The sequence below is a fragment of the Sus scrofa genome, chromosome 4 (genome assembly GCF_000003025.6).
Source record: "Sus scrofa isolate TJ Tabasco breed Duroc chromosome 4, Sscrofa11.1, whole genome shotgun sequence".
Lineage (NCBI taxonomy): Eukaryota > Metazoa > Chordata > Mammalia > Artiodactyla > Suidae > Sus > Sus scrofa.
The window spans coordinates 41,406,727-41,478,815 of NC_010446.5; the positions used below are offsets into that span (position 1 = coordinate 41,406,727).

The window sequence follows — 72,089 nt, forward strand, 5'->3', positions numbered from 1 at the left end:
CTCAGGGGGTTATGAACCCGACTAGTATCCATGACGATGTGGGTTTGATCCCTGGCCTCACGTGGTGGATTAAGGATTCAGTGTTGCCATGAGCTGTGGTGTAAGTCACAGATGTGGCTGGGATCCCACGTTGCTGTGGCTGTGGTATAGGCTGACAGCTGCAGCTCTAATTCCACCCCTAGCCTGGGAACTTCCATATGCTGTGGGTGTGGCCCTAAAAAGCAAAAAAAAGGAAGGAAGGAAGTAAAGAGGGGAGGGAGGAAGGAAGGAAGGAAGGGAGAGTCTGTTTCACTTAAGAATGTCATTTATAAAGGCAGTAAGAATTACTAATTTTATTAATTTCAGCCTTCAAGAGTGTATCTTTTTAATATTCTGTGTAGCCAAATGGGGAGTACACAAAAGCACTTGTGTAATTGAGTTGCGAGCTGAACAAACCTTTTTTTTTTTTTTTTTTTTTGTCTTTTTTTTGCTATTTCTTGGGCCGCTCCCACGGCATATGGAGGTTCCCAGGCTAGGGATCTAATCAGAGCTGTAGCTACTGGCCTACGCCAGAGCCACAGCAACGTGGGATCCGAGCCGCGTCTGCAACCTACACCACAGCTCACAGCAACACCGGATCGTTAACCCACTGAGCAAGGGCAGGGACCGAACTCGCAACCTCATGGTTCCTAGTTGAATTCGTTAACCACTGCGCCACGACGGGAACTCCCTGAACAAACCATTTTTTTCATGGAATCCATCTTTCCTTGAAAGAACAACTGACAGGAGTTCCCATTGTGGCTCAGTGGTAACAAACCCAACTAGTATCCATGAGGCTGCAAGTTTGATCCCTGGCCTCGATCCGTGGGTCAGGAATCTGGCATCGCGGTGAGCTGTGGTGTAGGTCAAAGATGCGGCTCAGATCTGGCGTTGCTGTGGCTGTGGCATTGCTGTGGCTGTGGTGTAGCTGTGGCTCTGATTCAACCCCTAGCCTGGGAATTTCCATATGCTGCAGGTGCAGCCCTAAAAAGAAAAAAAAAAAAAGAAGAAGAAGAAGAACTGACAAACTATGAGTAGTCAGACTTAAATATTAACATACGTTTTCTCAAAAAGTAACAAAGTGAGTCACCTCCAGAAAAATAACTGATAGTAGTTGTTGCCGGTGAGAAAATCGAAGTCTTCGAGCAAATGTTAAAATTTTGGAAAACTTTATTCACCACTCTTAGCATAAGAATTTCCTGCTGAGACGTGGTTATGTGAACAAGCGACGTGTAATGAATTTAAGTTAATTTAATAGTTTCTCATGTCTTCAGTTTTCATTTCTAATACGATAAATATCGAGATGTAACCACAAAGAAACAAGCTCTTTGGCGTTTGCAATCATTTCTTTTAAGACTGTAAAAGGGTTCTGAGGCCAAAGATGTTGAGAACAATTTCACACACTCCTGATGACCTGCCCCAGCCCAGCCTAAAGATATGATTTCTCCCCTGTCCATCTGCTCTCAAACTTTCTTTTTCTCATATAATACCTTGTATTATAATTATTTGTGTGCTTATTGTACAGTCATCTGGGAGACTAGATTTCAAGTCTTGAATGATCTCCTTGTGGTACAGAGGAAACTTCCTGAGACAGTTGTGCCATTAATTTTCTGGGGTGCTGTGAGTAAACCACTGTGTCTTTGGGCTCGTGTATAAAAACAGAGTTGATTCAATGACATATGAGTTTCTTTCCAGCTTGAGATACTTGAATACTGTTCCTTTTGTAGATCCAGTGTTGTGCTGGGCATACATTGGGAGATGGGGTGTGTGTTGTGTGAAAGAGCCCAGATTCTGGGATCAGAGAGGTGTGGGTTTCAAAAAGATGATATCTGTTACCTCTTGAAGTTTTCAGCCAGGGGAGGAAAGAAGTAAACCACTTATTCCTGAGACGAGGAGTGCTCTCAGCGAGAAGGAATCAAGATCCGTACAGAGCACAGACACTGAAATTCAAGTGGGAGGGAAGAGGGCTCTTCCTTCTTGTAGAAGATGATTCTTAAGTTTTCTTTCAAGAATTACATTTAAATGTCTTTGGCTTGATTTTTACTGTAAATATAGGAAATGGCATGGTAAGGTCTGAGGCTGCACTGGAGAAGCAGGATTGAATTAAAAAACCTGTCGGAGTTCCCATTGTGACTCAGCAGGTTGCAAACCTGACTGGTATCCATGAGGATGCAGGTTCAATCCCTGGCCCTGATCAGTGGGCTAAGGATCCGGAGTTGCCGTGAGCTGTGGTGTGGGTCACAGATGTGGCTCGGATCTGGTATTGCTGTGGCGTAGGCCAGCAGCTGCAGCTCTGATTCAACTCCTAGTCTGGAAATTTCCATATGCTGCAGCTGTGGCCCTAAAAAAAAAAAAAAAAAAAAAAAAAAAAAGAGAGAGAGAGAGAGAAAGAAAGAAAAGAAAAAAGAAACCTGCCCCGTGTAGTCCTGTGGGATGGAAATGGAATTAACTGGAAGACGCAGTTGAGAGACAAAAATGAGAAACCGTTTTTCCAAGTAACACATACTATGTGTGTGGTATTTTTGTTCAGTTACTCTTTGCCTTCCTTCCAGGAGAACTGCATGTCTTCATCTGCTCTCAGAGGGAGAAGAATGATATCTCACATTTTGAGAATGAAAGGACCTCAGGGAGGCATTCCCAAGAAAGCCACGTTAAGGCAGTGTGAGGGCATGAGCAGATCACTACAAAACAGGCATCCCAGAGGGTGTGGGGGATGGAATTGACCAGAGGCAACAGTACGGGGAGGTGCAGGTGCAGGTGCAGGTGCAGGGGAGGATAGAGCTGCTGAGCGGTGTTGAGATGAACTTACATTTCAGCCAAAAAACAATAGAGAGCTCTGAGGTGTTAGCTGGCCTCACAGATCTAACCAAACTCTGGTTCCAGCTAGAAACATGATGGTTTCTGTGCATGACATAGGCTCATGGCTCTGGATGATGACCCAGCCTGTTGGACTGCCGTCTCTTGCATCTGGTCTGCAGTCTACAGCCTTTACTCTCAGGTTTAAATAGAATTGGATTCTGATAAAATCCAAATTGTTAGGAGACTGCAAAGCTCATCTCTGGCTAGAAGTACCCAAGAAAAGATGTTTTGGGAGTTCCCTGGTGGCTCAGTGGGTTGAGGCTTGGGCCACATCATTGTTGTGACTCTTGTCACTGCTGGGGTGCGAGTTACAATCCCTTGTCCAGGAATTTTGCATGCCACGCATAGCAAAAAAAAAAGAAAAAGAAAAAAGAAAAAAGTTTTATAATTAGTCATGGTCTTCAGAAGGTCATTTACAGGAATTCTGAATTACTAGTGAGTGAGGCCTTTCTTTCTCAAAGATTTGTTCATCAGAACAAGTTATTCTCAAAAGCCTAGGGAATTGAGATTCAGGAAGATGAAGAAAACTGAAAAAGATTGTTAGTCCAGGCTTCAGCTTTGCTAGAGATCTAAACCAGAGGAGAGACAAGAAGGATGGACTTGGGAAATAGTTTTATTATTCTTATTAACAGATGAGGAAACAGGCACAAAGAACTTGCCCAAAGTCACATAGGTTGTAAATAGCAGAGTACGATTCAAACCTAGATGTTTTTTTTGTTTTTGTCTTTTTGCCTTTTTAGGGCCGCACACGCAGCATATGGAGGTTCCCAGACTAGGGGTCCAATCGGAGCTATAGCCTCTGGCCTATGCCAGAGGCACAGCAACACCAGATCCGAGCTGCATCTGTGACCTACACCACAGCTCACAGCAACACTGGATCCTTAACCCACTGAGCAAGGCCAGGGCTCAAACCCGCAACCTCATGGTTCCTAGTCGGATTCGTTTCCACTGTGCCACGACGGGAACTCCTAAACCTAGATCTTTTTGATTCTCTGTAAAAGGGAAGGAGAAATTGCTTTCTGCAAAATGAGCTTGAGCAAACCTCAGTTGAGTAACCCAGGACTTTCACCCTGGAATTCCCCAGTAGAGCCCTGGTGGAGTCATTGATGAATACCCCGGACTGTGAGAATATGCTGTTTTCCCAAAACAATACTTACAAACATTTTCTATGCTTTTGTCTAGAGGAAGCAAGATGCAGTGCCCGGGTGCAGCTGGGCTTCAGGTCGTCTCCCAGTTGTGAAGGACAGGGGGTAGCTTCCAGGGAAAACACGAGAAGCAGTCCAGGGTAGATGCAGCAGAAAAGAGTTCCACAATCCATTAGTCTAGTCTTTCCTGGGCCCCGGGATGAGGAAGGAGAGACTGCCCTGAATCGTGATAGTGCAAGTTCATGTGCCCAATGCACGGTGAGGCCAAACAAACCGAAATCATTGGAGTTTGGAGCAGAGAAAGGTTATTGCAGGCAATGCAAGGAGACAGTGGCTCATGCCCTCTGAACTCCCCAAACAAAATTGTAAAGCCCCTTTACAGGCCAGGTTTGAAAAAATAAATTAAAAAATAAAAAACAAAAGCCAGGTTTGATTGGTGGGGAGGGGTGTCCTCAGGGTAAGTGATCAGCTCAGGCACAGTCCTCTGGCTGATCAGGTAACAGAGTGGTGCCACAGGAGGATGCATTATCAGTCCTTAGGCTCCAGGACGTCTAGAGGCTATGTGCTGTGGTCATCAAAGAGTTAACATCTTCTCTCGGGATTGTTTCTTTTTTCATAAGCATAAAACAACTCGGGAAATGTACATCAGATACTGTTATCTAGGTACTTCAGAGAGGAGCTAAAGCAGAGAATACAGGGGAAAGGCCTGTCCGTAGAAGGCCCCGCAGGGTCCTGCCTGGTTACATCAGGACCTGGGTTCTCGCCTAGCTCAGTGATTCTCAACTTCGGTTTCAGATTGAATTGCCTGAGGAGCTTTAAAAAGTGCCAGCGTCTAGGCCCTAGGCCCAGAAATTTGGATTAATTTGTCTTCAGTGAGGCCCGAGCATCAGTAATTTTTTAAAAAACTCTCCCAGTTATATCAATGTGCTTCCAGGATTGGTAATCTACTAGTAGCAATGTGACTTTGGACGTGTCACATTCCTTTTTGGGCTTTAATAACCTTGGCTGTCTTAAATATATATATATATGTATATTTTTATATATATATTTATATATATTTAATAATATAAATATATATATATTTTTTTTTAAAAGAGCTCTCCCTGCCAATACAAAAATATGAGGTTACATTAGATGATTTTTTTTTTCCTTTTTTTTAGGGTCGCAACCTAAGCATATGGAAGTTCCCAGGCTAGGGGTTGAATCAGAGCTGCAGCTGCCAGCCTGTCCCATAGCCATAGCAATGCCAGATCCTTAACCCACTGAGCTGAGCTAGGGATCAAACCAGCATCCTCACGGATACTAGTCAGGTTCGTTACTGCTGGCTGAGCCACAGTAGGAACTCCTATTAAGTGATTTGTAATGTCCCTTCCAGGATTAAACTTTTGAGAATCTCTTTTCATGATGTAATTGTTTTAAAGTAATTATTTCATTTGGGGGTCAGAGCGCATTGTCTTGTCATCAGTATTTCCCTTAGTACCTAGACACAGCGTGGGGTCAATGCTGAGCTTGAAGTTTGAGTGCTGTCATGACTCACTCACCTTACACAGAAAAGAATAGCAACCTTCCAATGTGGACAGTACAAATCCTTCCCCAACAGAAGCATCTCAGAGATACAACCCTCCAAAAAGTGAGTCACCGGTGCCATCTTCCAATGCAAAGAGCTGCACTTACTAATAATATTAGATAGAAAACAGGACTCTAGCAAGTGGATGGAAGACAATTTTAAGCCAATGGAGACTTTACGTAGTTTAGAAGTCAATGTAAGTTCATATAGTCAAGATTTTTAAAATTGACATCCACAGGGGAATTCCGTGGTGGTGAAGTGGTAAGGACTGGCTGCTTTCACCTCTGGGGCTTGGGTTCAATCCCTGGTTTGGGAACTGAAATCCCACATCAAGCCACTGCACACTGTGGCCTAAATAAATAAAGATAAATTTTTAAGATTAAAAAAAAAAAATTGACTTGTGGTTGCCAAAGGGGAGGGGGAGGGAGTGGGTTGGACTGGTAATTTGGGGTTAGTAGATGCAAACTATTGCATTTGGAGTGGATAAGCAATTAGGTCCTGCTGTATAGCACTGGGAACTATATCTAATCACTTGTGATAGAACATGATGGAGGATAATGTGAAGAAAAGAATATAGGTATATGAATGACTGAGTCACTTTGCTGTATAGCAGAAATTGAGAGAACATTGTAAATCAACTATAATAAAAATTTGTTTTTTCTTTTTTTGTCTTTTTGTCTTTTCTAGAGCTGCACCCAAGGCATATGGAGGTTCCCAGGCTAAGGGTCTAATCAGAGCTGTAGACTCCAGCCTACGCCACAGCCACAGCAACACAGGATCCGAGTCACAGCTGTGACCTACACCACAGCTCACAGAAACACTAGATCCTTAAACCACTGAGCGAGGCCAGGGATTGAGCCTGAATACTCATGGTCCCTAGTCAGATTCGTTAACCACTGAGCCACGACAGGAACTCCAAAATTTGTTTTTAATTAAAAAAAATTTTTAGTAAAATTAACATCCACAAGATGTATAGGAGAAATTATGATAGCTTTGGTCTTGAAGAATATAATGCTTTATTTTTTACATTTTTCTTGAGGGACAGGGGATTAAACCAGATATTTCCCAGTGGATTGAGGCATAGCCTGTTATAAGTCTCTTCAGCCTCCACATCTGGCACCTGGAAGGACCCAGCAAGGGCCTTCCAAGTCCCTTCCCTTGGTTTCCTCCACAGCTGACTATGCGACAAAGACTACTCAGGTTTCTTTCCACTCAGTTTCTATGGAAGACCTTTAGCTAGTTAATTTTTTTTTTTTTTTTTTTTTTTGGTCTTTGGTCTTTTTAGGGCCACACCCGGGGCATATGGAGGTTTCCTGGCTAGGGTTCGAATTGGAGCTGCAGGTGCCAGCCTATGCCACAGCCGCCGGCCTATGCCACAGCCGCAGCAACAGTAATACAGGATCTGAGCCACATCATCACGGCAACGCTGGACCCTTAACCCACTGAGCAAAGCCAGGGACTTAACCTGTATCCTCATGGATGCCAGTCAGACTCATCTCCACTGAGCCAAGATGGGAACTCCTAGGTAATTAATTTAATTGCCAGCACATTTATTCTGAAATATCCCAGGTCTGATAGAAAACCCAGGAAAAAAGGTTAATATTTGTAAAGGCATAGAGGATGTGGGCACTCATGTGGTTTGGCATCATGTCCTCAGTAAAGGGGCCCCTCCTTGCCTTTGCCCCGTTAGTTAGCAAAATCATGCCCTAAATGAGCAGCTGTTGTGGGGGAGGCTAGGGGCCCAGACCTGGACTGGAATCCTCGCTCTGTAGTATACCCAGGATGTCACATTTTGCAGCCACTTACCCACTCCCATCCTCTTCTTCCTGACCTGTGCAACAGATTATAAAAATACTTACCTCCTGCTGGGAGGAGGTGAATGAGGTCATCCATGTAACATATTTAATGCTGTACCTGGCACTTCGTGAGTGCTTAGTAGATATGACTTCTTTGCTAAGATCTGTCAATATAAAAATGCATACCTGAAAGTTAACTTTCTGCCATGATTCTGGATGGGTTTTCTCCTTCAGCCTTCTTCATTTTGCCTTAAACATGTTTAGTCCCAACAAGCTTTGTCTCAGGGCAAGAAATCCAAAGTAACCCATTTAAAGGGGGCTTCAAACACAGGTGCATTTTCACCTAAGTGCCCACCTGCATGGTGCCAGATATGTGGCCACAGGGCCCAGAGGTGCTACATTGACAGGAGTAGAATTGGTGACACATGGGTCACTGCCTAAGGAATCCATGCTAGGTGTCTCTGACACGGGTCAATACCAAACATCAAAGATAATCACAGGCAAAGCTGGTACATAGAGGCAATTTCACAAAGTAGTGAAATTCTCGGCTGGCCATCCCCCGTGTGCTCATCACTGATTCTGATGTGACCAAAATAGAAACTGCTAACCCTGTGTCACTCCTTGTGCTAGAAAAGGACACGGCACCCAGGGAGGCAGAAAGGAAGGCACTTTGCTTCAACTTCCCCTTTCTTAGTCTAAAATTCCTACTGCAATTTCGGGTAAACTGTCTAGTCATTGAGTCACATTCTGAGCCCAACACCAGCCATCCCTGACCAGCAAGGGACCACAAAGGCAGGGGGTCCTATAGAAGACTTCACACGACTACAGCTCATCCCAGTGGAGATAAAAAGAGACAAATTTTGCTCCAGGGACTTGAGGATTTTAAAAGACCCACCTTCTTAGTAAGGCTGACTTCGTGAAATGAATAAATTGAGTATCTAGCCCATAGAGGGCAGACCTGCACTGAAAACCAGATTTCATTTCTTGGTCTGGCTTTGGTTTCTGAGAAAAGTACTTAGAACACTCCTAAAGGTCATGCATTCTGTTTTTTCATCAATGTTTTGTAAAGTTATCTTGCAGTAGTGAAGGTCCTTGTTTTTTCTGGCTGCAGATAGAACTTCTCCCTAGTATAAATCATCTGTCTTTGTTCTTAGGTGAAAAAGGTAGGCACCAAACGCTAGACAGTCTTACTGAGGAAGTTTCATACTTTTTCTCCATGGAAGCACTTGTCATCTTGAGCTTGTGAACCCACCCGAGGGAGAAAAGTAGAACATTTTAACTGATTCACTTCAAAAATCAACTGGAATTTCCCATCCTGGCTCAGCAGTTAACTAACCCGACTAGTGTCCATGAGGACGCAGGTTTGATCCCTGGCCTCACTCAGTGGGTTAAGGATCCGGCGTTGCTGTGAGCTGTGGTGTAGGTCACAGACAAGGCTCAGATCTGGCGTGGCTGTGGCTGTGGCTGTGGCATAGGCCAGCAGCTACAGCTCCAATTCCACCCCTAGCCTGGGAGCCTCCATATGCCACGGGTGCAGCCCTAAAAAGACCAAAAAAAAAAAAAAAAAAAAAAAAAAAATCAACTCCTCGAGCGCCTCAAGGAATATAAGTGAATCTGAAGTTAAAGAGCAGCAATGAAATGACTCCTCACAACCGAAGATGGGAAATCAAGGTGACGGGCTTGGCAGAGGCAATTGAGGAAGTCGCAAGGGCGAGTTTGTGCTGACAGGCCTTCTGAGGCCAGGAAACCATAACTTCATGACCTTGAAGCGGGATTGTTCAGCACAAAAATTCCCAGAAGAGAGTGATTTGGATTTATTTGAAAATCAAATGCAGAAAAGCAAAACAAGATAAATTGTTCCATACTCTCACTTTTTGGTGCATAGAAATACAATACATAAAAAAGCAAAAATCTCTTCACTATCCCAAAAGGTAAATACTGTTCATTGGATACCCATCCTTCTGGATTTTTCAATAGATGAACAGATGAATGGATGGAAGGATGGGTGATAGAGATATTTCCTGATTTTTTTTCATAACAAAAAAATGGAGTCCTAGGGGTTCCCCTCCTGGCACAGCAGAAACGAATCCAACTAGGAACTATGAGGTTGCGGGTTCTATTCCTGGCCTTGCTCAGTGGGTTAAGGATCTGACATTGCTGTGAGCTGTGGTGTAGGTTGCAGATGTGGTTCAGATCCTGCATTGCTGTGACTGTGGCTGTGGCTGGCAGCTGTATCTCCAATTCGACCACTAGGCTGGAAACTTCCATATGGCCCTTGGGCCCTAAAAAGCAAAAAATTAAAAAAAAAAAAAAAAATGGAGTCCTGGTACATAGATATATTATCCAGCTATTTGCTTTTTTTTTTAACCAAAGAGTAAAAATTCATGGACATCTTTCCAGGCCAGTATACATATATTTATCTCACTCATGTCTCCATGGTATTCCATGGTATGGATATTTCAAGACTTATTTAACAATTTTTCTATTTATGGCAATTTATTTTTCAATATTTTTCTGTTGAAAACTATACTTCAGAGAATATCTTTGTACAGACATCTATACACATACTCATTAGTATTTCCTATGGATTATTAAAAATGGAATTTCTGTGGCACAGTGGGTTAATGATCTGGCTTGTCTCTGTGGAGGAGCTGGTTTCATCTCCAGCCTGACAAGTTGCTGCAGCTGTGGCATAGTCACCGTTCTGGTTTGGATTTAATCCCTGGCCCAGGAACTTCCACATGCCTTGGGTACAGCCTAAAAGAAAAAAAAAAAGAGAGAGAGAGAGATTTCTGGTCAGAATCCACATTTCTAGGAAACTTACACGTGATACCTATAGTGCTGATCTAGGTACCATATTTTGAGCAGGCAATTCATTTAAGTAGTCCATCATATAACAAGTCCAGCTAATCTAAGATATATCCACCGGAAAAAAAGCCATGTGTAGGGAATTCCCATCGTGGCGCAGAGAAAACAAATCCAACTAGTATCCACAAGGATGTGGGTTCAGTCCCTGGCTTTGCTCAGTGGATCAAGGATCCAGTGTTGCTATGGCTGTGGTGTAGGTGGGCAACTGTAGCTCCAATTTTACCCCTACCCTGGGAATGTCCATGTGCCATACATGCGGGCCTAAAAAAAAAAAAGAAGAAGAAGAAAAAGAAGCCATGTGTAAACCCCCTGGTTGATGGTGGCAGCGGAGCCCTGCCTTTCCTACTCAGTGAAGTTATCTTGGACCCTCCAGATCAGCCCATCTGTCATCTACATATTTGCAAAACACCACAGTTGATGTGGAGCAAAAGAATTGTCCAGGCAAACACTGTCTGAATTCATGGTCCACAAAATTGTGAGATAAAATTGTGATGGTTTTAAACCAAAAAAAAAAAAAAAAGAAGAAGAAGAAGAAAAGAAAGAAATTAGAATTGCTTGATCAAATTAGCACAATTTTAATTCAGATATTGTCAAATTACACCTTCACAAGATTGTATCACCTTATATTAGTATTAACTATGACAGAGAATGACTAGGTCCTTCTATAAAGGAATGGGGTGAAGAGTCTGTACTTTCTATCATTATTGCCTTTTTATAATATATTTAATTATGAAATATTTCAAACACACGGAAAAGTACAGAGAACAGGATAAAATATTGGTTCGTATATATTTTGATCACTTCTTGATTCTAAATCTAATAATTATTTTTCTCCAGAAAAATGTCCACTTCAGCTAAATTGTGACATTGAGATTTTAATCCAAATTTGTTGACTTCGAAGCACAAACTCATTTCCTTTACCAACTTCCCTTCTCATGTGGTGTAACTCAAATCGTAGATCAATAGTAGTGGAAGGCTCAGACTTTGGGTCATACTGTCTGAGCTTCTGAAGATCACAGAACTTCAAGGAAAAAGAAAAACAAAGCTCTGGCTGGTCCTCTGGCCCTCTCCTCCTGACCCCCTTTGCTTTGGCACCACCAGAGTCTGCAAATGAGATGTAAGCCGTAACCTCCAAGTCAGCAAAGGGCATCATGGGAGAAGGGGGACAGGACACAGGGCTGGGAGGGAGTGAAAACTGAAGTTGTTTGGATTCTGTTGGCGGGACTGAGAATGGAAGGAAGTCAGAGAGAAATAGGGGCGTGAAAAATCTTTGAGAAACACAAAGTAGGAGGAGCCAACCAAAGTCATATTCCAAAAAGAAATAGGTGTGTAAATTATGATCACCTGAGCAGAGAATTCAGGCAATCAAGACCCCGGCACCTGGAGATAGGAACACGAGCTCCCGCTACGGAAGCCCAAGAGGACACCTGACATCCAGTGGTACTCTCCTCACCTGGGACAGATGATAAAGATAAAGAGATGGAGAGCAAAGCCGTATGCTCGGAATGTCAGAAAACAGTTTAGTCAGCTCTTTAGTGGCTGTTCCAATTCCCTGTTGACTGCCTCAGCAACCCTGAGCCCACCAAGCACAGAGGAGCGTTCCCCACAGAGCTTCTAGGGAGAAGAGCTTCGCTGTGATCCCTAGTCAGTTAGAAAATGAAAGCTCAGGAGTTCCCGTTGTGGCACAGGGGAAATAAATCTGACTAGTATCCATGAGGATGCGGGTTCCATCCCTGGCCTAGCTCAATGGGTTGGGGATCGACATTGCCGTGAGCTGTGGTGTAGGAGGCAGATGCTGCTCAGATCTGGTGGTGCCATGACTGTGGTGTAGGCCAGCAGTTGTAGCTCCGATTAGACCCCTAGCCTGGGAACCTCTATATGCCACACCAGCAGCCTTAAAAAGCAAAAAAAAAAAAAAAAAAAAAAAAAGAAAAAAGAAAAAGAAAGAAAAAATAGAAAATGAAGACTCAAAACAAAGTCATGGAAATACTGACATCATTTAAAGTACTACTTTGAATAAATTACTATAGTAACACAAAATACAAGCCATATAAGAGAGAATTTAATGACATGTAATATTTAAACTGTATATCTGTATTTTTTTCAGTGCATTATATTCTGTAGGTGTGGCAGTAGGTTCTGTAGATGTGGCACCAAAAAAATACAGATATACAGTTTATATATTACATGTCATTAAATTATTATATGGCTTGTATTTTTGTGTCACTATAGTAATATTACCACTGCCACATGGGGCTTGAATGGTATCTTTACTCCCCACTCTCTCTACCCCTCTCTGAGCAGCTGCTGCTCTTGCCCGGCAATAAGAGCTGGATGCCAGGAGCCACCAGTTTTAAGTGATGTGATGAACAATTTTCAGTCCTGTCACTGTATCTCTGTCCTGTATTTATTGTCTCATTTGCTGTAATATCAAAACCAAAAGCTGAGCTTTTGATGGGTGCTCCCACAGGGCGTCCTCTCTTCCTTTTGCTCAATAGAGCCTGTGCCTGCAGGGCACGGCCATCCTCCAGCCTCCACAGACCAGCCTGGGTGCTCCACCATCACCTCACACCAGGTCTCTGATCTTCCCATCATGACCAAATGCCACACATCTCTGCTCCCCCCTTACTGCCTCCTGACCATGGACAACCATAGCAACTGCCACCGCTGTGCTCCTAAGGTGAAGGCATCCTCCATTCTCACAGGGGGTCTCTCAGAGATGAGGGCCAGCAGCCTTTCTAGGGTCCCAGCCACCAACACAGGTTTTCAGTTCTGCAGAAGTCCACTGGCCAGTGGGAATGTATCAAGAGGGCATTTGGATAGAATCCTAAAGACTCTACCAAAAAACTGTTAGAGCTCATCCATGAATTTGGCAAAGTCACACAACACAAAATTAATACACAGAAATCGCATTTCTATACACTAACAACGAAAGATCAGAAAGAGAAATTAGGGAAGGAATCCTGTTTACCATCACATCCAAAAGAATAAAATACTTAGGAATAAACCTACCTAAAGTGACAAAAGACTTGTACTCTGAAAACTATAAGACACTGATGAAAGAAATCAAAGGTGACACAAACAGATGGAAAGATATACCATGCTCTTGGATTGAAAGAGTCAATATTATCAAAATAACTATGCTACCCAAGGCAATCTACAGATTCAATGCAATCCCTATCAAATTACCAAGGATATTTTTCACAGAACTTGAACAAAATATTTTAAAGTTTGTTTGGAAGCACAAAAGACCCAGAATAGCCAAAGACATCCTGAAAAAGAAAAATGGAGCTGGAGGAATCAGGCTCCCAGAACTTCAGACTATACTACAAAGCAACAGTCATCAAAACCGCATGGTACTGGCACAAAGACAGAAATACAGATCAGCAGAACAGGATAGAAAGACCAGAATTAAACCCACGCACCTACAGCCAACTCATCTATGACAAAGGAGGCAAGAAGATACAATGGAGAAAGGACAGCTTGTTCAATCAGTGGTGCTGGGAAAACTGGATAGCCATGTGGAAAAGAATGAAATCAGAACACTCCCTACCACCAGACACAAAAATAAACTCCAAATGGATTAAAGACCTAGATATAAGACCAGACACTATCAAACTCCTAGAGGAAAGCATAGGCCAAAAACTCTCTGACATAAACAACAGCAGCATCTTCTCAGATCCACCTCTTAGAGTATTGACAATAAAAACAAAAATAAACAAATGGGACCTGATCCAACTGAAAAGTTTCTGCACAGCAAAGGAAATCCTAAACAAAATGAAAAGACAACCCACAGAATGGGAGAAAATCTTTGCAAGTGAATCAAATGACAAGGGATTAATCTCCAAAATTTATAAACACCTTCTGCAGCTCAATACCAAACAAACTACCCCATCAGAAAATTGGCAGAAGATCTAAACAGACAATTCTCCAAAGAAGACACAGAAAAAAAAAAAAAAAAAAAGACACAGAGATGGTTAAAAAAAACACATGAAAAGATGTTCAGCATCACTAATTACTAGAGAAATGCAAGCAAAAGCACTATGAGGTACCACCTTACACCAGCCAGAATGACCATCATCAAAACGTCTACAAACAGTAAGTGCTGGAGATGGTGTGGAGAAAGAGGACCCCTCTTACACTTTTGGTGGGATTGTAAATTGGTACAACCACTGTGGAAAACAGTATGGAGATGCCTCAGAAAACTAAACATAGAACTCCCATTTGATCCAGCAATCCCACTCCTGGGCATCTATCCAGAGAAAACCATGACTCACAAAGATACATGGACTCCGATGTTCATTGCAGCACTATTTTCAATAGCCAAGACATGGAAACAACCCAAATGTCCATTGACAGAGGAGTGGATCAAGAAGAAGTGGTACATATATACAATGGAATATTACTCAGCCATTAAAAGGGAACAAATAATGGCATTTTTAGCATCCTGGATGGACCTAGAAATTATCATGCTCAGTGAAGTCAGTTAGACAATGAGACACCAACATCAAATGCTACTATTTACATGTGGAATCTGAAAAAAGGACAGACTGAACTTCTTTGCAGAACAGATACTGACTCACAGACTTTGAAAGACGTAATCATTTCCAAATGAGACAGGTTGGGGGTTGGGGGGAGACACTGAGGTTTTGGGATGAAAATGCTATAAAATTTGGTTGTGATGATTGTTGTATGACTATAAATGTAATAAAATTCATTGAGTTATTCAAAAAGAAAAAAAAAAAAAGAGGACATTTGGGAGTTCCTTTCATGGCTTAGCGGTGAATGAATCTGACTAAGGTCCATGAGGATGCAGGTTCCATCCCTGGCCATGCTCAGTGGGTTAAGGATCCAGCGTTGCTGTGAGCTGTAGTGTGGTCACAGACATGGCTCAGATCCTGCATTGCTGTGGCTCTGGCATAGGCCAGCGGCTATAGCTCTAATTTGACCCATAACCTGGGAACCTCCATATGCTGTAGGTATAGCCCTAAAAAGAAAAAAGAAAAAAAAACAAAAAAACTCCATTGCCTGCAAGGGAGCCCCCAGGGGGCTGGAAGCAAGTCAACTGCAGGTCAGCTGATTCATGACCTGCTTGTCCACTTAATTTCAATGAGCAACACTAAAATACAAGAAGGAACTGTGAATGCCCTTGCTGGATGACCTGACACCCAATCTGTCTTCAGGGGTTAGGCTTGGCCTGTCCTGAAAGTACGTGAGTTGTTTCCACATTATAACTTGTGTCTTTTCGGAGCAGCTTTAGCCTGGAGGTCTCAGGGAGAAAAGACAGCAGTTAGAATAAAAGCATCAGAGCTGGAAAGGACTCAAGATTAGATCATGAATCGAGCCCCTTCCTTTAATAGATGAGTCAACAGGCTTCGAAAGTTGAAGGGACCTGCCTACAGACATGCAGATAAGTCAGGAACTTTTTTAGATAAGATGAGGCTTGGAAATTATCAAGTCCAGCCAGGGAGAGGAGAGCCCTCAGGGAAAGAGTATCTTTGATGCCCTACCCCTCCCTACGGCCGGCCCAATTCTCCTCCCTCTCACCTTTTCAGGTATGTGATCTGCCCAGGTCAGACCTCTCCAGAAGGTCCCCTGAATTCCTCATCCCCCCTTCTACACCCCCTTCCTCAACCAGGACAAACCATTCCTGCCCAGTCTATCAGGGCCTCCCCCAATGAAACCAGCTCTCTCAGTGGAAAAATGAGCTGATAAATAAATGCCCCCCCCAACCCCAGCTGTTAAGAGCTGATAATGACATCTAGTGGTTCTACACTCTCGCGGATTATTCTAACCTAATTTTTGAAAAGACAATGCATTCATGTGGTTTAAAATTCAAACAATATAAAAATTCTCAGTCCTAGAGTTCCCGTTGTGGCTCAGTGGTAATGAACATGCTAGTATCCATGAGGATGCAGGTTCAATCTCTGGCCTTGCTCAGTGGGTGAAGGGTCTGGCGTTGCCACAGGCTGCAGCGTCACAAATGAAGCTTGGATCTGGTGTTGCTGTGGCTGTGGTGTAGGCCAGTGGCTACAGCTCCAATTTGACCCCTAGCCTGGGAACTTCCATATGCCACCAGTGTGGCCCTAAAAAGAAGGGAAGAAAGAAAGAGGTAGGAAGAAAGATTGACTTTCATTCCTATACCTGCCTGCCTTTCATTGAGCCAATTTCCATCCCAATTCTCTGCAGGTAACTATTTTTTTTATTTGTTTTGTGTGCATCTTTACAGAATTTATGCCCATATAAGCAAATAGAGCTATATTTACAGAGAATTCCTAAGAGGTCTCAGAACTGTATGCCAAAGTAATCCTACCAACAGGAGAACTTTAGACAATCTGAAAATCTCATAGAGCAACAGGTCTGTCCCAGGACCCTTTTTATCATGATTCATAAGTTGCTGCTTTCTTGTAGTTGAAATCCCCAGCTCTAGAGAAATTGGTTCCAATAGACCTCTGTAACAAGGTCGTCACCCAGAAAGAACCTCAACCTACTTCTTCATTCCCAGGTCTGAAAGGAAGAAAGAGTGAGACGGGGGAAACTCCAAGACACCTGTCTTCATTGGTTGATTCATTTGTTGAACATTCTTAGAGGTCCAGCATTAAACCAGGCTCTGGGGAGACTCATGGCAAAAGGAAGACAACATGGACCAAAGTTATCATTTAGATTTCAATTGCACCTGACAGAAAATTCAACCTAAACGGGTCTATATTTAAAAACGGAACCTATTAGCTGCCAGAACAGAAATGTGCAAAGATAAACTGGCTTTAGGTACAACTAGCTTCAGAGCTTCAAGGGCATCTCTGCTCCCTCTGGGTTGGTTCAATTCTTACTCACAGTGGTCCAGGCAAACCCTGATCCATCTCCTCACTGCTTTAGGCCAGTGAAAGTGAGCCAACAATCTGGAAAACCCAAATATCCAGAGGTTGAATGTTCTTAGATCTGATTGGCTTAAATTGGATCACCTGCCTATCTCTGAACCAGTCACTGAAGCTCACATGATAGACTGTGCTGATTGGTCTAGCCTAGGTCACATGTTCCACTCTTTGCTCCCAAGGATGGGGGTCTTTACCCAAAGCACATAGGTTGAAAGTGAAGGAGGGTTGGTACCTACAAATTAATCAAGGGTACTGTAGCCACACACACAGCATAGGCTGCTGGGCCACAAAAATAGGGCATATTCAGAGTTCCCTGGTGGCCCAGTGGTTTAAAGATTCAGTGTTGTCAATGCTGTGGCTCTGGTTGGGTCCTTGGCCTGGGAAATTTCACATGCCAAAAGCAAAAACAAAAACAAAAACAAAAACCAACCAAACAAAAAAACTCAACTAGAGAATTTTTTAAACTAGAGAATATTGGTTCCATCCGTGTAATTACAAGTGCAGTGAATATTTCAAAGGGGAAATTGCAGGGTCTGTCCCAGGATGAGGTGTTAGGGACAGGCTCCCTAAGGAGAGAGCCAAGTGGAGGTTGTGGGTTTATATTCAAGTTGGGGGGTGGGGGGAAGGCAGTGGTGGGTACTGTCTTAGAAATGCCCAAACACCCCAAGAGAATGAATGAAGCCCTTTGCTGGAACTCAAAGATCTATAGTATGACCGGAGTTTAGGGAGCAGGAATAGGGGAGTGACCAACACCAGATGGGAAAGGAGCCCAGAGGATGGACCTTCCACCTTTAATCTAAGCCATGGTCCACTGCCACGCTGCACAGCTGATGGATTCCCTGTGTTCAGGCCTGTCACCCAGCACAGTAGCTGGAGACCCAGTGCTGTGTGAGTTTGAGAATCATTTCCCTGCTTAAAGCATGAAGCTTCACAGTCAACATGGCCTTTGAGGCCCTCCCCACCCTCCAGCCTCCTGTCTCTCCCATTCTCGACTTCTCCCTGTGCTGCTGCTCCCATGCCCCCAATTCAGAAGGGTATTCAGAGAGCAATCCAGCCAGGTGGCAGGGGTACCTGCTGAGAGCCTGTCCTCAGGACCCTTCTCAGGCACAGCAACTGGCCTCATTGTACTCGTGGGGCTGCCTCTCCACTGACACCCACCTTGGGAACTGAGGCCCAGACGCTGGCTGTCACAGGACCTGGGGTTCAGAAGAAACATGGAGAGAGAGCAGTAACCTTCCAGGATAAGGAGAAGGCAGCAGATCAGGGGCCACGGGATCTTAAGGATGCTCCTGACTGCTCCCTGGGCTCTGAAAGCTGCCAAAGGCTGATCCAGATTCCAGTTTTGAACTCTTGGGGAAATTTTTCATAACTTCTTCTATTGGAACCACAGGAAATGCAAATTCTTCAGGGTCTCATAAATAGGAAGGTGGAGTCAGCAAGACAGGAGAGTGTCAGTTCTATATTTAATACCTAGTACCTCTTACTTTAGGTTCTGGGCAGAATTTTCTCCCCACTTCCTCTCTGGTTTCTGCTCTTTCTGACTTATATTTAAGCTGCCCAGTTTACATAGGTGTTTTTAATTACAAGTTGCCTCCACCAGTTACTTCCTGGAAGTAGATTCAGGAATAAATGAAAGAAGAATATGACAGAAAGTGCATTGTCTCTCTTTTTTTTAATTCCACAGAGCCACCATAGGTGTAAAAGAATTTGCTATAGATCGATTCCAGTCTCGCTCATGTTTTAAAGCGTTTCCTTATCCCCTGTCTATGGTGTCAAAGTGGAATCAGAGCCACCACTGATGGACAGTCAGCTTCCTCTATTTAATCAGTTGCTCATTAATGCACTATATACAGTTGCCTCCTGACAGCCCAAGTGTAACCACAGCTGCAAATGCACATCTGTGTTGAGCTAACAGACCAGCTAGACTCACACCAATCATCTCTTTTATGCAAGACCAAAAAAGTGGATAGAGCCTCACAGGGGCCCCAATGTCCTCTTGAATGTGGTTTATGTGCAGTAATCACCATCTGCATTTTCTCATTCATCAGCTTGAAAATGACGCTCCTCCGGATCTGTTCTTAGCATTTGACCTTGGGGCTCAACCAGCACAACCCCTTGTGGTCAGAACTCCACCCCAGTTCCAGGCCCTGCCAGCCCAACGGTCTACCTTCAGTTTTGCACAGTCCAGTAAATCTCAACTTTATATTTCTTGACGTTAGAAAAACAAAGTGAAGCCAGCGCAGAGCTTCTTGTTGGCTACCAGAACGTCGGCAAGTCCTTCCCACCAAGGAGGGCTGGTGCAAGATCCAGCGCCCCTGCAATGCTGGGAACCCCTCCTCAGCTCTATGCCTCAGCCCATTTTCCTCTTTTCTCCAGAGCGTCTTCCAGCCCGTCACGGAGATGGCTGTCAGCATTTTGGAGCAGGACTTTATCTGTCTGAATGTTTGTGTGGCCACTGTTTCTCCCAGAAAGACTGGAGCTGCGCAGAGATGGGGCAGAGAGGATGGCTCTGGCCCTTCATCTGGCCTCCTTCCCAGCAGGTGCTCCTCACTGCCAGGGCATCTGGGCACCTGCTGAGCCCTTTCCCAACAGAAAGACTGAGTCAGGCAGAGAGCCTCACAGCAACCATCCCCCACCTGGAGGGAGGACCTGTCTGAAGCAGCCACCTTTCTTGCTAAGCCTCATACCACTGAAAGTCTTACCAACAAGCCCTGGGTGACTCACCTACCATACCCAAGCAGCTTCTGAGGCATCTTGCTGGACAAAAAAGGCCACCCACTCTTTGTTTTTTGTTTGTTTGTTTTGTTTTTTTTAGGGCCAAACCTGTGGCATATGGAAGTGCCCAGGCTAGGGGTTGAATCCAAGCTGCAGCTGCTAGCCTACACCACAGCCACAGAACACGGGATCCGAGCCACATCTTCGACCTACACCACAGCTCAGGGCAACGCCGGATCCTTAACTCACTGAGCAGGGCCAGGGATCAAACATGCAACCTCATGGATACTAGTCGGATTCATTATCACTGAGCCACAATGGGAACTCCAAAGGCCATCCACTCTTGAGACAACTACGCCCTCCCTCTCCTTTCCCACCAAAGCGACGACTCCCATGATCGTCCTTGTCTGTCCTCTACTCCCTGTGGGGAAGAGTCATGTGACAAGAGTAAGCAACCTGCACAGGGCTGAGGGAGGCTGGAGGAGCCAGGCCAGTGAGAGCAGGGCAGGGCCCTGTGGGAGAGGCATCTGCAGCCGGGCTGCTCCAAGCATCGGATGGTGGGATTGCCTGGGAGTTTGTTAGAGATGCGGACTCCCAGCTCCTGCCCCAGGCCCCCTGGATCCGAAACTGCATTTTATTATATATTTTTTGGCTGGGCCCTCAGCATGCAGAAATTCCTAGGCCAGGGATGGAACCCATGCCACAGCAGTGCTCAAGCCACAGTGATGACTATGCCTGATCCTTAACCCCTAGGCCACCAGGGAACTCCCATAACTGCATTTTATAGATCCCTGGATGATGCAAACATGAAAGTTTGAGAAGTACTGGATTCTGTAGAGCTCCATGACACATTAGATTGGAGCAACCTCCCCCAGAGCTACTGTGAATAATCAATGCCACATTCAAAGGTTTTTATTGTACCAAGTAAGAAAGCACGATTTTCCTTACTTAATTCTGGTAGCAACCCTGGGAAGTTGATATTGTTATTCCCATTTTACAGATGAAGAAACTAGGCTTAAAGAGGTCAGACTGCACGCCCAAGGTTATAAACTCAAAGAGCTAGGATTTCACCCTAGGGCAGCTCAGCCTCTAAATCTGCCACCTGAGGCAGGAATTCTTCACTTGGGGGGAGGGAGCTGCAGGTAAATCAAACCCCCAAGGAAAAAACCTGCCCACTCTAAATCCCAGCTGGCCCTCACATCAGAAACCCGGGCTAAGGCTCCCTGCAGGGAGGGGAGGAATGGGATGGGAGGGGCCTGGCAGGGCAGTGTTCGGCTCCCAGGAAACAGCTGGGCACAAAGTCCCAGCCCCCAGGGCCTGTTCAGGCTTGCCCTTCCCCAGCAGGCTCCTGCTCCCTAGGACAAAACAGAGCCCTTTGGGCCTGAGCCTGACTCAGCAGCTCTGAGGCGGGCAGGCGGGCAGGCGGGCAGGCGGGCAGGCAGGCGGGGGACATGTTACTCCAGATCTCCTTGCTCACACGGCTCCTCTAAAAGCTGCTTTGCCTGCAGCTTCGCCAGGTCCAAAAATGCAATTGACAGCTGCCCTCTCCAATCTAGCTCCAGTGTCACTCCTCCATGAAATCTGCAAATCAAAGTCTCTAGGCGGCAGGGAGAATTCTGTAAATGTTAATCGGACATATTAGCATATGAATTGTTCCCAGTACCTCTGCAGGATGTTTTTACATATTTCATCTCATTTCATCCTTAACCTGTTGAGATAGGTATTATTATTCCCATTTTACAGTTATGAAAACAGAGCCTAGTGGGTTATAGAGTTAGGATGTGTCGACTGAAAAAAAAAAAAAAAAAAAAAAGCACAACGTGAGAGTTGTGACTGAAGTTTTATTTGGGGCAAAATGAGGACTAGAGCCCAGGAGCAGCATCTCCCAAGTAGCTCAGAGGAACTGCTCCAAAGAGGTCGGGATGTGGTCAATATATCTGTGATTTTGGTGAAGGGGGATACAGGCAATCAAGCCCACATTTTGGCAGACATTTCTTCTAGTCATGAAGAGCAGATGTCTTTCTTAATGATTTTAATGCTCTTCAAGATATGCGAAGACGCAAGAATTTGGGCTTATAAAATCTTCTGAAAATATATAACTATCTGAAGGCTTGTTCTGCCAGTTTTTCTCAGCGTGCAGTGCTCCTGGTCTCCACCCCAAGTCCTTTCAGGGTGTGTTGAAAGTCCGTAACTGCTTTGGTTAGCGATGTCATCGTTGCAGAGGTGATGGCAAGTGCCAATTCCTAATTAGCAGATTTAAATTCAGTCTTAACACTAGATCCAGTACTTCTTTGCCCAAGAGCTGCATTCTTCACAGAGTCAGTGTAGGACTTACCATATGACTTGATAAGTTCTTAATTGCAGGTGCGTGTGTCATACACCTCCAGGGGTCCCATCTTATTTGCTCTTGTATCCCAGTGTTTACAGGGTCTGGAACACAATACATGCAGAATAGACTATGTTGGACTGATTATTCAGCAAACAATTTTTTTATTTTTTTGCTTTTTAGGGCCACACCTGCAGCATATGGAAATTCCCAGGCTAGGGGCTGAATCAGAGCTGCAGCTACCAGCCTACACCACAGCCACAGCAACACAGGATCTGAGCCATCTCTTTGAACTACACCACAACTCATGGCAACGCCAGACCCTTAACCCACTGAGTGAGGCCAGGAAGCAAACCTGCATCCTCACGGATACTAGTTGGGTTCATTACTGCTGAGCCACAAGGGGAACTCCCATATTTAGCAAACTTTCATCAAGCAAAATCCTGTGTGCCTGAACTCATGCTAGAAGCAAGGGCTACTCAATGAAAAGGAAGTGAGGGGCAGTGGGGCGGGGGTAACCTATGTCAGACACACAAACACTGCAGGAGAATTAAGTACTCGGGGAGTTCCCATCGTGGCTCAGCGGTTATCAAACCTGACTAGCAACCATGAGGACACGGGTTTGATCCCTGGCCTCGCTTAGTGGGGTAAGGATCTGGCATTGCTGTGAGCTGTGGTATAGGTTGCAGATGAAGCTTGGACCTGGCATTGCCGTGGCTGTGAGTAGGCCGGTGGCTACAGCTCCAATTTCTACCCCTAGCCTGGGAACCTCCATTTGCTTTGGGTGGGGCCCTAAACAGACAAAAGACAATTAAAAAAAAAAAAAAAAGAATTAGGTACTTGGAAGAATGGAAGAAGGCATCCAGCAGGACTCAAGGGGAGGGAGCACTAGAGCCCTGAGATGAGGTGAGAGAGGCACCATGGCTGATACAGAGCTGGAGTGAGCTAAAAACAAGAAATTTGCCACAAGAAGAATGAGCCATGTCAGAGAGGGAAGAGCAGAGGCTGAAGCATGGAAGTTGGAGAAAGCCTGATTTGGCTAGGGTTTCAGGGGAGTAATACATACCACTCTGGAGTTCCTACTGTGGCTCGGCGGTAGTGAGCCTGACTAGTATCCATGAGGATGTGGGTTCTATCCCTAGCCTCCCTCAGTGGGTTAAGGAGCCGGCATTGCCATGAGCTGTGGTGTAAGTCACAGATGCAGGTCTGATCTGGCATTGCTGTGGCTGTGGTATAGGCCGGTAGTTGTAGCTCCAACTGGACCCCTAGCCTAGCCTCGGAATTTCCATGTGCCACAGGTTCAGCCCTAAAAAAAGATAAATAAATAAATAGCACTCTAGAGGCACTAGGCCTTCTAAGGGGCTCCTCCTCCATGAACTAGATTCCTCCTACCCCAAATTACAGGCCTCCTCCTTCCCAAAGCAAAGCCCAACCCTGACAATGAACACTGGCAAATAGCAACCAGTGCATGTCTCTGCAGGACGAACGGGGAGATAGATACCCAGCCAAGGGAGCTGGGTTTCTCCTCCTGGGTCACCAAAGAGCCCAGCCCCAGCCCCAGGAGAATGGAGAAGGAGGGCACTGCCTCTTCTGTATCATTTCCTTGAGGAGTCTGCAATTGCTGCCAGCCTACATAAAAAAGAAAGCGCTGGGCATAACCCCTACCCCACCCCACCCTGTCAGCAGTGTTTGGAGAGGCTGGCTGGGAAGGGCTGCAAGACTGAAGGCTGGACAGATAGCCAGGCCTTGTGTGCCCTGCAGTGGGAGGGCTGTACCCGCCAAGGTGACAAGAGCCCCTGCGCAGGACAGAGACAGCACAGGAAGGCTGTCTGGGGAGTCGTGGGGTAGGAGGGTGGAGCAGAGGACATGACCGGGAGGCTAGCCTCTCAGGGGCCACCCCAGAACTCTGCTCAGAGCTGCGAGGGTGGAAAAAAAAAGTCCAGGGAATGAGAGGGGTTTGGGAGGTGACACTCAGGATCCGGTGATTAATCGGCTGTGACAAATAATAGGAAAGAGGGTGTCAAGCAGCACTCCAGGCTCTGGCTGGGCACTGAGAGCAGGAGGGAGAAAGGGTGGCAGGGAAGGATGTTGGGTTCAAGATCCAGGATAGCAGAGGCTGAGGTGCCCGGAAGGTGTGGACGTCAGGAGAGAAGGCTGGCCTGGAGAGAGCCGGCAGGAGTCAGCTGACTTGGAGAAGGCATTCTGCCCAGACAACAGAGCCTGGAGGGGGGAAGGAGCGTGACAGTGAGTCACCAGGACAGGCTTTCTCTGCCTCTGTCTCTCCCACTCCTAGGGAGCTCTGGCCCCTCTCAAACACAGCCTGGTAACCCTTGAGCTTACCTACTTATTTACACACACGAACTTACTTCCTGAACTAGATTCTGGCCACGTGGCCTCCATGGTTCCCCTCCTGCTCGCTGTGAACCCCTCAGACACAGAGCCACGCCTGGGTCCCAATGCCACCCGAGTGCCAGGCTCTCGCCCTGACCCACCAGGGCCCGGGGCCAGGCCCACTGCCAAGGGCACGGATGTCCGCGTGGAAAGGAACAAGTGTTCAAGAAGCAGGCGAAGTGTAGTGTGACCACTATTAGAAGGGGCTTCTCTGAAAACCAACAGAACCCACGGCACCCTAGTCCCTCAGCGGGCCAGGCCCCGTCCAGGACAGAAATAACTCACTCAGCTGCCACTCCCACTCCCACCCAAACCACCGCTACCAACACCACCATCACCAGGATGGTCCCCAGTATTTCCACACCCGGGGACCACCTGACACCCAGCACCCATCCAAGCCTGCCTCCATTCCTACCCCAGGATTAGCATCTTTGCTTAACAATTGATACCTGAGAATATCAACTTGCTTCAGGGGAAAAAAAAAATCGCTAGCCTATCCAGACTGTGCCATCAGGTGGCATAGTCCAAGAAGACAAGAATCAAGACCCAGAGTCTGGATCATTCGCTTTGTGGGTACCCCATTAGCAGTCTCTTGGCATTACCCTCAAAACCCATGCACATTCTAACCACGGCTCATCACCACCATTGTTCCCAGCCAGACCCCACCACCCCTGTCTCTTGCCTGGATTATTGCGACAGCCTCCTAACCAGTCTTCCTGTTTCTGCCCTCAGCCCAGTCGCCACACAGCAGCCTGGGTAAAGCACCCATCAGACCATGTTCTGCTCAAACCCTTCCTGTCTTCCCACCTCAGAGTAGAGCCCAAGTGCTTGCAAAATCCTGTGTTCTCAGGACACCCCCAACACACGCCCACCCCCGAAAGGCTCTGACCTTGACTCTAGGCTTGTCCTTCTGATTCACGCTGCTCCTCCAGACCTCAGGCCCAGAACCTTTGCTGTCTTCTCAGGGCCTTTACCCTTGCTCTTCCCTCAGCCTGGAATATTCTCCCCATATGGGGCCATGTACACCCCCTGCCATCTTTGCTCACCAGCTCAGTGATGTCTCAAATATCAACACACACACACACACACACACACACACACACACACTTCCTAGCTCTTCACTGTCTTAATTTTTCTCTTCAGCATTTCATCATAGCTTCCTTACTGATCTTGTTTTTGTCTGTTTCTGTGAAGACCAGAATTTTGTCTGTGCTCAGTGTGGGTGGAGGTAAATCTGGTAGTTGACTGCGATGGAGGGAATGACCCAGTGGCTGGGTTCGTCCCAGGAGACCCCTCAGTTCCCTTACAAATAGACCTGGACGCGTCCGTCCAACAGGTTCATGGACAGGCCCAAACATGCCTGAATGTAGCCTCCTTCAAACCAGGAAGCCCTGCTGGGAAGCAGGGCAGAACCCCTGGGTGTGAAGGAGCTCCCTGGGGAACTTAGCCCCTAGACGAGCAGGGGGCAGGGGAAACAGCTGGAGAGTGAAGCATTCCCGAGACACTGCCCAATGGCAACAATAAAGCAATTTGTGTGTGTGAAGCCAATCCAGGGGCGGGGGGAGGCAATGCCCCCCAAACAGCAGATCCCTCCTCCCTGGGGATTTGGGCAAGAGAGAGTTTCTAGAGCTTAGAAGTAACAGGGCGGAAGGAAGTTCTCATTGCAGCTCAGAGGTAATGAACCCAACTAGTATTCATGAGGACTCAGGTTCGATCCCTGGCTTGGCTCAGTGAGTTAAGGATCCGGCGTGGCCACCAGCTGTGGTGGAGGTCACAGATGCAGCTCGGATCTGGCATTGCTGTGGCTGTGGTGTAAGCCAGTGGCTCCAGCTCCAATACAACCCCAGCCTGGGAACCTCCATATGCTGTGGGTGTGGCCCTAAAATTCAGAAAAAGAAAGAAATAAAGAAAGAGAGAGAGAGAAAGAAAGAAGGAAGGAAGGAAATAAAAAGAAAGAAAGAACGAAAGAAAGGAAGGAAGAAGAAAGAAGGAAAGAAAGAAAAGAAGAAAGAAAGCAAAGAAAGAAGAAAGAAAGAAAGATAGAAAGAAAGAAAGAAAGAAAGATAGAAAGAAAGAAAGAAAGAAAGAAAGAAAGAAAGAAAGAAAGAAAGAAAGAAAGAAAGAAAGAAAGAAAAGAAAGAAAGGAAGGAAGGAAGGAAGGAAGGAAGGAAGGAAGGAAGGAAAGAAAGAAAGAAAGAAAGAAAGAAAGAAAGAAACAGGGCACAGTCGACTAGGAGGTGGAGATGGCCTTCCAAGGCCACCAGGTCCTATTTCCCAAGACGAGGGGAGCCAAAGCCAAGTTAGAGGATGAGGATGATGTGTGTTAGGTTCTCCTGACGGTGAGCTGTGTCCTACAAGTGCCGGCTGACTAAGGTCTATTAGATCTGTGATGCTGGCCTGGCCACAGGGGTGGTCCCCATTTTGTGGGAAATAACAAACGACCTTTAACCACACGGAGAAGAATTCAGCTGGCGTGGGAGACACAAATGGGGTGACTGGAGAAAGAGGGGTGTCAGAGACGTTAAGGGAGTGGAGAATTGCAGGGGGCAGAGGGCAGGGCCCTGGCTGAAAACAAGCCCTGTCCCGGGAATCACCAGGCAAGACCAAGAAATAAAGACCAAGTCAGGGGCACCTGGGCCGGTGTGGGGGAGATAGTGGAGCCAGAGTGAGGGGGCGGAGATTGGGTGTGAGGCAATTTCCCAACACATGGGGCTGGAGAGGACCGCTGTGGGCCAGTGGTCAGAGACACACGAGCGGGCTTTCTCAGCTGGGGAGAGATGCTCCCATGTGTACCCAGGAGGGAAGAAGTCAGTGAAGAGGATGGAGGCTGAGGGACAGGGAATCCAGGGGATGCTCAAAGCAGTGATAATCCCAAGGAGGTGAGAAGATCAGAAGTATAACCGCCTGGGAGGTCCCGTCGTGGCTCGGTGGTTAACGAATCTGACTAGGAACCATGAGGTTGTGGGTTCGATCCCTGGCCTTGCTCAGTGGGTTAACGATCCGGCGTTGCCATGAGCTGTGGTGTAGGTTGCAGACGTGGCTCGGATCCCGCGTTGCTGTGGCTCTGGTGTAGGCCGGTGGCTACAGCTCCGATTAGACCCCTGGCCTGAGAACCTCCATATGCCGCGGGAGTGGCCCTAGCAAAGGCAAAAAGACAAAAAATAAATAAATAAATAAAGAAGTATAGTTGCCTGTAGCTCAGTGGAGAGATGGAGCAGAAAGAAAATGCTGGTCCCAGATGCTGGGAGTAGGGAGGGACAGGGAGTGGAGGAGGCCACACCTGACGACCCCTTTGCAAAAAAAATAGAAAGCAGGGTCATTCCTAGGGGTGGGGAGGGCCTGAGGAAAGTATTAGGCGGGAACCAGCTGAGAAGGCAAGTGTGAGGAGCTGACCCAGTCCACATCAGAGGCTGAGAGCAGCGTGCAGGCAGCTGGCCCTAGATCCTGGGTGGGGGTTCCTGGGCTCTGTGCTGGAGGCAGGCCTGGGTCCCAGGCCTGGGAGGGGGCTGGCAGTGTGGTGAGAGAAGGGCAGGACTGTGGGGAAGAAATTGAACATGGTTAAGTCTGAGGAGGCAAGGAACTCCAGAGCCTGGCGAGGTCCCGGAAGAGACACCGTGGGAGGGAAGAGAGAGCAGGAAGGAAAGAGGCTGTGTCCAAACACATGTCAGAGGTGGGATGACAAGCTCTAGACTGTGGCCGGGCAGGCTGCATGGACAGTTGGCACAGAGAGGTCAAAGAGCAGGTCCTTGACCTAGATGCTGAGGTCTCCCACGATGACGGTAAAGTTGAGGGAAAAAAGCATCAAAGTCCTCAGAGCTTGAAAGGAAGAACTTGGAGCCGTGGAGGTGGCCATCAGGGGACAGAGGATGTCCAGGGAGAGACTGAGGGTTGCCTCTCAATAACCACCCTCTCCTTCCTCAGCAGTAGGGGATGGCTTTAGTGGGATTTAGTTGGAGTCATTGTCATCCAGACTTTTTTTTTGGCTTGCCCAGGGCATCCAGAAGTTCCTGGGGCCAGGGAATCGAACCCCTGTACAGCAGCAACCCCAGCCATGGCAGTGACAACACTGGATCCTCAACCCATTGAGCCACCAGGGAAATCCGTCTGTCATCTAGACTTTTTAAAATCACATTGCCCAGAAGTTCCTGCTGTGGCTCAGTGGCAATGAACCCAACTAGTATCCATGAAGATGCAGGTTCGCTCCCTGACCTTGCTCAGTGGGTTAAGGTTCAGCTTTAACCTTAACTGTGAGCTGCGGTGTAGGTCACAGACATGGCTCACATCCAGCATTGCTGTGGCTGTTCCACTGTCCACCATCTGCAGCTCCAATTGGACCCCTAGCTTGGGAACTTCCATATGCCACAAGTGTGGCCCTAAACAAATAAATAAACAAAATTTAAAAAAAAATGAAATCACTTTGCCCAGCCTAGCTGGTGACTGGATGGCCATGTGACCACTCTGGGGTATTTCTGGAAGCTGTTCTTATGTCCTTCCCTCTGTGGCCAACCTGGAACTGGGGCATGTGACTGAAGCTTGTGCTGCCCACTGGGCCATGAGAAGGTGTGTCGCATCCAAAGAAAGGCCAAGCAGTGGCTGGGAGTAAGCCTAGGTGATGACACTTTATGAAGCAAACACTGGCCCTGGACCACCTATCTTTGAGACTTAAAGTCTTGGGAGTTCCCATTGTGGCTCAGTGAGTTAAGCACCCTACATAGTGACATAGTGTCCACGAGGATGTGGGTTTGATCCCTGGCCTGGCTCAGTGGGTTAAGGATCGGGCATGGTGGCAACCTTCGGCATGGGTTACAGATGTAGCACAGAGCCTGTGTTGCTGTGGCTGTGGCGTAGGCCTGCAGCTGCAGCTCCAATTTGACCCCTAGCCTGGGAACGTCCATAAGCCACAGGTGAGGCCCTAAAAAAATAAAATAAAAAATAAAGTAAAATCTCGTGTTCCAGACACTGTTTATTGGAGGCTTTCTGTCAGCAGAGAAACTAATCCTGAACATTACAGATGGTGTATGAGGAATGGCCCATATTTCACAGGAGAACCACTTTCTAGAACACACGGTGAGCACGTCTTTGCCTATAAAGAGCACTGGGAAGCTTCAAGAGGATCCATAATGGCTTCCAGGCCTGAGGTAACGTGGGAGTGTGAGAACAAACAGCCTCCCTCACAGGGGCTCTGGGCAGCTGTGTTCCTTCCTTAGCTCAAGCAAGAAGGAAGAGGGAGAGGCTGCAAAGAGCTAGAAGCCACAGGGAGGGTGCTGTCAGAGGAGCAGAGTTTCTTAAAAGCGAAGCTGAGAGGCTTGAGAAAGCCCTCCGAATTGGGAACTTGTGTCATGGCTTTTTAGGGCTGTACCCGCGGCATATGGAAGTTCCCAGGCTAGGGGTTGAGTGGGAGTTGTAGCTGCCAGCCACAGCCATAGCCAGAGCCACACAGGATCTGAGCTGAGTCTGCGACCTACACCACAGCTCATGGCCACGCCAGATCCTTAACCCACTGAGTGAGGCCAGGGATCAAACCTGTGCTAGTCAGATTCGTTTCTGCTGCACAACAGGAAGGCCAAGAGGGTCTCTATTTAGGACAGAGGTCAACAACGAGAGCCAAGGGCCTAACCAGGCTCACGGTTTTCAAGAGCGTTTAGCCAGTCTCCTGCTGAACTTGTCAAGTTTGGGGAGACTCAGCTTCCTTCCTGCAGTCGCCTCACAAGGCTAGAGAGCTGGGCAGGAAGCCAGCCCAGGGTGGGGAGGGCAGGGGAGCAGGAAGGGGAGCGGCCCTCGGAGGAGCCGTCCCAAGGGTGGGGCGCCGTGTTGCCCACTTTCTTATTTACCTGTTTCTTTTCTTTTTTTTTTTTTTCTGAAAAAAGGTGGCACACATACACCATCGGAGATTTTATTGATTGAAAAGCATAGTTCAAGATCAGATTTGCAACATCATTGTGAAACATTACTTGTGTGTTTCTAACCCAAATTCCATATTCACTTCAGAGGATCCCACACCTCTGTTTTGAAGGGTGGACCCTTAAACAGGGTTGAAAATGCAAACCTGGGGCAAGCATGTGGATCTTGAAGAGGCTGTTTCGTAAGCCACAGCCTGCCAGGCCCCCAAAGGAGGTCGGTGCAAGACTAGCCAGAGGGAGACCCACTCGGAACAGTGGTGAGAAAGGAACGTGGACTATAATTTTAAAGGGGCAGCTGCAGGGGTCAAAGCCCAAAGAGAGACCTGGGCCTGGGGGAAGGGCAGGGGCCACACCTGAAAAAGGGAGCCACCTTCCTGATGAGGACCTGACGGAGGAGCTGGGCAGACCTGCAGGTACCTTAACTAGTTCACAGTTCAGAGCCAGGACAAAGTCCTAAAGTCAGTTAGAGGAGTTTAGCACAGGGTTGGGTGGGTTCACAGCCAGGAATTCCTGCTGTTGACACAATCTCTTGAGCTGAAGATGCCGCAAATATTCACCCCACCCCACCCCACCCCCGGCCAGGGTAAGATGCAGGCAGAGCTCGGTGGGATGGGGCTGGACTTGGAGGTGACACCATGCTTTCCAGCTGTGAGGAGAAGAGGCTACTAGCACAGATCAAGGGTGAGACAGGACCTGACACAATGTGCAGGAGCTGGCAGCCTGCACGGCCACCGTCCTGAAACATATTCCTCTTCCATTAACCCCAAGGGGAGGAATTTAGCCACACTGCCAGAGACAGCTGTCCAGGTCATAGCCGTGGTGCCTGCAAGGAGTGAACTGCCAGGGAGACCCTGGACCCTAGAGACGGCTCTTATTGGAGTCTTCCGTGCACGAAAAACAAAGCAATAAGCCTTAAACTCAGGCTTTACACAAATCAATCAAATCAGAATCTCCAGGGCCAGGAACCAAGGACCAGTGGATTGTCAAACTCCCCAGATTATCTGCAACGTGCAGCCAGAGTTAGAACCTGAGGTTGGCCTCTGGCTCAGCCATAAAACTTTGGGCAATTTACTCAACCCGCACTTCAGTTTTCTCATGTGTGAAATGCACCTTATAGGGTTCCTGTGAGGGTGGGGAGCACTTAGGCAGGGCCTGACATGTCCTAACTCTTTGCTAAGCATCAGCTACTATTATTAATGGTAGTCAGGATTCAGTCTGCAAACGCAACCTGAGAAGTGATGGTTCACCTCTTTGGCTCTTTTGAGATTTGTCAAATCTCATCCTCTTAAACAGTGGTGTGGTTTGAGGGTGTGGGAGCAGGAGTCGGCGGGGGCTCGGGGCAGGGGGTGGGGGGGGGTGTCAGGTCAGGTTCTGTGGTGTTAATGGATAATCACATTTCTAAACAGGATAGGGGAGAAAACCAAGTCCCACACAGGCTGGTCATTATGTCTTAAAATAAGAAACTACCTTTTCAGGAAATCATTGTCTACATTTGACTTTTTAAATTCTTCTTTTTCGGGGGCAGGGAGGGTAGGGTGGTGGGGGTAAGAGTTTTATTAAGCTATCATCCTCATACCATATGATTCACCACTTAAAGTGCTCAACCCAGTAGTTTCCAGAACATTCCCAGGGCTGCATATTTTCCTGGTTGTTGTCTGGTTTTCCTAAATCATTTTCCAAGGGCTTGTTCCACTCTTGCCCTGTCTGGTGATCCCGGTCTGGACTTGGAAGAAGGCTGCCAATCCAGCACTGGTGCATTTGAAACTTCAACATGCCTCATACGGAGGGTTCCTCAAAAGGGGACGATTCAAGAACGATACTGTTCACGTTATTTTCCAGTTTGGGTAACAGAAGCCATGCCAGAAAAGCTAAGCACCAGCAGCACAGGGTTCAGCAAGTAAAGCCCAGGGAGGAGACAGACAGGAGGGGTGCAGATGGAAAGAGGGGTCTTTCCAAAGAGTGGGGGAGAGAAGGAGCAAGAGACTTAGCCTCCCCCAGGCTCATTCTCCCTAGGGTTGCTCGGCAGGCCTCTTCCTGTCCCACAGGTAGTAGGACAATTTCTAGCATTTTCTAGAAGCTCATGGGGAAGGTGAGTGCACCACCGTTTCCAGGTGGAATTAATCTGTGATGCTTCCCTCTCTTGGAAGGTAACCCAAGTCGGGGACTCTCTCTAGGATTTGTGGTGCAGGATCCTTCCTTCAGGGTCAAGTCCTAAAATTTTCCCGTCTCTCCGTGGAGTTATCCCCCTCATCTTTTTGTTTTTATTTTGTGTTAGAGATATTTCTCTGAGCACCATCTCAGCCCCCAGGTTCCACAGTCTTAGGCAAACCTTTTTTCCTACCATCATCCTAGATAGTTTTCAGGAGTGTGTTGTTTGTGTAAACACATGCGCACACCAACAAAGATTTTATGCTTTGTAATCTCCAAACACAGCTGTCAGGTCTACCAAACCATGAGTGGTATTTCTAGACTGTCTGGGGATGAAGCCATCACAAAAAATTGTGGGTATAAAGGGGGAGGCTCCTGGAGTTCCTGTTGTGGCTCAACAGTAACGAACCCAACTAGTGTCCATGAGGATGGGGGTTTGATCCCTGGCCTCTCTCAGTGGATTAAAGATCTGGTGTTGCCGAGAGCTGTGGGGCAGTTTGCAGATGTGGCTTGTATACTGAGTTGCTGTGGCTGTGGCACAGACCAGCAGTTATAGCTCTGATTTGGGAAATCCCATATGCCCCGGGTATGGCCTTAAAAAGCCAAAAAAAAAAAAAAAAAAAAAAAGAGAGGCTTCTGACTAGTTAGATGGTGCCAAAAACTTTACCTACCACAGAAGGTCAAGCTTGCTCTATTTTTGTTTTTGTCTTTTTAGGGCCACACCCATGGCACATGGAGGTTCCCAAGCTAGGGAACCTACACCACAGCTCATGGCAATGCTGGATCCTTAACCCACCAAGTGAGGCCAGGGATCGAACCCACAATCTCATGGTTCCTAGTTGGATTCATTTCTACTGTGCCATGACAGGCACTCCCACATTTGCTTTAAACCAGAGCTTCCTTAACTTCTCAAAAGAAGCAACTGTTTAAAAATGCAAATTCCAGAACCCATTCCCAACCCCCTAAAGCAGCAGAAGTCAGGAAAGATGGTTCTACAAATGCCTCCAGGTGATTCTTATCATAAGAAAGCATTTTCCCCCAATTTTTTAAAAAAACTTTTTTTTTATTAAAGTATAGTTGATTTACAATGTTGTGCCAATTTCTGCCATGCAGAAAAGTGACCCAGTCATACATATATTTACATTCCTTTTCTTATACTATGTTCCATCATGTTCTATCCCACGAGATGGATGTACTTCCCTGTACTGTACAGCAGGACCTTATTGCTTATCCATTCTAAATGTAATAGTTTGCATCTACTAATCCCAAACTCCCAGTCCATCCCACCTCCTCCCCTACTTTTTTAAAAAAATTCAGCTTCCTCCTCCCTTGAGATTCCAACTTCAGTGGGGGAAGTGGGAGCAGGTAGAAGCAGGTTAGATAGAATTTTTTTTTAGGGGTGCCCCTGCAGCATATGGAGGTTCCCAGGCTAGGGGTCAAATCGGAGCTATAGCTGCCGTCCACAGCCAGAGCCACAGCCACAGCCACAGCAACTCAGGATCCGAGCCATGTCTGTAACCTACACCACAGCTCACAGCAATGCCTGATCCTTAACCCACTGAGCAAGGCCAGGGATGGAATCCGTATCCTCATGGATACTAGTTGGGTTCATTTCCACCAAGCCACAACAGGAATATTTAGACTGGTGTTTTTGAACACAGTAGCTCTGATGTACAATCTATCAAGAATCATCGCTGAACTTCAAACATACTTGAAGTTCCATCCCTGGCCCAGGCACTTCCATAGGCCATGGGTGCAGCCAAAAAAATTTAAAAGAAAATAGCCTGCTTAAGACCATCTAGCTAACAAGTAGCAAAGCCATTCTCACCAAATCTCAGACTAGCCACCAAATGCTCCACCCCTGAGCTCATCCTGCCCAAATGGCTTCCAGCTCAGGGTTCTTCTGAGCCAAGAAGCCTCCATATCCCAGTTTCCCAAGTCAGGAATGAGGCTTGGCCCCAAAGCACACACCTGCCCCGTATCAGGCCAGCAAAGGTGGGCTATGTCCAAAGTACCTTTAGGTCAGCTATTCCCACTAGACAGTGGATCCGGATCATCTGGGAAAAGTATTAAAAATGCAGATACCTAGGCCCTACCCTCAGAGATTCTAACTCGTTATGTCTGGGACGCAGCCCAGCCAAGTATAGCCAATGAATCTGATGCAAGTAGTTGGAAGGCTAGGCTGAGAAAGGAAAAAAGGACAAGGGATGGGGTGGAGAGAAGGGGAGAAGGAAGAAAGGAGGGAGAGAGGGAGAGAAAGAAGGAAAGAAAGCAGAAAAGAGTGCCCTGAATGAGCAATCAGCCTTGACAGAAGGAAGAGAAACCCCCAGGGAGGGGAGAGGAGGCTGGATCCCTAAAGACTCTCCTCTCTTCCTCCACGCCTAGGTAACTTGCACTCCTTCAAGCCTCGGCTCCCACGTGACATCACCTCGCACTTTCTCCATGGCTCCAGAAAGAGTTGGGGCGCCCCTTCAGGAATCTCACAGGCTTTAGGTCTAGGCACTGGTGCATTTTCCTTATCACGGTGGCTCCAGTGGCGGGCATTCACTGCTTACTGCTTTGTGGGGGAGTTCATCACCTTGCGTGGGTGAAGCCACAACTCCATGGGCTGGTGCCTGCTGAGTGGCTGCTGTGCCACCACGGAGCTGGAGGAGACCCAGATGTCTAGCAAGGTCCTGAGCTGATGTTCCAAAACCAATAAGAGCTCTTAAGGCCCCCGAAGTGATAAGACCCCATCCCAACCCCCATCCCCAGGCCAAGACTCTGAGTCTCTTGAGAACTGCGGCCCTGCCAGACTCTTTCCTGAACTGCCAGGGCCATGCCTGGTGGGCAGGCACAATCAATGATGCCCATAGTTTTCATCCAGCTGAGGGCCCTGCGACACATGGAGGCATGTCGACTTGCGTGGGAAAGAACACTGGGAATGATTTCTGAATAAGTGTGTGACCACACAGCAGGTGCGACATTCCATGCTCACAACCATTCCATGCTCACCAACTTGGAAGACACTCCTGTTCAGAAGCAGCACCCGCACATGGCTAACTCCTCAGTCTCTCTTCCTCCTGCCCATCTGAGTACCTGACCCATAGCTCGATCTTTCCACAGTCAGAAGCTGCATCTCCCCACAAACTCACCCCACTGGGTCCTCATCCTGTAAACTTCATCTTCATGAGTAGCCACCCAACCCAAACATCTAGCAGGCCTCTCCCTTTCACCCCAAGTCTTGCTGGTCCTTCCTGAATAGTCCTTGAATCTTTCTCCACCTCCTTATGTCTACCTTGTCTTCACATGTGGTTTTGTTTGTTTGTTTGTTTTGGGGTTTCTTTTTTTTTTTTTTTTGGTCTTTTGTCTTTTAGGGCCACATCCTTGGGATGTGGAGGCTTCCAGGCTAGGGGTCCAATCAGAGCTGTAGCCGCCGGCCTATACCACAGCCACAGAAACGTGCAGGATCTGAGCACATCTGCACCCTACACCACAGCTCACGGCAACACCGGATACTTAATCCACTGAGCAAGGCCAGGGATTGAACCTGAAACCTCGTTAACCACTGAGCCACAGTGGGAACTCCCTGTCTTAACATATTTAAAGCCCCATCATTTCTCAGCTGCAGTGATGAAACAGCTTCCCTTCTTTGTCCCTTCCCTACCCAGGGAATATAGCTGACATTTCTATGACACAGATAGGGACAGGGATATAATGCTTTGGGCCAAAGACCACCCTCCTCGGCGTGGCTATGAGGCCCATGCGACCAGTCCCAGCTCCCTCTCCAGCCAGGCTCCCACTGTCCCCTAAAAGAACCCCCGTGCCTGAGTCCCTGAACCACCTCTGCCCCGCCCTCTCTCACCTCTCCATGCCTTTGCATATGCTGTTCCCTTTGCTGGGAACATTCATTGTTATTAACTTTGATTCAACCTTCAAGACTCTGCCCCCTCCAAATATCTTCTTCCACCTTCCCTCTCAAGGCTCCCTAGCCTCTGGCCCTATGTCTGTCACAATTACATATTACACATTACACATTATATCATAAATGCCTATTACTTATCTATCCCTGTCACATGCCACACACCCCTACACCCTACCCCAAACTTGAAGTCTGGGGCTGTGTCTCTTCTCTCTGTATCTCCAGCACCTGGTGCATTACCTGTCAATAGCGACTTAATGAACATTTGTCAAAGGGTTGAATGGCAAGGATACAGCAGCAGGATATGAAGAGCTATACCTGCTTGATTCTCTTCGTGGTGTCATGATTTGTGCATCTTTGTTTGTTTTTGGCATTTCATATTGGAGATATCTATGCGTGAAAAAAATTCCTGTGTTCAGTAAATCATACAAAAATCCAGCAGAAATTGTGAAAACTCTGAAAGACAACATGGCCATTTTGGAAAAGCAAGACAATAAGACAAAGTATGAGCTAAAGCAATAGCATTCTTATTAAATACATGTGTTCCAAAGCCAAAAAACAACGTAAAATCTTAATGAAGAATTCCAAGTACGGACGGTAATCTACACCTAGGGTCTCTATAAACACATTTCAAGTTTTAAAGTTCTTTCCCTAGTTTATTGAGACATAATTGACATATAATTGGTTGATTTTCATACTAAGGAAAATAATTTTTTCATTACTCAGTTAACGAAATAGCAGGCAACATTTTTTTTTTTTTTTTTTTTTTGGTCCTCACTTGCGGGATATGGAGGTTCCCAGGCTAGGGGTCGAATTGGAGCTGTAGCTGTAGCTGCCAGCCTACACCACAGCCACAGCAATGCTGGATCCCAGCCGTGTCTGCAACCTACATCACAACTCACAGCAACACCAGATCAACTGTGTGAGGCCAGGGATCCAACCCGCATTCTCTTGGATGCTAGTCAGATTCATTTCTGCTGAACTACAATGGGAACTCCATGGGCAACATTTTTAATGTTTTATTGAATGTTTTGTTGAAACATACCAACTTATTCTTCAGGAAGCCATTTCTTCCAAGGACTTAACACAAAATCCAGCACGTGAAGGTCTTTTGCTAGGCAACCGAGCTAATGGAGTCCTTTTTAGAACTTGTATTAAATGAGGCTCAGCATTTGCTACAAGAACCATGGTTGAAAATAGCACACCCCTGGGGAGTCAAGATTGTGATAGAATCTAGATGGCTATCAATTCAAGATTAGGTTTCCTGAGTAGGGCCAACGGTGCACACATCCTGTGTGGTTGATTTAAAAGATTCTTTTTTGGATAGCAGGTGACAGGAATCCCATTCTACAAGGGAGCAACTTGCTTAAGGCTGAGCAACTATTAAAGAGATGAAGACAGACCCATCTCTACTCAAACACAGGTCACAGCCTCCTCTTCATAAATCCTACACCCCTAGGGTCTTCACTTTCGCTAAATCCATCATGCATTTTTCCACACCTCTGCCATTTTCTCTACCTGGGATGCACCCCCTCTAATTTCTACCCAACCATACCCTATCCGTGTGCCAAGCCCAAGTCGTTGAGATAGATATAAGAATTCCCCTATTATCCCTTCTATATAGAACTTTTGGCTGGACACTTGGCCACAGACTATATTTCCCAGCCTCCTTTGTAACTAGAGGTGGCCAAATGACCAAGTTCTGGCCAAGAGGAGAGGTGAGCCACTCTGAGTCTGTGCCTTAAAACATCTGTTTGCTCCTCCATCTTCTCTTCGCCCTTGCCACAAGGTGGAAGGTCACAGTGGAAATGACCAAGTTTAACCCTACAGCTGAAGACAACACCCAACAAGACACTGGAGAAAAGCAATGGGAATGAGCAGAACTGGGTCCCTGAATGGCCCTGTGGAGCTGAGCTGTACCAGCAGCCTAGTGCCACCTACATCTGCACTGTCATGGGAGAGAGAAATACAATTATCTCTTAAGGTTGACCTCACAGAGATTACTGTATTTGGGGAGCTCCGCCACAGCTTCCATATCCATCATCTCCTCTGAAAGTGATTCCCCGAGAGCTCTGTCTGAAGTCCTGTCACGTCTTTGGTGGCTGCACTCATACAGCATCCGTGTGCCATTACAGCCACCTCCATGCTTGGCATCTGTCACCAGGGGCCTGGAAGATTCTCAAGGGCAAAGGCCACACCGATTTCCTCTTCGATGCCCCCCAGTGCCATCTTCACAACATCCTGAAGCACAAGTCATGTTTGTTGAAGAAGCGAGTGAACACACCATGTTTCCCACTCAAATACTGTTTATAGAAAGGAAGCAAAGATAGCAGCAGTGGAGTCAACACACAACGCATTTAAACAGAAACCAGAAAGGATGAGGCTGACAAATAGGAGGGCTGCTGTGCCAAGCTGGGAATAGCAATTCTCCAAAAATAAATGTAATGTGGTAACAAAGCCTGAAGAGAGGGCACTGAAAAACACAGATGGTTCCTGGAGCCCTGGAGCAGCCCCCCCTCCCCATGACCACATAGCCCTGGGGATCCCGAGGTGGGGATGACCACATGCACTCAGGACCTGGACAACCGCTTCTGCAGACTGGGTACCCAACCACGGGCACTTGTCCACAGAGCCAGACCTATAAATGCAGTTTCTCTGAGATACTGGGAGAAGACACCCACCCTGTTCTCCCCACTGCGGACATATACGAAGGGAGAGTATTTTCCAGGCCATCAGAAAAACTCAGCGAGGTCTGGGGCCAGACTGCTGAGTTGGAATCCCAGCTCAGCGGCTTACCAGCTGTGCGACCTTGGACAAGTAGCTTACCCTCTCTGCATCTCCATTTCTTTACCTCTAAAACACAGATGATAACAGTACCTCCTTCCAAGGAGGTACTGTTGGAGGAGTCAGTGCGTTCATCCTTTAAGGCACCTAGGACAAGGCAGTTGCTTTTGTGGCAGGTGCTGTCATGGGCATCATCCTTGTCTTTGTTGTCCTCACGCTTACAGGTAGCTCACAACCCTCTGTGCAAGAGGCAGAGTGCAAGAAAATGCCCATTACGCAGACTAAAAATACTGAGGCTCGCAGTGCTCACTGTGGCTCAGTAGGTTAAGAACCTGACTAGTATCCATGAGGATGCAGGTTTGCTCCCTGGCCCAGCTCAGTGGGTTAAGGATCTGGCATTTCTGTGAGCTGTGGTGTAGATCGCAGACGCAGCTCGGATCCAGTGTTTCTGTGGCTGTGGCGTAGGCCAGCGGCTGTAGCTCTGATCGGACCCTTAGCCTGGGAACTTCCATATGCCGTACGTGTGGCCCTAAAAGCAAAAAAAAAAAAAAAAAAAGAAAGAAAGAAAGAAAAAGAAAAGAAAAAAATACCGAGGCTCTAAGGGATTATGGGGCTTGCCAGGGGTCACCAAGAAGAGAGGTTACCCTGACTGTCCCTCTGGTATCCCGGCTCAGAATCATGTGCTAGTGGGAAAGTCTGCAGCCTCCACCTGGGTGATCTTCTCCCACTTCCAGAAGAGCTCCTGGACTTCAGGAGGGAGAAGCCCCGGGCAGGCCAGGAGCTGAGGGGAGACGCTCACCCCCTCCTGTCTGAGTGACTGCTCAGGAGTCCAGGTGAGGAGCCAGCTGCCTGCTGCCCATCCCCCTGCAGCCTCCTGACCCCCCCCCCACCACCTTGGGCTCCGGAAGCTGAGCCTTCTCTGCAGGCTGCATGGGGTGGGGTTGGTGGGGGCACCAGGAAGACGTTTGGGTGTTTGCTGATAAAAATAGGTGAAGATCGGCAAGGGGACCAGAACATCCCAGATGACATGAGTAAGTCTATGTAAAGGAAAGGGTGAATGAGGAAGTATAAACGAGCAAAGAGAAAAAAACACGCTTGGGCCGTGTCAGAGCACAGGTGTTTCCTGTGACGTCCAGGCTGGCCGGTTAGCCGAGGTGATCGGATTAGAATAAAGCCAGGCTGGGGGAGGGGCACATGTGGCATCGAGGCAGACACAGCAAGGGACCCAAAGAGAGGCAGGGAGAGTCGGGGAGCCACACACAGAAAAAAGAAAGAATACGAGGAGAAGGGAGACACAGGAAGGGAAGAAAGAGAAGCGGAGAGAAAAGAGAGTCAGAGAGCCACACCACCACAGAACTGGGATCCTCTTCACTATGTCACACTCTCAAAGTGCCCCAAGCCGAACAGAAGCAGACTTCTCCCCTTCAGGGAGTGCTCAGGAAAGTTCTAGAGTGTTCCAGTCTCTGGGTGCGGACTAGTATCCCTGCCCCCGCCACCTGGCTAACCTCCCCTTTTTGTCTCTTCTTGATTCAAAAGGACTCTCCGGAGTTCCCGCTGTGGCGCAGTAGTTAACGAATCCGACTAGGAACCATGAGGTTGCGGGTTCAATCCCTGGACTAGCTCAGTGGGTTAAGGATCCGGCATTGCCATGAGCTGTGGTGTAGGTTGCAGACGCAGCTCAGATCCTCAGTTGCTGTGGCTCTGGCATTGGCCGGTGACTACAGTTCCAATTAGACCCCTAGCCTGGGAACCTCCACATGCTATGGGAGTGGCCCTAGAAAAGGCAAAAAGACAAAAAAAAAAAAAAAAAAAAAAAAAAGGACTCTCCCCCTCCCCACCAGCTCTGTTTTTTTTTTTTTTTTTTTTTTTTTTTTTCATAAAGTTGAGGAAAAGAGGCTGTCACGGCCCCTCTGAGTCGAGCAGGTGAAGCTCTGAGGACCAGTGTGCCCACTGACGGCCTCTGAAAATAGATCACGTACATGCATTCCTAGCTCCAGGATGGGGTGTCACGTGACAACCAAGATCCAGACACCCTCTGGCCCAAGGTCAGTGCCCAGCAGTGATGGAGAGGCCCAGAGGCCCATCTGTCCTCCAGGGACAGCCACTCCCTTCCTTCAGCTGAGCAGGCACAAAAGTGACCGCAAACCAAGCTCCAGCAGAGCTCGGTCTCTGTCTCTGGAGAGGCCAGCCTGGCGCTCTGTGGCTGGCCGCCTCCACCTGCTGTTCCCAGCCCCTGAGCCCCACACTTCAGCTGCAGGCCTCCCAGGCCCCCTGGAGTTTGGCAGCTCCATGCTTCACCCCGTGCACTTCCTTCCAGGTCAGGCGGGACTCCAGGCCGGGTTCCTCCACCACCCTTGTCTTAGTTTCCTGAGAAGCCTGAGCCAAAGGCTGCCTGGGGATGCACGCACGTCGCATCTGCTTTCAGGTGCAGGAGATTTCAGATTTCTATCCCTTCCTTCCTGGATCCCTGACCCCTTAGTCAGGCCTGCAGGACGGGCCAGGGAATTGCCTGTGCTCCAACAGCTCCAAACCACAGCCCAGCCTCAAGCCCACTTGTCTCAGCCCAGAAAACACGAATCCACCCACACTCAATTCCTAGTCTAAATAAATCCGTAGTCCCAGCAGCTCTGCCAAGCAGCAGGTGCATAATAAGAATTCCTGGATGGATGGCTCTCAACTTCTCGTTCCTGGGAGTCTATAGACCATTTTTTAAAAATCTTCCTTCAGACCAGCCCAGGTGCCACTCAGCCTCCTCCTCTGTTTGTGCTGCAGGCACCGGGCCCGTAGGTAGAAACCCCTTCTTGACCTCCCAGGTGGTAGGGGTCAGAGGACTGCAGACTCTGCGGTGTTCCTGGGCCGTCCCCCACCCCGAGTATCAATGTCCTGTGGCTGCCATATCAAATTACCAAAAACCAGGTCGCTTCAAACAGCAGAAATGTATTGCTTCATGATTCTGGAAACCAGAATTCAGAAATCATGATCCCTGGAGTTCCCGTCATGGCTCAGTGGTTAACGAATCCGACTAGGAACCATGAGGTTGCGGGTTCAATCCCTGGCCTTGCTCAGTGGGTTAAGGATCTGGCGTTGCCGTGAGCTGTGGTGTAGGTCGCAGACGAGGCCTGGATCCCACATTGCTGTGGCTGTGGCGTAGGCCGGTGGCTACAGCTCCGATTCGACCCCTAGCCTGGGAACCTCCATGTGCCACGGGAGCGGCCCAAGAACTGGCAAAAAGACCAAAAAAAAAAAAAAAAAGAAATCAGGATCCCTGGACTGAAATCAAGGACTCTGGTGTGGGGACAAGAGGAGGTGGCTCTCCCTCCAGAGGCTCTAAGGAAGCAAGTAATCTGTGCCTTGTCTCTTCCGACTTCCCATCTCTACTTCCACCGTCATATCGCCTTCTTCTCTCTTGTGTCAACTCTCCCCCTGCCTCCCTCTTAAAAGGATACATGCGATGGCATTTGGGGCCCACCTGGATAATGCAGGCTAATCTTCCTATCTTGAGATCCTTAAGCACATCTCGATTAACTTTAATTTAATCACCTCTGGAATATGACAAAGTCCTTTTCTGCTCTATAAGGAAGGTGACATTCACAGGTCCAAGGGATTAAGACGTGGAAGTATTTAGGAGGCCGTCATTTCATCTAACACACCTGCCAGTGCAAAAACTCTGAATGCAGAAAGATCCAAATCCTCCCGAGTCCAAGATCCATACCCTCCCCCACCAGCCACCTCCAACCATCAGCAGCAGTTGAGCGACGTTAGAGTTGGTGACATGGAGGGAAAAGCATTAGGCTAAGAGGCCTGGCCTTGAGGGTCACCTCACCCCTTGCTAGATCTGTGACTTGAACACGTTGCTTAGTTTATCCAAACATCTATTGGATGCCTTCTGTGTGCCAGGCCCTGCGCTAGGCATGAGCTTCCTGAAAAAACGGAGGAAACAGAACATTCAATACTGCGCTGATACACGGCCAGTGCCTGGACCTGTGCCTGACTCATAGTAAGCATTCAATAAATACCAGCTACTACTATTTGTAGTAGATACTCAGCACATGGGATTTATTGTTTTTATTTTTATTTTTTTTTATTTTTGGCTGCACCCATGGAATGTGGAAGTGCTGGGTCCAGGGATTGAACCTGTGCCACAGCATGACAACACCAGACCCATAACCTGCTGAGCCACCAGGGAATTCTGGGTGGGATCTGTTAACATCCAGATCATCTAGGCGTGGAAAAACCAGGATAAAACAGAATCATGGAAGACAACAGAAAAAAAAAAAGGGTTCCTCCATATGGTGTTTGCTTTTCACAACCCCCCTGTGAGTTGGGTGATATTTTATTTTACCAGGGAAAAAGTAACGCTCAGAAAGTTAAGATCCTGCAGACACAGTTGCTGCTCAGCACCTACCCATGTGTGACTCCAAATTTCCCAGCTCCCCTGTAGCTACGTGGGCCCATGTGACCACTTCTGTACAAGGGACTGTGAACAAAAGTGACAAATGTCACCAGGCAGGATAAGGAAGAGAAAACCCCATAAAAGTACCCCTAGCTCCCTCGTCACCTGCCATGGTGACCATGAATGTTTGCCCTGAGATGGTATAACCACAATATTGAAAGAACCCAGACCCTCAAGACACTGTTGGAAGAGAGCTATCTGAACAACAGAGGACTTCCTACAAGCAAAAAAACAGAAACAAAATACAGAACGTGTGTCTGTTGAGCTGCTGAGACTCAGCCTGTTTGTCATCACAGTATAGCATATCCTTGGATACCAAAACCCCCATTTTTCTGACGAGATGTTTCTCCATCATCCTTTTTCAAACAGGCTTCTTAAAAGTGTTGTCTGCCCTCACTGTCTTTACTTCCACACCTCCCCCTCATCTTTTCATCTCTTTGATCAGCCTTCCAGCCCATCTGTCTACTGAATTGGCCCTGTGACCACCATATTGCCAAATCCAATGGACAGTATTAGACATTTTCCATAACAGATTTCTGAAAAGTGTGATTCTGCTGAATGAAATATTTTCCTCTCTTGGTTACTCTAGCGAAAAGCAACAAAACCTCATCCAAACTGGCTAAAACAAACATATAATTTGTTATATCACAAAGGAAAAGTCTCGGTGGAGGAATAGATTTCAACTGTGATAATGGATCGCCAGTATCACCAAAGATTCCACTTTTTTCCATGTCTCCTCTCTTTCAGCTTTGGTATGGTGACTTGAGCCCTAGGCCGGCTTTCCTTATGGTCACAAGAGAGCTGCAACTGTTCCAGATATCACATGCAGACTTCTGTCTTAAGAATAGGAAGAGTTTCCCAGAAGCCCTTTAGAACTCTTCCTCTCATGTTTCATTGGTCAGAATGTGTCACATGTCTATTCCTAAACCAGTCACTGGCAAGGGGAAAGGCATTACCACCACTGGCTTCCACTCAAGAGCCACTCTTCTAGAACAGGAAGAACCACACACCTGTCAAGAAGGATAAAGGGACAGATCTTTCTTAGTGTCCTCTCCTGGGTTATCTTTCTCTGAAAGTACCTGAATTTTTACTTCCACAGGGATTTTATGTCCAGACTTCTACTGGTTCTACTCCACACCCTCTCCCCAGTAGTCTCATTCATCGCTATGGTTTTAAGTTTCACATATATGTCCTGGAGTCCAGATCTCCACCTCCAGCTCTAAACCCTCTCTTGAGATCTAGACCCAAATATAAAACTGTTTGCTACCCAAGGTCCCAAAGGACCCTCAAACTTGATGTGTCTAAAACAGAACTAATCTAGACCTTCCTGCCCCAACTTCCTCAGAGTTGTTCTTCTTTTTGGGTCTGTGGTTCAGGTTAATGGAATCACCTTTCACTCTCCATTGCTCCTTCCACTCCACTGAATTGGTCATCAAAGCCCTGGGGCTCCAGACTGAAACCTCAAATTTGTCTCCCCCTCCCCATCCTCATAACTGCTGCCTGGGTTCAGGCTCATGGTCCTCTCCTGGGGCATCACAATAGCCCCTAACTGGGCTCCTTGGTGCAGCTTGGGAGCCCTCAATCCTCCTAACACAGCCTCCAGAGCAATGGCTCTATGTCCCTTCTAATCCCCAGTCCCCAGCTTCTGAACACACCTGCTGGGACTTGCATGGGCAGGCCCTGCCTCTGTGGCCCTTTCATCAATATCCCAGCCACACTGACCTTCCACATGACATCTCTCTGGGCCTTTGCACATTCTGCCTGGAATATCCAGCAAGCTTCTTCTATTCTTCTTTAGGCATCCCCTCCTCCAGAAGGCTTTCCCTGATTGGCTCCTGACGAAATTAACCAGGGTCTGCTCTGTGTCACAGCATCCTTCAATGATCCAAAAAGCATTTACTGCCTGCTTACCATGTGCCAGGCACTGGGCTATGACAAGGAACATGACAGACATGGTCTCTGTCCTGTGGGAGGGAGAGGAAAAGGAAACAAAGCTATGAGATGTTAAAAGGAATTGGAATAATGAGGGGGAGGGCCTCAGGGAAGACTTTCATGGACACCTGAAGGATACATAGGAGCTCACCAAGTAAGGGGGGAAGGGGGACTGGGCAGAGGGATTAGCCCGTGGACAGGCTTGGAGGTAGTAAGGAACATGGCATATCAAAAATATCAAGATGTTGGAGTTCCCTGATGGCACAGTGGGTTAAGGATACGGCGTTGTCACTGCTATGGCTCTGGCTCTGGTTATAGCTGTGGCGTGGGTTCAATCCCTGGCCCAGGAATTTTCCATGCCATGGGTGTGCAAAAATGTATCGAGACATCAAGCTGAAACCTTCTAAGGCTTCTCTTGCTGGACCCCTTCCCCATCCCCGCAGCCAGGCTCACTGAAGAGTCTTCCCTACCACGAAGAGTCCCTGACCTCCTCCTCTCACTATTGCAGCATGTAGCACTCAAGAAAGGCTCAGGGGGTTTGGGGAGAATGGAAAGACAACGGGTTGGACAAAGGTGTCACATGTAAACTGGGAGCCGCTCCTCACAGGCAAGCATATTCCCAAAGAGAGGTTAGGGGTAGAAGCCCCATTTGGAGACTCCACCTCATAAACCTAGAACCTGGGACTGCTACCCTGTACAGAAAAAAGGGAGGGAGGGGAACTTTGCAGGTGTAACAGGGTATTGAGATGGGGAGATTATCCTGGGTTTCCTGGTAGACCCCAAGTGCAATCCTTGTAAGAGGGAGGCAGAGGAAGATCTGACCCACACAGAAGAGTAGAAGGCCATGTGACCACAGGGGCAGAGGTTGAAGTGATGCAGCCACAAGAGAAGGGATATCGCAGCCACCAGAGGCCCAAAGAAACAAGGAAGATATGCTCCCCTGCAGAACGGGTTAGCCCTGCTGATGCCTTGGTTTCAGCCCAGTGATACTGACTTTGCACTTGTGGCCTCCAGAACTGTGAGAGACCAAAATTTCTGTTGCTTTAAGCCACCCCGTTTCTGGAAATTTGTTACAGGAGCAATGGGAAATGAATACAGTGAGTGATCTCATAGGATTCATTCCTGTTATTCATTCAATAAACATCTCCCAAGTGCCCACTCTATGCCAGCACTGCTGTCAGTGCTGAGATGCATGGGACAGAGCAGGCTTTGCCCCCACAGAGCTGCAGTCCAGCTTGGTGCTGAAAGTCCAAGGGTGTGTAGAGGATTATCTGAAGGAGCTTGCTCTGAATACCAACAGCATCATGGATGAGAAGAAGGAGAGAATGGTCATTTTAAAGGATCCTTTGAAAAAAAAAAAAAAGCAAAGAAAACATGGACCTTCATAAAATAGTGGCAAGTACACTTATGAGCACAGATGTACTCTTCAGAGAAACACAAAGTTCTCTGGATCCTTGCCAAAGCCCAGAAAGCCTTATACGTCTTTGGGGCTGATACTGGTCAGTCCCTGCATTTCCCCCTTCAGGGAACACAGGCTCCTGCAAGAGAGGGGTGGGACTTCAGCTCTCACTGGCCCATAGAAATAGCCTACCCCGGGAAGACACCCATAACAGCGTCCTGAAAGAGTGGCTTTTCAGTATTAACGTAGAGATTGACTGCATGTAATTTACGCCCAACTTGAGGCTGATGTCATGACTCTGGGCTTGCTTTAGAGGTGTCAGAACATGTTGGGCTAGGAGATCCACACTCCAGTGAACTCGTGATTCCCCACATGTAAGCTGGTCACATCCACAGGCAGTGACCTCATGTAATCACCCCGCTGGTGAACTCCAGAGCAGGCCATCTCTAAAGCTGGCTAAGCTCCTAGCACCACCCAAGCATTACTACATAACCTGATTCTGCAAAATACCTGCTCATCTTCTTGGCCACAAGATTCACTCTGTCTGAACAGCCCAGGAAGAAGCATGGGGTAGGCTGGGGTGAGGGAGGAGGCCAGGACATTCCACATTGTGCCGCATCACTGAGCCCTCCCCCATCCCCCACCTTCAGAGATCTGACAGGATCCTTCTTTTCACCTCTTTTGAGAATTATCACTTCCAACGATGAAAATACACTTTGAAAACTGTTATAGAGCCAAGGCTGAGTGATGCTTTTTTTTTTTTTCTTTTCTTTTTCTCTTCGTGTGTGTGTGTGTGTGTGTATGTGTGTGTGTGTGTGTGTGTGTCTTTTAGTCTTTTTAGGGCTGCACTGGTGGCATGTGGAGGTTCCCAGGCTAGGGGTCTAATCAGAGCTACAGCTGCTGGCCTACACCACAGCCACAGCAATCCAGAATCTGAACCGCATCTGCCACCTACACAACAGCTTGGGGCAAATCCAGATCCTTAACCCAATGAGCAAGGCCAGGGATCGAACCTGCAACCTCATGGTTCCTGGTCAGATCCGTTTCTGCTGCACCATGATGGGAATTCCTTCTTTTTTTTTTTTTTTTTTCCTTTTTACAGTCACATCTGCAGTATATCAGTATATGGAAGTTCCCAGGCTAGGAGTCCAATTGTCCCATCGGAGCTGCAGCTGCCGGCCTACACCACAACCACAGCAAAGCCAGATTGGAGGCATGTCTGTGACCTACACCACAGCTCACAACAATGCCAGATCCTTAACCCACTGAGCAATGCCAGGGATCGAACCTGCATCCTCACTAGTTAAGAACTCTTTGGGTTCTGGAGTTCCCGTCATGGCACAGTGGAAACAAATCCGGCTAGGAACCATGAGGTTGTGGGTTTGATCCCTGGCCTTGCTCAGTGGGTTAAGGATTTGGCGTTGCCGTGAGCTGTTGTGTAGTTCGCAGACTCAGCTCAGATCCCACTTTGCTGTCACTCTGGCGTAGGCCGGCGGCTACAGCTCTCCTTAGCCTGGGAACCTAGCTGTAGGCCGGCGGCTACAGCTCTCCCTAGCCTGGGAACCTCCACATGCCGCAGCCGTGGCCCTAAAAAAGACAAAAAGACAAAAAGGCAAAAAGGCAAAAAAAAAAAAAAAAAGAACTATTTGGGTTCTTAACCCATTGAGCCACTATGGGAACTTCTGAACGATGTTTTTAATCACTGGCATTATTCAGTTGCCATTGGAAACAGTGAACTCTACCTCATTTTTTCTGGGTACAAAAAAAAGAAATTCTTCCTCTAAATTGGGTTTCAGTAGCCAAAACAGAACACATTAGCAGATTCCCACCCCACTCCCTAAACTCACCCGCCTCCAGGCCTGCCTGTCCAAGGTAGTTTCCAGAGTGGAGCCTGTGTAGTAAAGAATTAACCTTACCCAAAGACAGGTCTGGCCTTTGTCCTCAGCTCAAGTGTTGTATGGCTAAATTTTAGAATGTCCTACCCAATAAGAGTTTACCCGAGGCCTTGGACCACACTGGATAGTCTAACAATGTGATTTATGGTGGGGGTTTTGGCCACATAGTATCAGCTCAGCTTCCAGAAGGGCTGGAGATGAAAGGTCAGCCAAGCAGGTGATCCACTGTGGCTAACATGACTGAGCCTAAAAGAAAATTCTGCAAGCTAAGGCTCAAATGAACTTCCTTGGTTGACAATATTCCATGTGTTTTGTCACGTGTTGTTGCCAGGAAAAGTTGGTGCTGTCCCTGGATCCCCTGGGAGAGGACAGCCAGAAGCATCCCTTCTGGAACTTTCTGCTCCATGTGTTTCTTCCCTTGGCTGATTTCTGTCACTGTAATAAACTATAATCGTAGTAGCTTTCAGTAAAGTCTATAAATTCTTCCAGTAATTTATCAAAACCGAGGGTGGTCTCAGGAACTCAGAAGGACCTAGAAATTATCATATTACATGAAATAAATCAGACAGAAAGATGCAGATCATGTGATAACACTTACATGTAAAATAATGATACAAATGAACTCATTTACAAAATGGCAACGGACTCACAGAAGACAAACAATAGTTACCAAAAAGAGGGGGATAAATGCGGAATCTGGGATGAAGAGATATACACAATTATATACAAAATAGATAAACAACAAGGACCTACCACAGAGCACAGGGAACTATATGCAATATCTTGTAATAACCTCTAATGGAAAAGAGTCTGAAAAAGAAAAAAAATACATATATACACATACATATTATATGTACATATTATACATACATATGTGAAAAAAATACATATATACACATACATATTATATGTACATATTATATATACATATGTATAAATGTCCACTTTGCTGAATACCTGAGACATTGTAAATTACTATACCTCAAAAAAAAAAAGAAAAGAAAAAAACTGAACATAGTCTTGGGGATCCCATGGCTTGTAACTGATATTAGAAATGAGAGTGGTCTTGGGAAGTGCCTCCTCACTCTGTATTGGTTTTATTGGTTTGGGGGGGTTCTCTTCCTTTTTCATTTTTTTAAGAATTGATTTCTATTTTTTCCATTATAGCTGGTTTACAGTGTTCTGTCAATTTTCTACTGTACAGCAAAGTGCCCAGTCACGCCTACATATATACATTCTTTTTCTCACATTACCCTCCATCAGGCTCTCTCACAAGTGACTACATATATTTCCCAGGGCTATACAGCAGGATCTCATTGCTAATCCATTCCAAAGGCAATAGGCTGCATAAAAATATGAAACGCTTCACGAATTTGCATGTCATCCTTGAGCAGGGACCATGCTAATCTTCCCTGTATTGTTCCAATTTTAGTATATGTGCTGCCAAAGCGAGCATTCTTTTCCTTTTTTTAACAGTTGCTCACACACACACACACACACACACACCCTCCCCCTGTGGCATATGGAAGTTCTTGGGCCAAGAATTGAATCCAAGCTGCAGCTGCAGCCAGGCCAGACTCTACAATCTACTGCACCAGGCCAGGATCAAACCCACACCTCTGCAGTGACCCCAGCCACTGCAGTTGGATTCTTAACTGCTCACCCTGCAAATTTGTGCCTTTTTGTGCCCTGGATTCCTTCCCAATCAGTCTGGTGAGGCCCGTCGACATTTTTTCAGGATCATGTTCTTAAATGCATAAAATGAAATATAAACTATTCAAAGAAAACCACTTAAACATTGAAATGTAAAGATCAAAATATGTGCTTCTCTATGAACACATTAAATAATAAGTTGTAACTGCAGGTTTAATGTCTAGTTTTGAAGTGGTATCGAGGACAGCCCATACTTCATGTGGACTTGGGTTGGTGTCAAAGTCACAGGTATTGTTGCTACTGAAACTACTGGAGTATTTTGTTTTCTACATTTGTAATTGAAGGAGATTCTTTTTTTTTTTTTTTTTTTTTGTCTCTTTAGGGCCATACCTGAGGACATGGAGGTTCCCAGGCTAGGGGTCCAATCGGAGCTGTAGCTGCCAGCCCACACCAGAGCCACAGCAACTCAGGATCCGAGCCACATCTGCGACCTACACCACACCTCATGGCAATGCCAGATGCTCAACCCACTGAGCAAGGCCAGGGATCAAACCCATGTCCTCATGGAGCCTAGTCAGGTGCGACATCCAATGTGCCACGAAGGGAACTCCGAAAGAGATTCTTAATTTCAGCTAGAGGTTAGTGAAAATAAAAGGTCTAATTCTTTTTTCCTATCCAAGGTCACAAATCCCATGAATTCTACGCACAAACCATCAAGATTGTGGATGGGCCCCGGATTAAGAAGCCTGGTCAAGGGCTTGGATGATAATCCCACGCTTCATCATTGTTTAAGTAGAGCTACGGCAATCACTATTGTTATTAATAATAATAGCTAATGCTGGGAGTTCCCATTGTGGCTCAGTGATAACAAACCCAACTAGTATCCATGAAGATACTGGTTTGATCCCTGGCCTCACTCAGTGGGTTAAGTAGCTGCTGTTGCCGTGAGCTGTGGTGTAGGTCACAGACACAGCTTGGATCCTGGGTTGCTGTGGCTGTGGTGTAGGCTGGCCGCTGCAGCTCTGATTCGACCCCTAGCCTGGGAACTTCCATATGCTGCAGGTGTGGCCCCAAAAGGCAAAATAATAGTAATAATAATGATAATAATAATAGCTAACACTCAGCACTTGCTACGTGCTAGGCATAATAAAGGTGAAAGTGCCACACAAATTTGAACCATTATTTTTTATAGAAGTTTCTTTTTTTTAATTACTCACATGAATTTATCACATCTCTAGTTGTATAATGATCATATCAATCCAATTTAACAGGATTTCCATCCCATAACCCAAGCACATTCCCCCCAACCCCCCAAACTGTCTCCTCCAGAGACCATAAGTTTACAATGAGACACCAACATCAAATGCTTTCACTGACATGTGGAATCTGAAAAAAGGACAGACTGAACTTCTTTGCAGAACAGATGCTGACTCACAGACACTGAAAAACTTATGAAACCTTATTTTTATATCATATCATTTAATGAAGATGAGCTCTCTGGTTGAGTTAAGAAAATAATAGTTAACGCTCTGGGTGCACTTCGTACAGGCCAGGCTCATGCCAAGTGCTTTCTGTGCATTCTTCCGTTAGGCCTCCCTATCACCTGAAGAGGCAGGTCTGCCATTCTTCCCATTTACAGACAAGCAGCATGAGGCTTGGAAGATTTTTTTTTTTTTTTTTTGGTCTTTTTGCCTTTTTTCTAGGCCCACACCCAGGGCATATGGAGATTCCCAGGCTAGGGGTCTAATCAGAGCTGTAGCTACCGGCCTGCGCCACAGCCACAGCAACGCCGGAACCTTAATCCACTGAGCAAGGCCAGGGATCAAACCTGCAACCTCATGGTTCCTAGTCGGATTCATTAACCACTGCGCCACGACGGGAACTCCGAGGCTTGGAGGATTTAGGCAATTGACTCAAACCATAATGCTTGAACAAGGAGCTGGTAGAACAAGGGATTCAAACTCAGATCTCTTCAACCAAGACAAAGCACAGGTCACAAAAACTGGCAGAACAGCACTGTGCCAACAGAGATGGCCCCCAAGGTGCCACCAGGTAAGCTGACCACAACTGCCCATCTGCGTTCAGGCAGAAAGCCTGAGCGTGCAATGGAAATAGCGATAACTCAGCCCAAGGTCCTGCATGGATTAACAGGTCAATGATTGCCTAGGTCTTGAGGGAGAGCCTATGCTAATCATTAGCACTTAGATTCCAGAACCACGGGGCTCACAGCAGACCAAGCTGCTGGATGAAAAGCTGTGTAGTTTCTCTAAGAAAATACCCCACTGAGCTAGCAGCATCCTCAATACCAGGACTTGTGGGCTTTGCTTTCTCCAAAGGAAAAAAAGTCTCAGGAAGTTCCTATCGACATGAACTCCAGATTCTACAGCGCAGCTGTTAGCAGGACAGCCCATCCAAGGACCAGGATGCCTGAGGCAAAGGCAGAGAGTGAGGGGAGGGCTGGGACAGAGGTAGAGAAAAAACCTTACAGCAGGACAAGCCGCAGGACAGGAAACAATGGGACACCCATGCCACTGCACCTTATCGCCTCACTCACAGCAGACTCTGCTAATGCAACATTTGTAATTTCCTTTGCTGAGACTGGATGCAGCTTCAGAATCCTTCTCAACACAGCTGTCCAGGTACCTACAACTAAATGATTGAACCTGATACACCAGTTGAAACCCATTTTCCAACAGAGCCATGTATACATGTGAAAAGGAAAAGAGATAAATGATTCTCTTGAAATCATGACATGAAACAAGACGAGCTCACACTTTTTAAGTGTTTTTCTTGGGCCCATCCCTGTTCTAAGCTCTTTACATGTATAATATACATTTTCCTCCTTTACAACAATCCTATGAGGTTGATACTATTATTATCCAGGCACAGAGGGGATGAGTCACTTGCCCAAAGTCACCCAGTGAGTAGGGGTAAAGACAGGATTTGAATCCAGGCAGTCCGGGTCCAAAACTTGCATATTGAAACAAACTCTGGGGGCGTTCCCATTGTGGCTCAGTGGTTAATGAACCCAACTAGGATCCATGAGGATGCATGTTCAATCCTGGCCTCACTCAGTGGGTTAAGGATGCGACATTGCTCTGAGCTATGGTGTAGGTTGCAGATGTGGCTCGGATCCCACGTTCCTGTGGCTATGGTGTAGGCTGGTGGCTGCAGCTCCGATTAAACCCTTGGCCTGAGGACCTCGATATGCCTTGGGTGCAGCCCTAAAAAAGACAAAAAAAAAAAAAGAAGAAGGAAAGAATCTCTGGGCTGTGTTGATCCCATCCACGCATGGAGGGTGTTTTCAGCTAATGATCCTAGTAAAAGACAACAGTGAGAACAGCTTTATGGTTTCATTTGTTGGATGTCCGTAAAAATGACACATAACCCCCTAAAAGACTGATTTCTGAAGTCCTTTGAGAGACACTTTTGTCAGAAAACACCCTGGCTCTGGCCCAGTTTCTCAACTCAGCCCATTTTCCACCTTTCGCCTCCCCTGGCAGTTCATCTATGGGCCCAGGGCCCGTCACACCTGGGGCAGGTAGCAGAGCCCAGCAGGAAGCAAGTTGAGCCTTGTGGCTGAGGCTGGGCCTCCCCTCTGCCTCCTCACTGTGGGTGACCCTGACTCACTGCTGGCCTCACTGCAGATCCCAATCTGGCCCAGCGAGACCTAGGAAGTCTCTGGAATCTGGGCATTCTCTTAACATCAGAAGTTGGCAAAAAAGAGATGCAGAGGAAGTCAGCTCCACTCCGGCCCATGGTCTGATGGCGACAAGTCACATCTCCGAGGAAACAGCCAGAATCCAAGCCCATGACTCAGCCAGCATATCCCACCTTTTCTTTTCAGAGATGGAGCCACAAGGAGCCTTACAAGAGTGATACGATCCTAGCCTCTGCCACAGAAAAGGCCCACAGCTGCCTTGGTAGGTAGCTGCTTTCAGTAGTAGGAACATGAAACAGACAGGCGTCTGAGCTAAACCCAAGGTCACCACCAATGTCCCTTCAAAGCTCCACGTTCAGAGGCAGCCAGCAGGCAGCCAAGGCAGAGCCAGTGAGGCAACGCTGTCCACAGCGCCACCTTCTCCAGCGTCCCCACCACCATCCCAAACGCCCCTACCTCGTCATCAGGGGCACAGAGGTGGCTGTGGAGACCTTGTCAAGGGCATCCGCAGCTCTGCAGTGTTGGTAGCAGCGGCTGTATTTATTATCCAGACGGACCGGGGCCAGGTTCGCTGGGCTCCCTTGCCCAAACCCTGACAGGGAGACTGGTGGGAGAGTCTGGGCCAACTTGAGGGCCCCAGATAGGCTCGGCCAGTCCAAACTGTGTTAGCAATAGCTGTCATCTGGAATTAACCTGGCATCCCTTCCTCCTCCTACCCACGAAAAAGGCAAAATTTCAGACACCCCACGTAAAGCTCTCCAAACACAATAAGCACAGAAGCCACTCTGCCGTATAGAAAAACATCCTTTCATAGGTAACCTTTCTTTCACATGAAGTCTGAGAGGTGTGAAGGGCAGATCCCTATGGCCACTTGGTGGGTGAGGCAGCAGGTTCTGGAAGAGAGCGTGACAAGCCACCATCACAAAGCAAGTAAAATGGCAGAAAAGCTCCAACCCCAGATCTGCGTGCAAAGTCTCAGCTCTTCCCACTCCGTCAAGCCAACTCCCGGCTGTGCTGATGCCTCTATTCATCCTTAAGAGGTTCCTGGGGTACCATGAAGCAAAGGCAGAACTAGCAATGGATTTCTGGGTGCTCTCAGCCTCCCCCAGCCTGCTGCTCCTGTACTTTGCAAACCCTCTCCCACTCCCCAACTCCCACCCCCACCCCCACCTACCAGGCAATGACTGCTGGAGCCAACCGGTCTGGCCATTAGATGCCCGCCAACATTTATTTGGTCAGCAATCACAGACCACGGGCAGGACAAGGAGTAGCTAAAATGAGAGGGTTAGACAATGCTGTCTATGCTGGGGTTATAAATGTATCATTCCCTGCACTTATCCCCAGCTTTTTGTAGAGAAAGCTTTTCACAAATAGGTCAGGCTCAGGATGAGTCAGACTAGAAGCCACGCACATCTGCTTAGATCAAGAAAACCTAGGTGGAGAGAATGTTCCAAGCAGCTCCCTGAAGCCAACAAAATCACATGGTATTTGGGGGAGAGCCCTGCCGGGGGAGGTTTTCACAGCACCTGTCCAAAACCCTCCAGGCACATAACTAGGCAGCCTCTCCATATTTTCCTTTTTGATGGTGGAACTGGGGCCTGGTTCACACCGGTGGATGCTCAGGCCAAGCAAGCATCAAGTGTTGGCCAGGCTCTGCCAAAGTCATCCAATTCATACTTAGTTCTCATTCCCGAGGACCCCTCTGGAATTTCTGCCCTTTTTCTCACCTTCTCCCCGCACTGTGGTCCCGGGGCATCCTTCCCGGCCCCCTAAAAAAGCAGTCTAGTAAAATTATGGCCAGGTAAGGGTCACTTTTCCCAGAAGTGATGAGAGCATTTCAACAGAGGAGCAAGCAATGACGGGGTAAAAAGATGGCCACTGGTTTACCAGTTGGCTGGACTTTTTGCACAGTTTGATGTCACCTCTATTTGTTTTCCCCACTGCCTTTCAAACCTTTGCTCTTGTTTCTCTCCTCTCCTCCTGGGACAACTTCTTGGGAAGATCCCAACATGTTCTGGTCACTTGCAGATATTAACCAATGATCCTTCTTTGCAGATATTACAAATCCAGGCCAATCTAAATGAACAGCTGCATCTCTCAGCCAACTCAAGGCTCCTTCCCTCTTCTTTGGCTCCACACCTGACACAGACACAGACACATGCCCTGGGGAGGGTCACGGGTTCTTCCTCCCTTCTTTCTACTCCTTCTTCTACATACACTGCCTGCTCTGAGTCTCCAGGTTTGGGGAGGGAAGAGAAATGAGAAGCGGAAGGGCAAAGTGCCTTTTTAGTTCATGGGTCTTCTACTTCACTCTGGCTAGAATTAGCAAATTTAAAAAACAAACAAACAAAATTGGATACCCAGTTAAATTTGAATGTCAGATGAGCAATGAATAATTTTTTGGTGTAAGAATGTTGCATGCTGGAATTCCTCTTGTGGCGCAGCAGAAACAAATCCAACCAGTACCTATGAGGATGCAGGTTCAATCCCTGCCCTCACTCAGTGGGTCAGGCATTTGGCATTGCCGTGAGCTGTGGTGTAGGTTGCAGACATGATTTGGATCCTGCGTGGCTGTGGCTGTGGCTGTGGCTGTGGCTGTGGTATAGGCTGGCAGCTGTAGCTCCGATGCGACCCCTAGCCTGGGAACTTCCATAAGCCACCAGTGCACCCTTAAAAAAGAAAAAAAAGAAAAAAAAAAAAAAGAAGAATTCTGCATGCCATATTTGAGCACGCTGCATTTTTTTTTTTTTTTCAAGGTAAAGCTACTCTGGCTGCCAAATGCCTCCAAGCCAAGGGAGATGTATTAGTTTCCCATCACTGCCCCAACAAGCTGCCACCAACGTAGAGGCTTAAGTAACACCTGATTATTCTCTTATAGTTCTGGGGGTCAGATGTCTAAAATGGGCTGCATTGCTTCTGGTGGTTCAGAGAGAATCCCTTGCCTTGGCTTCTTCAGCTATTTGAGGCTACCTGCATTCCTTGGCCTGTGGCCCCTCCTCTACTTTCAAAGCCAGCAGCATCTTCTGCTTGCATTGTCTTCCTCTCTCTCTCTCTCTCTTTTTTTTTTTTTTTTTTAGGGATGCACGCGCAGCATCCGGAGCTTCCCAGGCTAGGGGTCGAATCGGAGCTACAGCTGCCAGCCTACACCACAGCCATAGCAACACAGGATGAGCCATGTCTGCCACCTACACCACAGCTCACGGCAACGCGGGATCCTTAACCCACTGAGCAAGGCCAGGGATCGAACCCTCAACCTCATGGTTTCTAGTCGGATTCGTTTCTGCTGCGCCATGACGGGAACTCTTTGTCTCTTTTTAAATGACTCTTGTTTTTACATTGGGCTGCCTGGGTAATCTAGGCCCATCTCCTCATCTCAAGATCCTTAATCACATCTGCAAAGGGTTTCTGTTTTATTTTGTTGGGGGGGGGTGTTTGTTTGTTTGTCATTAAGGCAAGATAGTCACAGAGTCTGGAGATTAGGAATATGGACATCTTTAGGGGACTGTTATCTATCAACTGTCTACAGGCAGGCTTTTCCCCTATTCCTCAAGGGGGTCTCTCGTGGGTTCTTGAAGACCCTTTGCTGGGGATCTGCAGCATCGCCCCATCCTCTGATCCAGGCGATATGGGGGATGCCCTCTCCAACTAACTCCACAAACATTCCTTAGCTCCTGCTTGAAAGTTCAACCCTCAGAGGCACCTTTTTCTGGGGTCTCCCCTTCCAGGCAGGTAGGAACCATGGCTAGGGCGCTTTCAAGACCCTCAAGCCTAGCTACCTCCCAAGGCATCAGTCAGGTGATGTTGGACCCCAAGGAAACTTTCCAGCCCTGGCCTAACAAATATTGGAAGTGTATTTGTTTTGTGCCCAAGAAAGTTTTGTGAAGCTACACAGGGCAGCTTGCACATTCTTTCTCATTAAAGAAATCCTCAGCTCTCTGAGCATCTTTAGACTTTTCTTAGATCTGGGCTGGAGGTGGGTGATGTGCCAAGACCAGAAGTCACAGGACCGGTTTGGATGGTCTTGTATCTCTCTAAAATGCACATGTGTTGGTGGAGGTGAGAGTGGATGGGGGGGTTGTGGGGGGAGGAATTGGAGATCATCTATTGTTATAGGCTTTGCATTTCAGGCAACATCCCCAGACAACTGGAAAAATCTAGCCTATCCTTCTGGACAAAGAAAAAAGGGGATCCAGGGAGTTCTCTGGTGGCACGGCAGGTTAAGGACCTGTCATTGTCTTTGCTGTGGCTCCAGTCACTGCTGTGGTGAGGGTTTAATCCCTGGCCCAGGAGCTTCTGCATGTCACGGGCATGGTAAAAAATAAAATAGAAAAGTGATCCAGAAAGTAAATTTGCAATGAAGTATGGATGTCACCTATCCCAGAGGTACGAACATTTAACAGAGGGAAGCGAAATGATTGATTCAAATGTTTGACTCGTGAAAAACAATGCCCCACATCAAATGATAAACCTTCCGAGGAAGCCCGTCATACACCTGGCACTGCCTATCTGAGCCCAGCATCAGCATTCTGTAGGGGGAGCTGGCCCCCAGGACACACCTGAGTTGGCACAAAAAGCCCATAATGACCAATGGGAAGGCAGTTTGAATGGTGCCAAGAGGGCCAACAGGTTTGGTTTGCCTGCTCGCCCTGCAGGTCCAGAGTGGCCGGCTATGTGTGGAAGAGCATTGGTGAGAAAGAATGTCACAGCCAGAGTGTCACAATCAGCATGTGGCCTCTGCCACAGACACGGGGGGCAGAGTGATGGTAAAGAACACCCTGATAGAGCTGGATGGTGGCTGCAGAGTCAGTCATGGGTGTGAATCCTGACTCCCCCAGTTACAAAGTCTGTGAAATTCAGGTTCTTGCTGAACCTCTGAGCCCCCATTTCTATAAATTGATAAAAGCTATCTATGATGTAGGATTTTTTTTTTTTTTTCTTTTTTAACAGCTGCATGGAAGTTCCCAGGCTAGGGGTGAAATCGGAGCTGCAGCTGTGGCCTAAACCACAGCCACACCAGATCGGAGCTGCATCTGTGATCAAAACTGTGGCTTGTGGAGGAGTTCCCGTCGTGGCTCAGTGGTTAACAAACCTGACTAGCATCCATGAGGACACAGGTTCAATTCCTGGCCCTGCTCAGTGGGTTAAGGATCCAGCGTTTCTGTGAGCTGTGGTGTAGGTCACAGATGCGGCCTCGACTCAGATTCCCAGTTGCTGTGGCTCTGGTGTAGGCTGGCAGCTATAGCTCAGATTCAACCTCTAACCTGGGAACCTCCATATGCCATGGGCAAGGCCCTAAAAAGACAAAAAGGAAAAACAAAACAAAACAAAACTGTGACTTGTGGCAATGCCAGATCCTCAACCCAGTGAGTGAGGCCAGGGAACAAACTTGCATCCTCACAGAGACAGGTCCTTAACCCACTGGTCTTTAACCACAGGAACTCCTAGGGTTCTTATGAAGAGTAAATGAAGCAATGTTTGCAGAGCACCTGGGACCCAATTAATGTAATTGCCCTCTTTCCCCCTGTGGGATGCCCGCCTCTTAGCATTTTGGGGTAGTTTTTCTCTGTGTCTCTGTCTCAGTGGGTGTATTTACTACTTAATCCCTAAATCATACAGATGCAAAGCCATCTGGGACTAAGGACAGAGGCATCATAAATTGGTGGCTCATCCTGGGTGTGACAAAATTCTTCTTGCATTGGCTTTTGGGTGTGGCTGCTGGTTGGAATTCTGCAGGAACAGGTTTTCAGTTAATAAACATCAGGTGGTTTTGCTGTTGAGCCCGTGAGCTAATCATCTCACCCCCTCCGTACCACACACACACACACACACACACACACACACACACACACACACACCCCTTGCTGGAGGCCACACACACACACACACACACACACACACACACCCCTTGCTGGAGGCCAGAGAGAGTGAAGGAAAGCAAAAGCCTGCCACCCACCTCCTAGGACATCTGCACAAAGCAAGCCGTCAGTTTCAGTTAACACCAGAGAAACCATTTCAACCCAAGCTCAGAGTGGCACTTTCCTTCTCATATTAATACAAGGTGCTAGACTCAGCACATTAGTTGTGTCTTTTCATTACATCTCACAGCAGCCCCTTGAGATTGTTGGATGATCAAACCTAATTTTTTTTTGTCTTTTTGTATTTTTAGGGCCACATCCATGTCATATGGAGGTTCCCAGGCTAGGGGCTGAATCGGAGCTACAGCTGCCAGCCTACACTATAGCCACAGCAACACCAGATCTGAGCAGCCTCTGTGACCTACACCACAGCTCATGACAACGCCGGAACCTTAACCCACTGAGCGAGGCCAGGGATTGAACCCACATCCTCATGGCTCCTGGTCGGATTTGTTTCCGCTGCGCCATGACAGGAACTCCCCTGATCAAACCTAACTTGCAGAGAGGGATCAGGGGCAGAAAGAAGCACTAAAGTGAGCTGACAGTGTCCACACCAGAGCTGATCCAGGTCCACACTATGAGGCCTCTGCAACTCCGTCAGGTGGGAGCAGCTCAACCCTCCACCTGCAAGTCACCTGACCGGGTACAAGCTTCTAAGAAACTTCTTCCAAGAGAACAGAAAGCCTTGCCTGACCTCCACCCCTAGCACCCCAAAAAGGCAGGAGGAAAGCCTGTGGCACTGATCTGCTCACATCCCATTGGTCCCCACCTCTTGTGGGAGGGTCATCACTCTCCCAAACTGGCAGGGACCCAGCCACTGGGAGAGACCCTCTTTTGGCTTTGGCAGGGCTGGCAGGCCCTGGGAGGTGCTGGGTGGACAGCAAGGGGCCATGGCTCTGGCGTAAGCCTCAGCTGCAGCTACAACTCAACCCCTAGCCCAGGAACTTCCATATGCCACAGGTGTGGCTGTAAAAAAGAAAAAAAGAAGAAAAAAAGGGAATCCTAGATCATGGGAAACTTTTATCGGTTTGTATAGGCATGGAGGCTCAGAGGTTAAGCAAGAACCCCAATTCCAAACAACTTGTATGACGCTCTGCAGCCCCTCTTCCTGCTTACCCAGCAGGGGAGTCCGAAGGTATGGCCCCACCATCTGCCCTTTCCTTTTATAGTTCTTTTTTTAAAAAAATTTCTTGATGTAGAAATAGCAACAATAACAACAACAACAACCAAAAAGACAAAAGACAAAAAAAAAAAAAAAAAAAAAGGAGTTCCCGTCGTGGCGCAGTGGTTAACGAATCCGACTAGGAACCATGAGGTTGCGGGTTCGGTCCCTGCCCTTGCTCAGTGGGTTAACGATCCGTGAGCTGTGGTGTAGGTTGCAGACGTGGCTCGGATCCCGCGTTGCTGTGGCTCTGGCGTAGGCCGGTGGCTACAGCTCCGATTTGACCCCTAGCCTGGGAACCTCCATATGCCGCGGGAGCGGCCCAAGAAATAGCAACAATAACAACAACAACAACCAAAAAGACAAAAGACAAAAAAAAAAAAAAAAAAAATTTCTTGATGTTTATTGAAGTACAGTTGCTGTACAATAGTATATAGTTACAGGTGTATAATATAGTAGTTCACAATTTTTAAAGGTTATACTTCATTTATAGTTCTAAAATATTGGCTCTATTTCTCGTGTTATATATCCTTGAAGTTTATCTTTTTTTTTTTTTTTTTTTTGGTCATTTCTAGGGCTCCGCAGCATATGGAGGTTCCCAGGCTAGGGGTTGAATCGGAGCTGTAGCCACCAACCTACGCCAGAGCCACAGCAACGAGGGATCCAAGCTGCTTCTGCAACCTACACCACAGCTCACGGCAACGCCGGATCCTTAACCCACTCAGCAAGGCCAGAGATGGAACCTGCAACCTCATGGTTCCTAGACAGATTCGTTAACCACTGAGCCACGACGGGAACTCCCTTGAAGTTTATTTTATACGTAATAGTTTGTACCTCTTCATCTCCTACCCCTCTAGTATCCCCAGCCTCTGTCCCTCTTCCCCCTCCCCCCCACCACTGATTCAGAAAGGAATCTCTGCCTTGGGGCAGGCAGGTGGGCTCCTGCTGTCAGGGGATCCAGAACACAATGCTGACTCTGATGACTCGATGACTTGATGACTTGATGATTCACAGACAGGTGTGAGCCGAGCCCAGGAGGGCCTGCGGGATGTGCTTGCGGCCTGAAAGTGCTAATCCCGGGCTCCCCCCTGACCTGCATGTCACCCATCTCCTCCTCCTCTACACCAACAGGCTTTCTAGAGAACCATGGGGAGGTGACAGATATCACATTAAGCTCCCGAAAGAGATCAAATGCTGTCCTTCTGGAGTTTCCTGTCCAGAAGGGAGGCCCCCGAAACTGAACAGCCAGCCTGACAGCAACAGGCACTTGGCTTTTTTAGGCCATTTCATAACATAAATCCAAGTCAGAAATCTTGCTGAACCTCTCTATCCCTCTGTCTTTGTGCATCTCCCATACCGGCCCAACAAGACTTTGGTTGAATCCATTCATGGGAATTAATAAGAGCCGCAAAGGGTCCTGGGAGGCAGTCAGGGTTATAGACCCTGCTTACAGATGTAGGGAGGGAAGGGAACTGATGTGTGTTAGGGATGAGGATGCTAGATTTAGCAAATAGATGTACAGGATTCCCAGTTAAATTTGAATTTCAGCTGAACAGCAATTAAGTTTTTCATTGTATATATGTCCTATGGATATTTGGGATACATCTATACTAAAAACTCCTTTTTTTTTTTTTTTTTTTTGTCTTTTTAGGGTCACACCCGTGGCATATGGAGGTTCCCAGGCTAGGGACTGAATCAGAGCTGTAGCCAACAGCCTACACCATGGCCACAGCAATGCCAGATCTGAGCTGCATCTGCAACCTACACCACAGCTTATGGCAAAGCCAGATCCTTAACCCCCTGAGATGGGATGGAACCTGCATCCTCATGGATACTAATTCAGACTCATTTCTGCTGAGCTGCAACAGGAACTCCTAAAAAATTCTTTGGTGTTTACCTCAATTTCAAATTTAACTGGGTGTCCTATATTTTGTGGGATAAACCTCGTTGGGGGCACATGGACCAAGTCCAGCAGGTTCCTGTGGGCAACGCCACGCAGGTGAACAAGGACGACCCTGTGACACCTGCCACCACAGTTCACAATTGGTGCCTCTGCACCCAAGGGTTTAGGGTCATGCGCAGAATACCTGTGGCATGAAGAACAATAACCCCAATAATGACAATACAGTGACAACAATAACAATAGCTAATATGCACCAGGCATTGTGATCACTCTTTATATCCATTACTTCTTTTAATTCTCCCACCACCAAAGAAACAATCATTGTATCACTATTCCTGAGCGCCACCCATTGTCGCATGTTATCGTGTGCTGGGCCCTTAGATGTACTTTGTATTATTATCTCCTTTAGCACAAACAACACCCCCATCATGTGAAGAGAGTTACCCACATTTCAGATGAGGATCAGAAAAGTTAAGAAGCAGGACCAAGGTCATACAACCGCCAGAATTCAAACAGAGATCTGCCTTATTCCGGAGCCCACATGATTTTCACTGCTCCATGCAGCCCTTTTAGCAAGGGAGTTTGTCCCTGTAGCAGGATGGGAGGCAGAACATGTCAATGCCAGTTCCAGCCAGCCCTTCCACGCCCCTCCACCCTGACAAAGGCATCTGTGTCAAAATACAGACCAGCTTCCCCACACGGCCAGTCTGTCCTGGAATAAAAACTTCAAAACAGGGAGTTCCCATCATGGCTCATCAGAAACAAATATGACTAGTATCCATGAGGATGAGGGTTCAACCCTTGTGGCCTTTCTCAGTGGGTTAAGGATCCCGTGTCACCATGAGTTGTGGTGTAGGTCACAGGCACAGCTCAGATCTGGCGTTGCTGTGGCTGTGCTGTAGACCAGCAGCTACAGCTCCGATTCAACCCCTAGCCTGGGAACCTCCATATGCCACAGGAGCAGCCCTTAAAAAAAAAAAAAAAAAGTCTCACCCCCATAATGCCTCTAGTTGATAAATTCTCCTTTGGAGTGCCTCTGGGATCCCCACAATTTCTGGCCACTTTCTTCCATAAGTAAGCCTTAAAGAGTGCCTATCACAGTCTGGTCTGCACCTTTCTTTGTTGAAGTCTCTTTCAGCTCCATGTCCTTTGGCCTAACTCAATTAATGAACAAAACAGTATTACCGAAAGACCCACCAGGTTCCTAAAAATGGAAAACCAATGGGTCAATCTTTCCAAATTAATTTATGACTTCATTAATTCCATTCAAAATTCTAACTGGAGGAGTTCCCATCGTGGCTCAGTGATAGCAAACCCAGCTAGTACCTGTGAAGATGCATGTTCGATCCCTGGCCTTGCTCAGTAACTTAAGAAGCAGATGTTGCTATGGAGGTCACAGACACAGCTCGGATCCAGTGTTGCTCTGGCTGTGGCATAGGCCGGCAGCTGCAGCTCTGAGAATCCTAGCCTGGGAACTTCCATATGCTGCAGGTGTGGCCCTAAAAAAAAAAAAAAAAATTCTAACAAGACTTTTTTGGTGAAACTTCACAAATTTAGAAAAATAGGTGGCCGGGGAAAACCAAGAGATGTAAAAGGGAAGAACAGTAGTAATTGGAGACAGGTGCATCTTTATTATAACACTTCTTAATAAATTAAAATAGCAAGTACATACAAGTTATAGGCAAATGCATTAACAGAGCAGAACTAAGAATCCAGAAATACACTTTATACAAATAACTTGACAAAAGATGCACCTCAAATGAGAGGTAAAAGGATGGATTACTTAACTAAAGATCATGAGGAACAATACAATAGAGAAAAAAACCAGTCTTTTCAACAAATAGCCTTGGAACAACCAGACATCCACATGCAGAAAAAAAAAAAAAAAAAAAAAAAATCTACACAAAGACCTTACGTTCTTCACAATTCAAAATGGATCATAAAATGCAAAACTATGACATTCTTAGAAGATAACATAGAAGACAATCTAGGTGACCTTGGATGTAGTGATGACTTTTTAGATACAACACCAAAGATAGTTTTCCACATTTCAGATGAGGATCAGAGAAGTTAAGAAGCAGGACCCAGATCATACAGCTGTCAGAACTCAAACCCAGATCTGCCTTATTCGGAAGACCTGATATGTTGGATTTCACTGAAGTTAAAAACTGCATTGTGATAAAGACACTCTTAAGAGAGTGAAGACAAGCTACAAGGTGGAAGCAAATATGCAAAAGATATCTGATAAAGGGTTTGTATCCAAAATATACAAAGAACTCCTAAAATCCAGCAATAAGAAAGGCAACTTGATCTAAAAAGCAGCGAAAGAGCTGAATTGTCACCTTATCAAAGAAGATAGAAGATATACAGATGGCAAGAAAGCATATGAAAAGATGTTTAACATCATGTCATTAAGGAAATGAAATAAATCAATAATCTGTTTTTTTTTCTTTTTTCTTTTAGCCTCACCCACGGCATATGGAAGTTCCCAGGCCAGGGATTGAATCTGAGATGCATCCTTAACCCACTGTGCTGGGTTGGGGGGAAATGCAAATTAAAACAATAATAAGATACCCATATACACCCATGGTGTAAATCTATAAAAGATCAGTGGTTGCCCATGAGAGGGATGAATAGGAAGAGCACAGAGGATTTTCAGGGCAGTGAAACTATTCTGTAGGGTACTATAATGGCAGACACATTATAACACATTTGTCAAAACCCACAGAATGTTAATAGATGCAAACTATTGTCTTTGGAATGGATAAGCAATAAGATCCTGCTGTATAGCACTGGGGACTATATCTAGTCACTTATGATGGAGCATGATAATGTGAGAAAAAAGAACGTATATATAGATGTGTGACTGGGTCACCTTGCTGGACAGCAGAAAATTGACAGAAAATTGACATTATAGTAAACTAGCTATAATGGAAAAAAATTAAAATCATTTAAAAAATAAATAAAAGAAAAATAAATCCATAGAATGTATAACATCAAGAAAAAAATCCTAATGTAAACTAGGGACTCTGGATAATAAAGGTGTATCAAGGTAAGTTCATCGACTGTTCAAATGTACCCTCTGGTGAGGGTTTTTTGGTTTGTTTTTTGCTTTGTAGGGCCACACAGGAGGCATATGGAGGTTCCGAGGCTAGGGGTCGAATCGGAGCTGCAGCTGCCGGCCTACGCCACAGCCATAGCAATGCCAGGTCTGAGCTGCGTCTGCAACCTACACCACAGCTCACGGCAACACCGGATCCTTAACCCACTGAGCGAGACCAGGGATCGAACCCACAACCTCGTGGTTCCTAGTCAGATTTGTTTCCACTGTGCCAAGACAGGAACTCCTGGTGAGGGATTTTGATAGCAGAGACTCTGGGCAGGGTGGGGGGCAGTGGTAAATGGGAACTCTACTTTCTGCTCAATTTTGCTGTGAACCCAAAACTTTTTTCTAAAAAAAAAAAAAGTCAATTAAAATTTTTTTTTTCCTTTTTAGGCCCACACCTGCAGCATATGGAAGTTCCCAGGCTAGGGGTCAAATTGGATTTTTTTTTTTAATTAAGGTTATGAGGAAATGGAAACTTAGAAAAATATTTAGAACAACATGCCATTTCACACTCAAAAGGTGTGAGTTAAAGATCTGAATTTTAGCTTTAAGCTAAAATGGAAAAAAAAATTAAGATGTAAAATATGAGAAAATAGAGATATTTTATCATACATCTGGATAGGAAAGAACTACATGAGCATAACAACAACTTAAAACTCATGGCAAAAATCTTAACATTAACTTGAATTTTTAAAATATTACTACTATTATGACAAAAATTAACTACATCTATAATAGTTAAGAGCTATGCAGCAAGCTCAATAGAAAAAAGCATGTAACATGACTAAAGAATTGTAAAAGAGGAGTTCCTGTTGTGACTCAACAGGTTAAGAAGCTGACCAGTATCCACGAGGATGTTAGTTCGATTCCTGGCCTCACTCAGTGGTTTAAGGATCTGGTGTTACTGCAAGCTGGCCCAGGAGCTTCCATATGCCACAGGTGCAACCATTTAAAAAAACACAAAAAAAGAATTGTAAAAGAAGTATCTTTTTTAGTGACTCATAAATCTTTAAAAATAAAATTCAAATAAGAACAAACAGCAGTGGAATATCATTTTTATTTAGCAAATATTGTCCAGAGTGTTAATATTCAATATTGATAAGGATGTGATGATCAAAGCCATATACATTGATACCATCTTTCTCAGAAATAGTTTGATAATATGTATCCAGAGATTCAAAAATGTTCATATGTTTGATCTAGTAATTTCACCCAAGGAAGAAAAATAATCTGAAATATGAACAAACATTCGTGTGCAAAAATATTCATCACAGCACTATTTGTAATACTGAAAATTTAGAAAAATGCAAATGCCTTACAATAGGGGAACCATTATTATCTTACAATCATTAAAATATTTATGAATAGTTTTCCCCAAAGGAAAATAGCTTTTTCATCTGTTCTGATGATAAAAATAGCCTGTGTTCGTTCTAATTCCAAGCAACATGAAAAAGCATAAAGAAAAAAATGACAGTTACCCCAAATTTTTAACAAGCAATCATTATCAATATTCCAACAAATAATCAATATTCCAATAAATTGTATCTTTCTCGGCATATAATTTGACATAATGGAATCATGATATCCTTTTTTTTTTCAAAATGCTTATTCCACTGAGTCGCTAATAGACATTTTTACATAAAAACAAATATAGACATATTCTTTGGCCATTCCTTTAATGGCCATGTTGCATTTCAGAACATGGCTAGCCCATTATTTGGATAATTAATTTCCTCCTGCTGGACATTTTCTGTATTTTTGCTATTACAGTCATCACAAGGATCAATCATCTTTGCATACTTGTCCAATTATCTCCTTAGGGTACAATCAGAAACCAGCCTTTCTGGGTCAAAGAATATGCCTATTCTAATGGTAATACTGTCAAGTTGCCCTTCAGAAAGTCTAAACCAATTACACCTACAGCAAGAGTTTCTGAGAGTCCATTGCTCCTCCACCTGACACTCTGTGATTGTCACCAGTTGCCATCAAACATGGACTGTCTTTATCATTTGAACTGATATTCTTTTATTTTTATTAATTACTTAATTTATTTATTTTCTTTTTAGGGCCTCACCCATGGCATATGGAGGTTCAGCCTGGGGGTCTAATCAGAGCTACAGCTGCCAGCCTACACCACAGCCACAGCAATGTAGGATCTGAGCTGCATATGCAACCTACACAACTCGGCAACGCGAGATCCTTAACCCACTGAGCAAGGCCATGGATTGAACCTGCAACCTCGTGGTTCCTAGTTGGATTCATTTCTGCTGCACCACAATAGGAACTCCTGAATTGTTATTCTTTAATTATGAGTGAGAATGAGCACAATTTCATATATTTATTTCGCATTTGTTTTTCTTTATCTTTTGTGAACTGCTGTTTGTCTTTTGCTCACTTTTTAAAGGCCTTGCCTTCTCAACAAAATTTTAACCATCTGCATCCACCAACATATAAAAAAGATCATACACCACGACCAGGTGGGATTCATCCCAGGTTCACAGGGATGGTTCAACATACACAAATCAATCAACGCCATACACCACATTAACAAAAGAAAAGTCAAAAACCACATGATCATCTCAATAGACGCAGAAAAAGCATTTGACGGAGTACAACATCCATTCATGATAAAAACTCTTACCAAAGTGAGTATAGAGGGAACATACCTTAACATAGTCAAAGCCATTTATGACAAACCCACAGCAAATATAATACTCAATGGAGAAAAGCTGAAAGCCTTTCCACTAAAATCTGGAAAAAGACAAGGATGTCCACACTCACCACTGCTATTCAACATAGTACTAGAGGTCCTAGCCACAGCAATCAGACAAACAAAAGAAATAAAAGGTATCCAAATTGCAAGAGAAGAGGTAAAACTGTCACTGTATGCAGATGACATGATACTATATATAGAAAACCCTAAGGACTCAACCCAAAAAACTACTTGAACTGATTAACAAATTCAGCAAAGAAGCAGGATATAAAGTTAACATTCAGAAATCAGTCACATTTCTGTATACTCACAATGAAACTTTAGAAAAGGAATACAAAAACACAATACCTTTTAAAATTGCACCCCCCCAAAATCAAATACCTCAGAATACACCTGACCAAGGAGGCAAAGGATCTATATGCTGAGAACTATAAAACATTAATCAAGGAAATTACAGAAGATGTAAAGAAATGGAAAGCTATTCCATGCTCCTGGGTTGGAAAAATTAATATTGTAAAAATGGCCATACTACCCAAAGCAATCTACAGATTCAATGCAATCCCTATCAATTACCCATGACATGTGGGGGAAAAAAATGTATACATGTAAGGATAATTTGATCCCCATGCTGTACAGCAGGAAAAAATAAAAAATAAACAAACAAACAAAAAAAAACACACAAATTACCCATGACATTTTTCACAGAACTTGAACAAACAATCCAAACATTTATATGGAACAACAAAAGACCTAGCATTGCCAAAGCAATCCTGAGAAACAAAAACCAAGCAGGAGGCATAACTCTCCCAGACTTCAGGCAATATTACAAAGCCACAGTCATCAAGACAGTGTGGTACTGGTACCAAAACAGACATACAGATCGATGGAACAGAACAGAGAACCCAGAAATAAACCCAGACACCTATGGTCAATTAATCTTAGACAAAGGAAGCAAGAACATAAAATGGGAAAACGACAGTCTTTTCAGCAAACATTGCTGGGAAATCTGGACAGCTGCATGTAAATCAATGAAACTAGAACAGACCCTCACACCATGCACAAAAATAAACTCAAAATGGCTGAAAGACTTAAATATAAGACTAGACACCAAGCTCCTGGAAGAGAACATGGGCAAAACATTCTCTGACATCAACCTTATGAATATTTTCTCAGGTCAGTCTCCCAAGGCAATGGAAATAAGAGCAAAAATAAACCAAAGAGACCTAATCAAACTGACAAGCTTTTGCACAGCAAAGGAAATCAAAAAGAAAACAAAAAGACAACTTTCAGAATGGGAGAAAATAGTTTCAAATGATGCAACTGACAAGGGCTTAGAATATACAAGCAACTTATACAACTCAACAGCAAAAAAGCCAACAACCCAATTGAAAAATGGGCAAAAGACCTGAATGGACATTTTTCCAAGGAAGATGTGCAGATGGCCAACAAGCACATGAAAAAATGCTCAACATCACTGATTATTAGAGAAATGCAAATCAAAACTACCACGAGATACCACCTCACACCAGTCAGAATGGCCATCATTAATAAGTCCAAAAATAACAAATTCTGGAGAGGGTGTGGAGAAAAGGGAACCTTCCTGCACTATTGGTGGGAATGTAAGCTGGTACAACCACTATGGAAAACAGTATGGAGATACCTTAGAAAACTATACATAGAACTACCATACGACCCCACAATCCCACTCTTGGGCATATATCCGGAAAAACTTTCCTTAAAAAACTTTCCAAGCCAAGACATGGAAACAACCCAAATGTGCCTCGATAGACGATTGGATTAAGAAGATGTGGTATATATACATGATGGAATACTACTCAGCCATAAAAAAGAACAAAATAATGCCATTTTCAGCAACATGGATGGAACTAGAGACTCTCATACTGAGTGAAGTAAGTCAGAAAGAGAAAGACAAATACCATATGACCTCACTTACGTCTGGAATCTAATATACAGCACAAATGAACCTTTCCACAGAAAAGAAAATCATGGACTTGCAGAATAGACTTGTGGTTGCCAAGGGGGAAGGGGAGGGAGTGGGGTGGTTGGGGAGCTTGAGTTAATAGATACAAACTATTGCCTCTGGAATGGATTAGCAATGAGATTCTGCTGTGTAGCACTGGGAACTATGTCTAGTCACTTATGATGGAGCATGATAATGTGTGAAAATAGAATGTATACATGTATGTGTAACTGGGTCACCATGATGTACAGTAGAAAAAAATTGTATTGGGGAAATAACTATTAAAAATAATAATAATAATAAAAATTTAAAAAATAATAAATAAAATTGTATTGGGGAAATAACTATTAAATAAAATAATAATAATTTAAAAACTATTAAAAGTAATAATAAATAATAAAAATAACTATTAAAAAATAATAATAAATGGCCTTTTAAAAATTAATTTGTAAATGTCTTTTTTATATTGAAGATAACTAAGTGTCATATATGTCACAAACATATTTCCTTAGTTTTTCAGTTGTATTTCAACTTCATTACTCTTAATCTTCAAAGCATTTTTTTAATCATATGTGCTTGAATCTATAAAATATTCCTCAATACTTACTTATATTTTAGTGTTTTATGGTTCATTTTTAATCTTTGACTTTTTTTATTACTTACAACTTATTTAGCTATTATAAATGAAGTAAAGGGGGTTCAGTGGGTTAAGAACCCGACATAGTATCTATGAGGATGCAGGTTCCATCCCTGGCCTTGCTTATTTCGTTAAAGGATCCAGTGTTGCCGCAAGTTGTGGCATAGGTTGCAGATGTGGCTCATATCTGGTGGGGTGGAGGCCAGCAGCTGCAGCTCCAATTGGACCCCTAGCCTTGGAACTTCCATATGCCACAGTTGCGGCCCTAAGAAAAATAATGAATGAAAATCTTTTAAAAATAGAAAAAATTTAAAAATTAAAAAGGAGGTAAGGGCCAAGCTTCATGGTTTTACCATTAGATAGTTGTCAGAGATTTGAAATGCCAC

The 72,089-nt window shown here is 46.1% G+C and overlaps 1 long non-coding RNA gene across 1 annotated transcript; it reads right to left on the reverse strand.

The window, feature by feature from the left end:
* On the reverse strand, positions 21,679-49,761 carry LOC106510019. The gene is made up of 3 exons (XR_002343201.1): positions 48,925-49,761; positions 45,469-45,710; positions 21,679-22,273 (listed from the first exon to the last, which is right to left on the reverse strand). It is a non-coding gene; the product is annotated as an uncharacterized LOC106510019 (long non-coding RNA).